Below are 58,175 nucleotides of genomic sequence, written 5' to 3'. Positions count from 1 at the left end.
TGGAAAGCCTCAGCAGTACACTGGACTAGAGAGGAAACAGAATTTCTGAGCTTAGGTAAAGAAATTGGAACATTTCCAAAGGGACAAATATAAGCTAATAAGATCTGAGTAGGCTTTAAGGTATTCAGGACACAACAAAAGACAAAAATCTAAGAATCATGGACATGAAAGAAAGAAAATTTCATTCTAAAAGCAAAGAAAATATTTTCAGCAAGAATTAGAGCAGAATTGTAGAAAGTCTTTAATTTCTTTGTTTATTTCTTCCCTTACCCCAAGATCATTGGGCAGAGAGTTGTTCAAGTTTTATGAGTGTGTGGGCTTTTTGGTGGTTCTGTTGTTGTTGAAGTCTAGCTTTAATCCATAATGATAAAACACATGGCATTATTTCAATTTTCTTGTATTTGTTGAGGCTTGTTTATTCTGCAACTATGTGATCAATTTTGAAGAAGGATCCACGAGGTGCTGAGAAAAAAGGTATATTCCTTTGTGTTTGGGTGAAATATTCTGTATGGGTCTGTTAGGTACATTTGGTTCATAACCTTTGTTGTTTCATTATTACTCAGCTTAGTTTTTTCTGGATGACCTGTCAATTGGTGAGAATGGAGTATAGAATTCCCCCACTAGGAATGTGTAGGGTTCAATGTATACACTATGATCAGATGGTATTTATTAATAACAGGCTCAAATGAGTTATACAGGAAAATCAGGCAATACAATTAACCACATCGACAGGATGAAAGAGGAAAAAATCTTGATAAATTATTAAATGTATCTGAGAAACAGCACATATTCATAATTTTTAAAACTCTCAACAAAATAGGTACCATGGCAATGTAAACCAACTCCAATGGACTATAGAGAGAGTCAACTGGTAATATTCCAACTGTTAATATTCACATTAAAAATGGATATAGCCAAGCATGGTGGTACACACCTTTAATCCCAATACCTGGGAGGCAGAGGTAGGCAGATCTCTGTGAGTTTGAGGACAGCCTGGTCTATATAGTGAGTCTGATGCTTGCCACAACAACATACATAGTAAGACTGTATTTCAAAAAACAAACAACAAAATAACAATAATAATAAATAAGTGTTTTACTAAGAAAGACAAGATCTTTATTTAAAAGTATGCTGTCTTAGGGTTTTACTGCTGTGAACAGACACCAGGACCAAGGCAAGTCTTATAAAGACAACATTTAATTGGGGCTGGCTTACAGGTTCAGAGGCGTGGTCCATTATTATCAAGGTGAGAGCATTGCAGGGTCCAGGCAGACATGCTGCAGGAACAGTAGAGAGTTCTACCTATTCATCTGAAGGCCACTAGGAGAAGACTGGCTTTAAGGCAGCTAGGATGAGGGTTTTAAAGCCCACACCCACAGTGAAACACTTCCTCCAACAAGGCAACGCCTATTCCAACAAGGTCACATCTCCAAATAGTGTCACTCCCTAGGCTAAGCATATTCAAATCACCACATATGCCTAGACCCCCTGTGGGAAAGAAGAGCAGCATAGCACTTGTCTGACTCACCTTACACAAAGGTCACCAAGCACAGGATATCTTCTGGGGGAGGGTACACTGATGGAGGATGTGGTCATCACTAGAACAGCAGTGACCTTTACTAGCATTAAGAGGTAGACTTAATGGCTTGACTTAAAGAGATTGCAAATGACTAGTAGCCACTGCATACTTTCTACACACTGATTGTCTTATGCCTTTTAATCTATTCCATGATTTGTTCAAAGATCAGAATTCAGATCATGTAGATCTAGAAGACTATTTTGTTGGGTTTGAGTAAAATTGCCTCTTGGTAAAAAGAAAATGATCTTTTTTAAAAAATAACAGTTCCAGCTTAGTGAATACCATTCCTGCTTTCCATTTCTCTTTTTTTTTTCTTTATCTTCATCATTGTCAACATCATTATCATCATCATTATTTTATTAAAAATACAGCTGGTACACCCCCTCCCAGTCCCACCTCCCACCGTTCCTTATCCTATTCCTCCTCCCCCTGTCTCTGAGAGGATGCTTCCCCAACCACCAGGTCTCCCCCCTCCCTGGGACCTAAGTCTCTCTACAATTAGGCATATCTTCTCCCAATGAGGCCAGACCAGGCAGTCTTCTGCTGTTTATGTGTAGGGGGCCTCAGACTCAGTGTCTGGGAGCTCTCAGGGTTCTGGGTTAGTTAAGACTGCTGGTCTTCCTATGGGACAACCCTCCTCTTCTGTGTGGAGAGCCGTGCCCATGAGCAATCGCCATTATAAGTTGGCGCTGGCTTCCACTGCGCCTAACTAGTAAACAAGCCTTATGCGCAAGTGCAAGAGTGAACTCACGCCTAGTCACTGCCCATTTCGGGGCGGAATAATGGGGTGATGGGCGAGCAATGAATCAGGAGCTGTCACACCACATCAGGTGCTGAAACATCATGCTGCGGGCTATATAAGCAGCGCCATTTTCTGGGTGTGGGGTCTTCCTCCTGAGAAGTAAGCAATAAAGCTTTTTGCCGCAGAAGATTCCTGTTGTCCTAAGTGTGTTCTTGCCAGCGGGGACAAAAGCTCGGGATACTTCTGCTTCTTCCACTCTTCCCCTAATTCAACCATAGGGGTCCCTGACTTCAATCCAATGGTTTGTTGTAAATATCAGCATCTGTCTCAGTCAGCTGCTGGTTGGACTTCTCAGAGGACAGCCATGCTAGGCTCCTGTCTGTAAGCACACCATAGTGTCAGTAATAATGTCAGGCCTTGGTGTCTCCCCATGAGATGGATCCACAGTTGGGGCAGTCACTGGCCTTTCCCTCAGCCTCTTCTCCATTTTTGTCCTTGTAGTTCTTTTAGCCAAGAACACTTCTGGGTCAGAAAACTAGACAGTGAGTTGGTAACCCCATTCTTCCCCTTCAGGACCTGTCTATCTACTGGAGGTAGACTCTTCAAGTTCCCTTCCCCTACTGTTGAGCATTTCATCTACAGTTACTTCCATTGAATCTTGAGAGTCTTTTACCTCCCAAGTCTCTGGTACTTTCTAGAGGGTCTCCTCACTGCCCCTTCTGAGGCTGCATATTACATTCTGTTGTTCCTCTGGTCTCTCCTGTCTGCTCCCTGACCCAATACCTGATCCTATTCCTCCTTTCCCTTCCAGTTCCCCTCTCCCACTGAAGTCCTTCCCTTCTTTCCTCCCTCCCTCACTACATCCCTCCCTCCTTCCCTCTGGCTCCTGTGATTATTTTCTTCCCCCTTCTAAATGGGATTACTTTGGCCTTTCTGCTTGTTAAACTTAAGTTCTGGGGGTTATGACCTAGGTATTCTGTACTTTTTACCTAATATCAACTTATTAGTAAGTGCATACCATATACGTCCTATAGGGTCTGGGTTACTGCACTCAGGATGATATTTTCTAGTTCTATTTCCCTGCAAAACTCACTATGTCCTCATTCTTTCTTCCTTTTCTTTTTTCTTTTCTTGTTTGTTTGTTTGATTGTTTGTTTGTTCGTTTCGAGACAGGGTTTCTCTGTGTAGCCCTGGCTGTCCTGGAACTCACTTTGTAGACCAGGCTGGCCTCCAACTCAGAAATCCACCTGCCTCTGCCTCCCAAGTGCTGGGATTCAAAGCGTGCACCACCACCTCCTGTCTCTATATCCTCATTCTTAATAGCTAAATAGTATTTCACTATGTAAATGGACCACATTTTCTGCATCCATTCTTCTTTTGAGGAGCATCTGGGTTGTTTCCAGGTTCTGTCTATTACAAATAAGGCTGCAAGGAACATCATGGAGTACATGCCCCTGTGGTATGGTGAGGCATCTTTGGGTATATGCCCAAGAGAGATATAGTTTGGCCTTCTGGTAGGTTTATTTCCAATTTTCTGTACAACCACCAAATTGAATTCCAGAGTGGTTGTACTAGTTCAATAAATGGTACTGGTCTAACTGGCAGACTGTGTGTAGAAAAATGAAAATAGATCCATTTTTATCACCTTGCACAAATTTCATGTCCAAGTGGATCAAGGACCTTAACATAAAATCAGATACACTGAATCAAATAGAAGAGAAAATAGGAAGAGCCTTAAACCCATTGGCACAGTGGGAAATTGCCTAAATAGAACTCCAGTGGCTCAGGTTTAAGGTCAAAATTGATAAATGGGACCTCATGAAACTAAAAAGTTTCTGTAAGGCAAAAGACACAGAAAATAGGACAATCAGCAACCTACAAATTGGGGGAAAAAATCTTCACTAACCCCACCTCTGGTAGAGGGTTAATATCCAAAATATATAAAGAACTCAAGAAGATATCTCAAAAAAAAAAAACCAAATAACTCAATTTTAAAAATGAGGTATACTTCTTAGAAGGAAAACAAAATACTAATAGGAGCAAATATAGAGATAAAATGTAGAGCAGAAACTGAAGGAAAGGCCATCGAGAGACTGTCCCACCTGGAGATTGATCCCATATACAGTTACCAAACCCAGACACTATTGCTGATGCTAAGAAGTACATGCTGACAGGAGCCTGATATAGCTGTCTCCTCAGAGTCCCTGTCTGAGCCTTACAAATACAGAGGCAGATGCTTGCAGGCAACCATTGAAATGAGTTCAGGGTCCCCAGTAGAGGAGTTAGAGAAAGGACTGAAGGAGCTGAAGGGGTTTGCAACCCCATAGGAAGAACAACAATATCAACCAACCATACCCCCCAGAGCTCCCAGGGACTAAGTCAAGGAGTACACAAGGCTCCAGTTTCGTATGTAGTAGATGATGACCTTGTTAAGCATCAATGAAAGGAGAGGACCTTGGTCCTATGAAGGTTTGATAGATGTCCCAGTGTAGGGGAATCAAGGGTGGGGAGGTGGGAGTGGGTGGGTGAGTGGAGGAACACCCTCATAGAAACAGGTGGAGGGAGGATGGGATAGGGGATTTCCAGGAGTTGGTGGAAACTGGAAAAGGAGATAACATTTGAAGTTTAAATAAAGAAGATATCTAATAAAAAAAAGGGGGGGGGCATAGCACCAAACAGAGAATTCACAACAGTGGAATCTCCAATTGTCTCCAATGCCTGAGAAGCACTTAAAGAAATGTTCAAAGTCCTTAGTCATCAGGGAAATGCAAATCAAAACAACTCTGAGATTCCACCTTACACCAATCAGAATGGCTAAGACCAAAACCTCAGATGACAACAAGCACATGCTGGCAAGGATGTGGAGAAAAAGAAACAGTCCTCAATAACTGGTAGAATTGCAAAATGGCACAACCACCATGCTTCCCATTTCTAAAGGGAAAATTTGGCTTAATTAGTAACATTCAATTTTCCACAAAGGTAGTAATGCCACCTCAGAAGCTGCTGGAGGGTTGTTTGCTTGTTTGTTTGTTTGTTTTTCACACATTGACTTATGTAACTGGTTATATAAAAGAGTCTGAACACTGGAAAAAATGTGCCTGACTTGAAGGCCTAAAATTTTTAAAACCTACAGTCATAAGGGTTCTCAAATACTTTGATCCCCCTTTTAGCTCACATTCTAAAATAAAGATAGAGGAGAGCAGATGGTAATAGGACAATGGGGATCTGCACCTCTTTAGAAGTACTTCTTTGGGACAATTCCAATCTCCATTGTCCAGATACCAGCAATCCAGTTCAGTAGTGTCAGGATACCAACAGTCCAGCTCAAATATGCCACCAAACACAAATCAGCAGTGGCAGCATGATTCTGCAGAAACAGCTAAGCTTCCACTGACTCAGCATGAGTCAGCAGGAGTGAACATAACCAGTCATAACACCAAGAGAAGTTCTCTGCCTTGTCTCTTTCAATAAAGATCAATGAAGAAGCTAGACCAACTAAGCATTGCACAGCAGACAATGCAAGCATTCCATCACTGTTTGTTGTGTCCTACTTTTAATCTCTCCTAAGATTTTATCACATGTCCTTTCATGGGTCTACTTCAGCAAAACATCACATGAGCCTGCTTCAGGAAAGTATCACATGACACAACCAGATATTTTTCCTTCACTTACTGGCTCAGGGCTGAGCAAGACTTGTGTAGGTTTCCGTTTGTCACCATTAGCCTGCTACATGAAATGTTAGAAAAAACAGGAGTAATTGTCTATATTATTTTTTTCTACACCAATTTAGAATTTCTTGTGTCAAAGGATGCTACCTTGTACTTAAAGATATTTTAGCAAGGTTTTCATTTAATATCTAATAAAGAATATTTAATATTTCTTATGTTTTATAGGAAGTATACAAGTTCACATGGGTGTGTTTTAATCATCATTGTTGCTACATTAACAAGTTGGGCCTTATGTTTTCATTCTTTATTTACCTAACTCTAAACTGTAATCCATGATTATTCTTAAAGATTAATTAAACAACACACAAACCAGGAATCACTGCATGTTAGTGGCTGGGGCTAGTGCTTTCTGCAACTCATTAGAGAAATTAAATGGAAAGATAATCTATAAAATATTACTATAATTACATACTTAGTAACTTATTAAGTTATCTCAGGAATTGGAGCAATGAATACATGGTTGTAAAGACTGGGTGCTGAGATCTCTGACTTGTTGATGAAGGGCACAAACTGTCAAATAAAATAGAAGTAAATACTAAGATCCATACATAGTACAATAAAATGAGAATAGCACCATCCTGTATATCTGAATTTTCCTTAAAGGACTGTCTTAGTCAGGGTTTCTATTCCTGCACAAACATCATGACCAAGAGGCAAGTTGGGGAGGAAAGGGTTTATTCGGCTTATACTTCCATGCTGCTGTTCATCACCAAAGGAAGTCAGGACTGGAACTCAAGCAGGTCAGGGAGCAGGAGCTGATGCAGAGGCCATGGAGGGATGTTCTTTACTGGCTTGCCTCACCTGGCTTGCTCAGCCTGCTCTCTTATAGAACCCAAGACTACCAGCCCAGAGATGGTCCCACCCACAAGGGGCCTTTCCCCCTTGATCACTAATTGAGAAAATGCCTTACAGTTGGATCTCATGGAGGCATTTCCTCAAATGAAGCTCCTTTCTCTGTGATAACTCCAGCTGTGTCAAGTTGACACAAAACTAGCTAGTACAATTGACCCCTTGTCAACTTGACACACAAAAACATCACTAGTAAGCCTCAACCCTTACAATCTTATTCATCCCCAAGATCTAAATAACTTTAAAAGTCCCACAGTCTTTACATATTCTTAAAATTTCAATCTCTTTAAATTCAAAGTCTTTTTACAATTAAAAGTCTCTTAACTGTGGGCTCCACTAAAACAGTTTCTTCCTTCAAGAGGGAAAATATCAGGGCACAGTCACAATCAAAAGCAAAAGTCAATCTCCAACCGTCCAATGTCTGGGATCCAACTCACGATCTTCTGGGCTCCTCCAAGGGCTTGGGTCACTTCTCCAGCCAGGCCCTTTGTAGCACACACATCATCCTCTAGGCTCCAGATGCCTGTACTCCACTGCTGCTGCTGCTCTTGGTGGTCATCTCATGGTACTGGCATCTCCAAAACACTGCATGACCCCTTCAGTCCTGGGCCTTCAATTGCAACTGAGGCTGCACCTTCACCAATGGCCTTCCATGGCCTCTCACAGTGCCGAGCCTCAGCTGCTTTGCGTGACCCCCTTCATGCCTTCAAAACCAGTACCACCCGGGTGACCCTTACATATTACCAAGTCCCGCTGCAGCAGGAGTACAACCTTGGCCATCTCTGGAACACAGCCTCTTTGTGCTTTCAGAAAACACTTCCCAGAAGATGTCACCTCAATGATGCTGGTCTCTTCTTAATCACCGCTAATTTCTTAACTCCAGCTAACCAGCATCAATAGTCCCAGTAATACAAAGTTTTTGCTTTGGTAGTTCTGGTATCTTGTTAATCACAGCTGATTCTTCAGCCCCGGCTAACCAGAACTACAGAATCTTCACAATCAAAACAGCAATGGCCCTGGAAAGACTCTTTAATTTTCCCTCTGAAATTTCACAAACCAGACCTCCATCTTCTGCATTGTTCTCAATATTATCTTCCAAGCTCCTATACAACATCTGACAGAGCTTTTAACAACTCTGGATCTTCAAGCCCAAAGTTCCAAAGTCCTTCCACAGTCCTCCCTAAAACATGGTCAGGTTGTCACAGGAATACCCCACTCTGCTGGTACCAATTTGTCTTAGTCAGTGTTTCTATTCCTGCACAAACATCATGACCAAGAGGCAAGTTGGGGAGGAAAGGGTTTATTCGGCTTACACTTCCATGCTGCTGTTCATCACCAAAGGAAGTCAGGACTGGAACTCAAGCAGGTCAGGGAGCAGGAGCTGATGCAGAGGCCATGGAGGGATGTTCTTTACTGGCTTGTTTCACCTGGCTTGCTCAGCCTGCTCTCTTATAGAACCCAAGACTACCAGCCCAGAGATGGTTCCACCCACAAGAGGTCTTTCCCCCTTGATCACTAATTGAGAAAATGCCTTACAGTTGGATCTCATGGAGGCATTTCCTCAAATGAAGCTCCTTTCTCTGTGATAACTCCAGCTGTGTCAAGTTGACACAAAACTAGCCAGTACAAGGACCATAAGTGTTCTTAATGTATACATACATACACACACACACACACACACACACACACACACACACACACACACACACACACACAAAGGCAAGTAATAGAAGGTATTGTTAACCTGCTTTGGATAACTACTTCACAGTAAATATATATCAATGCAGACACTGTAAAATAAATATATATAATTTTACTTCTCAATTTCATGTCAAGAATGCCAAATGTGGATTAAAACAGAAAAACAGATAGACTGAGAGAATATATCATACAATGGCATGAGTAAATGAAATGTTGGAGAATTGACAGAAGTACTCCATGTATGCCTGAAAGGGTATCAGTATAGTCTCTGAGAAATAGAAAATTCTCAATAATAGGCCATTTTATAATAGAGTAAGTAGATGAATATGCAAGTTGATATGTGAGATAGAGTTTTCATATGTATAACCATTTGCTGCCTACTTACATTTTCTCTGGACATATCTTCCACATATAGAACTTTCCAGATATCTGTGTACTGGTGGATAACAATGCAATCCCAAGGCCATAAAGGATATGTGATTCATAAGTATATTTTCTTCATCTGACAAACTGAGTTCTCTTCATCACTGCAGTCAATATCATTCCAGCCCCACATAGTTTTCCGATAATTTAATATAACACATTTTTCATAGTCATTGTTGGGCTCACCTTTGTGCCAGAATCTGAAAGGAAGGAAAGAGCATCAGGGTGTTTCCTACAATAAGGCTTGAAAAGAGGAAGCAAGAAGAAGCAATCCTGAGGATGAGGTTGAAATTTGTGGAGATCAGATTCAAGTATGTACAAATCAAGTGTTCTCCATCATTCATAGCTCACATTTCACTGGATAACAGAGTCTATAGCACTCAATGTTCTCTTAGCTTCCTCCTTAACCCTTCTCCCAAGACACATCCCAGAGGCTATTTTTCATTCTTAGGTTTGGTACCAGGGGACATTCAACCCATTGCATTTATTTAGATGTTGAAAGGGTCTCTCCCTAGTCTCTTGTTTTAATAGTTTTTCCATTATACAACAGAATTATTTTAGAAACTAGAAAACTAGCTGAATTTTCTAGACAATCTGCTTATTTCTATCATCACAACAAATAATTTAAAATTTTGGAGTCCTAGTTTTCTCCTCTGAAAACTGGATGTTTTTGACATCTCTGTCAAAGATCAAGTGACCATAGGTGCTTGAATTCATTGCTGCATCTTCAATTCTAGTTCATTGATCTACCTGCCGTCTCTGTACCAATACCATGCAGTTTTAATCACTAACACTCTGCAGTATAGCTTGAGGTCATGGATGGTGATTCCCACAGAAGTTCTTTTATTGTTGAAAATGGTTTTTACTATCTTGGGGGTTTTGTTTTTCCAAATGAATTTGAGAATTGCTCTTTCTAACTCTATGAAGAATTTAGTTGGAATTTTGATGGGGATTGCATTGAATGTGTAGATTGAGAACAACAACCTCACTATTTGTTGCAGGATATTTGATCACAATGTTAACCCCATGATTACAAACTGGAAAAATCTGTTTCTAAAATGTAGTGTTACTCAGCCTTTAATCCAAGAGCTTTCTCTTTATTCTAAACAGATTTTTGCAGTGTGGCTCAGCCTAGCTCACATCTTTAATCCAAGAGCTTTTCTGTAACAAGGATTAAATAAAGAGAGGTAGAAGATTACCATAGAGAAGTAGAAGAAGCAACCCGTTGACAGGGAGTGAACATAAGAAAATACCATAGACTGTGAGAGGAAGTCTGGAGGATGGATAGAGAGATGCACAGAAAGTAAAGGAGGAATATTGAGTTTGTAGGATATTTAAGACAGAATAGAGAAGGAAAAGAGACTTTTTTCTTCTGGGCCATTGGCTGAGTAGGAAGGTCAGCTGGGTGCTTCCTCTGCCTCTCTGAGCTAGCAGAATTTCACCCCAACATTGTGCTCCTCAGTCATTGGTAAAACAAACATTTGGGATTTTGTTTTAAAACACAACATACTACATATTTTTCAAATTAGATGTCAGAACAGACTATGCCAACCTACTAAATATTAAGAGTTTTTAAGTCATTACATGAATATAAAACACAACAGCAGACTGAGGGCTTTACTTTATAAGAAATAATCAGTTAAGATCTTGACATCAATTTTTCTAATAAAGATATAGATGAGGTCTGGAGAAGTGGCTCAGACATTAAGAGAGCTTGCTGCTTTTCCACGAAATGTGAGGATTCTCTTCCCATCACTTGTATTGGCCAGGTCTTACCACCTGTAACAACAGCTCCACAGACCCAACACCATATCATTGGCTCCACAGACCCAAATACACGTGGTAGATACTCACAGAAATACATCTATATGTAAAGACCTTGACTCAGTTTGTATCATTCTACACTCTTCAAACTCAATTTCCTCATCTCTACTGGGAACACCAGTAATGTTTCCCATAGGACTCCTGTCATGAATACTTGGGAGAGTAAAAAGAACTCCATCCCTGGCAGTTACAACAGGAGGTAGCTATTTCAACTTCATAACTGACAGCTGGAACACCCTAAATTCTCCTCATGATACAGAAGCAAGGACGTCGTTATGTAACTCTAGACTCACGTGGCTCTATCATTGTATGGTGTCTGATCAATCCATCGCCATTGACTATTCCCAACATCTGAAAGTCCAATAAAATAACCAGCAGCAGTGTCTAGCATTCTGGTGATGAAATCCTAAGAGAAAAGAGAGATACAGCATTGGGCCTAGACTGAGAGCATCTTTTTCTGTTTCAGAATTTTTATGAGACCTTTAAAAAATAATTTCAATGATACAAAATTATAGGGTTCAATATGATATACATATGCAAATACATAATACTCAAATCCTACTTTATCTCTTTAGATCATTGAATATTTTTCAAATTTTAAACTACTATAAAATAATTGTACAAAGTAGAGGTACACTGATATTTTGACTAATTTTTTTCTGGTCACAGAGATAAGATGAGAAGACAAAGGATATAGGAATGAAAGGGTTCCTCTCCACCCAGAGGAGTGCACATCTACCCACTACCTCAGGAGTGCACATCCCTTCCCATTCCTCAAGGAGTACAAGTCTTCTCCCCCAAGAAATGCATGTCTCTTCACCCACACCCACCGCCACCGCCACACCAACACCCACCTTAAGAGTGAATGCCTCAAGACACAGTCAAATCATCACTCATGTTTTCACAACTGCAAACAATCTCTGGCAACAATCATAATGAATTCTCAACTTAGACTCATGCTCCTCCTTTCTTCACCAATACCACTCCTGATAGTTGTACATGAGAGAATTTTGCACATCTAATCATTCTCTGTTCATAACTTCAGATATTTCATTTCTGAGGGCTTGTCATTGCCCTCACAATTGGGTGTTGTTTCCCTGCACCCTTCTCTGTTAGGCAGTTGATTCTACAGGAAGAATTAGAGTACTGAAACCACAAACTGGTCTTTCAGGCTGAAGCACTTTGCCTTTCCCTCCAGCTTCAGATGTTGCATTTCTGAAGCCAAGGTTCCTTGGAGGTTGTTTAGTTGCACTTAAGAGGGACCAAGATGTAGAAAGCAAAGACTGAAGCAACCATTTCTGCCTATCTGCTGGAAAGCCTTCTGCGACAGCACCAACACCTATGTCAACAAAACTCCCTTTTAGTATAAACAGGCAGACAGCATGCTGGACCCAGACCCCAGTCTCTCCCAGGATGCACCTGCTCTTCCTGGCTGTGGATCACCACCAGATGAGCACCCCTGAGAGAGCACTTCTCCTCACTCTTATTCTGGGATGCCCGAGAGTCAGTTGAAGTGAAGTAGCAGTAGGAACCAAATGGCTTCCAATCCTTTGGGCAACAGCTCCAGACCTTTTCTTTGGAGGATGAAGGAGATATAAATGCAATGTAATAAAATCATTTTAAAGCTATTTGCGTGCAGACACCACATGGAAGCTAGGACTTCTGACTTCTCCCAGATGCAGCAGAGCCCATCACCTCTCAGGTTTTAAGAAACCCAAGTCTATCTCCTTTGGCACTAATGTCAGGGCCCCTTTGTACTTCTGGGGTGCTATCAGGAAAAGCCAGAAGAACAGTTTATAAAAGACACCCAAAATATCAAAACAACACATAACAATCTGGATGTCCAAAGAATAGAACTCATCGCACCAAGAATCAGAAAATTCCATAATATATGTACTATATTTAAATGATTCATGTCAATAATTATGGCAGCAATATTCTGACAGAAAATATTAAATTCATAATGATAAAAATACCTCAAAAATATTAAAAAGATTCTAGAAATAAATGTAAAATGGAATGCCCAAGGAAAGTAAAAAATATATGAAATTATATCTCCCTCTGGTCTGCACCTGTTACAGATAGTGTGCCTGCCTCTCCCCCCACCACTCCACCCCCTGCCCCCCCCCCCTACTACAATCTGCCTGTCACCCAGAAGGTCTGCCCTAACTAAGGACACAGGTGAGATCCCTGGCCCAATACCCACACCAGCTGAGACCCCCACATAGCCCAACAGGTGTGAGATCTATCCTGCTCTGCCTAAGAATGATCCCCCTTTCCTGTCTGCACCTCCTCCTGAACCTGTGGCAGATGGATCAGTCTGTCTCCCCACTCCACACAGCCTACCTGTCTCTCAGCTGGACTTCAATAATATAAAGAAGAGAAAGTCCATATACTCATGGAAAGTGAATAACTCTCTTCTCAATGATAACTTCATCAGAGAAGAAATAAAGAAAAAAATTAAAGAGTTTATAGAATTTAATGAAAATGAAGGCAAAGCATACCCAAGCCTATGGGACACAATGAAAGCAGTGCTAAGAGGAAAATTCATAAAACTAAGTGCATTCATAAATAAATTGGAGAGGTCTATACTAGCAACTCAACACCACACCTGAAAGCTCTAGAATAAAAAGAAGCAAACATAAAAGAGGAATAGACAGCTGGAAATAATCAAACTCAGGGCTGAAATTGAACAATTAGAAACAAAAAGAATAATACAAAGGATCAACAAAACCAAGAGCTGGTTCTTTGAGAAAACAAACAAACAAGATAAATAAACCTTTAGCCAAACTAACTAAAAGGCACAGAAACAGTATTCAAATTAATAAAATCAGAAATGAAAACTGTGACATAACAACAGAAACCGATGAAATTCAAAAAAATCATCAGATGTTACCACAAAAGCCTATGGTTGACATAACTGAAAAATCTAAATGAAATGGATGATTTTCTAGACAAATACCATGTACCAAAGTTAAATCAAGAGCAGGTAAACCATCTAAACAGGTCCATAATCCCTAAGGAAATATGTGAAGTCATTAAAAACCTCCCAACCAAAAAGGCCCAGGACCAGACAGTTTTAGTGCAGATTTCTACCAGACCTACAAAGAAGAGCTAATGCCAACACTTCTCAAACTATTCCATAAAATAGAAACAGAAGGAATACTACATAGTTCATTCTATGAAGCCACAATTACTCTGATACCTAAAACACACAAAGGCCCAACAAAGAAGAAGAACTTTAGACCAATTTTGCTTATGAATACTCAATAAAATTCTCACAAACTGAATCCAAGAACATATCAAAACAAAATTCATCACTATCAAGTAGGCTTCATCTCAGAGAAGCAAGGTTTCAATATATGAAAGCCCATCAATATAATCAAGAAAATAATTCAAAGAAAACAATCACATGATTATCTCATTAGGTTCTGAAAAGGCATTTGACAGAATACACCACTTCATCTTAAAAGTCTTGGAGAGATCAGGAACTCGTGGCACATGCCTAAACATAATAAAAGCAGTATACAAGAAATCAACAGCCAACATTAAATTACATGGAGAGAAACTTGAAGTAATCCCACTAAAATCAGCGAGAAGATGAGGCTATGCATTCTCTCCATATTTATTCAATATAGCACTCGAAAGTTCTAGTTAGAGCAATAAGACAACCAAAAGAGATCAAGGGGATACAAAATGGAAAGGAAGTCTAAGTATCACTGTTTGCAGATGCTTTGATAGTATAAATAAACAACTATAAAATTTCTACCAGAGAACTTCTATAGCTGATAAACAACTTCAGCAAAGAGGATGAATATAAAATTAACTCAAAACAGTATCCTTTTTTTACACAAATGCTAAATGGTATGAGAAAGAAATTAGAGAAACAACACCTTTCACAGTAGCCACAAATAATATAAGCTATCTGATATAAGTGTAAGCAAAGATCTATATGACAAGAACTTCAAGTCTCTGAAGAAAGAAATTGAAGGAGACCTCATAAGATGGAAACATCTCCTATGCTCATGGATTGGTAGGATTCGCATAGTAAAAATGTCCATCTTACCAAAAGCAATCTACAGATTCAATGCAATCCCCATCAAAACACCAACACAATTCTTCACAGACATGGAAAGAGCAATTCTCAACTTCTTATGGAGAAACAAAAATCCAGGATAGCAAAAAAAAAAAAAAAAAAAAAAAAAAAAAAAAAAAACTTAATAATAAAATATCTTCTGGGGGAACAACCATTCCTGACCTGAAACTGTACTACAAATAAATAGTGATAAAAAAGCAAATGGTATTGGTACAAAGACAGGCAAGTTGATCAATGAAATAGATTCAAGACCAAGAAATAAACCCACACACCTATGGACACTTAATCTTTAGCAAAGAAGCCAAACCATACAGTAGGAAAAAAGAATCTTCAACAAATGGTGCTCATCTAGCTGTATGTCTACATGTAGAAGAATACAAATTGATCCATGTTTATTATCCTGCACAAAACTCAAGTCGAAATGGATTAAGGACCTCAACATAAAACCAGGCACACTGAATCTTATAAAGGAGAAAGGGGGAAATATTCTTGAATGCAGTTGCTGCACAGAAAAAAATGTTTCTAAACAGAAAACCAATGGCACAGGTTCTAATATCAACAATTGCTAAAGGGGATTCTCTTGAAACTGAAGGGTTCTTCTATAAGGCAAAGAACACTATAAGTAGAAAAATGGCAACCTATAGACTGGGAAAAGATCTTCACTTACTGTACCTGCCATGGAGGACTAGAATCCAAATTATATAAAGAACTCAAGAATTTAGACTCCAAAAATCAATTAACCCAATTAAAAATTGGGTACAAAGCTAAACAGAGAATTCTCAACAGAGGAATCCTAAATGTCTGAGAAGCACTTAAACAATTGTTAAACTTAAATGAAAATCAAAATGAACCTAAGATTCCACCAAGCAGAGTGGCTAAAATTAAAAACACAAATGACAGCACATACTGGTAGGGATATGGAAAAAGAGGAACACTCCTTCATAGCTAGTGGAATTGAAAACTACTACAACTACTCTCGGAATCGATCTCTCAATTCCTCAAGAAATTGGAAATAGTTCTACCTGAAGACCCAGCTAGACCACTCCTTAGCATCTACCCAAAAGATTCTCCACCAGACCACAAGGACACTATGTTCACAGCAACCTTATTTGTAATACCTAGAAACTGAAACCAATCCAGATGTTCCTAAGCCAACGAATGGATACAAAAAATGTGGTCCATTTACACAATGTAATGTTGTTCAGTTATTAAAAATAAGGACATCTTGACTCTAGCTGCATATATATCAAAAGATGGCCTAGTCGGCCATCACTGGAAAGAGAGGCCCATTGGACTTGCAAACTTTATATGCCCCAGTACAGGGGAACACCAGGGCCAAAAAGGGGGAGTGGGTGGGCAGGGGAGTGGGGGTGGGTGGGTATGGGGGACTTTTGGTATAGCATTGGAAATGTAAATGAGCTAAATACCTAATAAAAAATGGAAAAAAAAAAGAAAAGAAAAAATATCAAAGAACTCTTGAATAAGGTCCAAATGAAGAAAGGCAAATGATTAATTGCCAGACTTTTAGGCTAGGCACCTCAGATACAACTGTAATGTTAAATATTTCAGTCACCATATAAAATATTTCTTATTTTAATTTTCATGTGATGAAGAAACCAATGTATAGATAGACTAAGGTGTTTTGTAATCATATAACTAGCAATATAATACTTATTTCTTAAGGAGTTCCAGTGAACACCAAAAATATATCTTAAGATTACTTTGAACAGTACTAAGAACCAACAACATTTTAACTACTTTTATGGTCACTTTATATTTAATAAAAATTTAAGATAGTTTTAATATTAAAAAAAATAAGGACATCATAAATTTCACAGGTAAATGGATGGAACTAGAAAATATCATCCTGAATAAAATAACCCAGACCCAAAAAGAATGCATGGTATGTATTCACTGATATGTGGATATTAGTCAAAAAATACAATATACTCATGAAACACCTCCACAGACCCTAAGTTCAACAAGAAGAAAAGCCCAAGGGAGGATGCTTCAATCCTACTTAGAAGGGGAAACCAAATAATCATGGTAGGCAGAGGGATGGAGGAGGACCTGGGTAGGAGAGGGGAGAGGATGGGAAAAGGGGCCAAGATCAGGTATGGGGAGAGACAGGAGAGAAGCCTAAATGGCTAGGAGATTGAATGAAAATAAGCAGCTGCTGGGAGTTGGGGATGGAGGCAGGGGAAACCTCTAGGTAGTCCCAGAGACCTGAGATGAGAGAGGCTTTCAGGACTCAGTGTATATGACCTTAGCAGAAATCACTAACAGTGGGAAGATGGAACCTGAAGAGACCACTTCCAGTAATTAGACAGGGCCTCCAGTGGAAAGATAAGAACACCAACACACCTTCAAAATTTTTTGACCTAGAATTATTCCTGTTTAAAAGAAATGCAGGAACGAAAATAGAGAAGTGACTGAAGGAATAGCTAATGAGTGACTGGCCCAATAAGGGATCCATCCCATGGGCGGGCACCAAATCCTGACACTTCGGTTGACACTATGTTGTGTTTGCAGATTGATATCTGTCCTCCAAGAGGCTCTACCAGTAGCTGACTGAGACAGATGCAGCTACTTACAGCCAACCATTGAACTAATGTCCCGAACTCAAATGGAAGGGGAAGGGGAAGGATTTAAAGAGGTGAAGGGGATGTCAACCCCACAGGAAAAGCAACAGTATCAAATAAACTAGAGATCGCTTCTCGGCCTTTTGGCTAAGATCAAGTGTAGTATCAAATAAACTAGACACCTGGGAGCTCCCCATGAATAAGCCATAAACCAAAGAGCATACTCAAGCTGCGCGCCTTCCCTGCCAGAGAAGAGCTTGACTGCAGAGAATGCTCTGACCCCTGGGACTCAGGAGAGAGGTGGAATCCCAGGAGTGCTGACAGAGGCTTACAGAATCACAGGAGGAACAAGCTCCAGCCAGAGACAGCTAGAACATCTAATACAAGAGAGTACCAGATGATGAAAGGTAAATGTAAGAATCTTACTAACAGAAACCAAGACCACTCGGCATCATCAGAACCAAGTACTCCCACCACAGCGTGTCCTGGATACCACAAAACACCCAAAAAGCAAAATTCAGAAATGAAATCGTATCGCATGATGTTGGTAGAGGATTTTAGAAAGGGCATTAATAACTCAGTTAAAGAAATACAAGAGAACACTGCTAAACAGGTAGAAGTCAATAAAGAGGAAGCAAAAAAAAGAAAAAAACCCTTAAAAATAGCAGGAAACCTCTGCTAAACAGGTAGAAGTCCAAAAGGAGAAAACACAAAAGTCCCTTAAAGAATTACAGGAAAACATTAACAAACAGGTGATGGAATTGAACAGAGCCATCCAGATCTAAAAATTGAAGTAGAAACAAACAAACAAACAAAGGGAGACAACTCTGGAGATAGAAATCCTAGGAAAGAAATCAGGAACCATAGATGTGAGCATCAGCAACAGAATATAAGAGATGGAAGAGAGAATCTCAGGTGCAGAAAGCTCCATAGAAAACATGGACACAACAATCAAAGAAAATGCAAAAAGATCCTAACTCCAAACATCAAGACAATCAGGAACACAATGAGAAGACCAAACCTACGGATAACAGTTATAGATGACAAGGAAGATTTTCAACTTAAAGGGCCAGTAAATATCTTCAACAAAATTATAGAAGAAAACTTCCCTGTCCTAAAAAAAAGAAATGCCCATGAACATATAAGAAGCCTACAGAACTCCAAATAGACTTGACCAGAAAAGAAATTTCTCCCAACACATAATAATCACAACAACAAATGCACTAAATAAAAATAGAATATTAAAAGCAGTAAGGGAAAAAGGTCAAGTAACATATAAAGGCAAGCCTATCAGAATTACACCAGACTTCTCACCAGAGACAATGAAAGCCAGAGACCCTGGACAGATGTTATACAGACCCTAAGAGACCACAAATGCCAGCCCAGGCAACTATACCCAGCAAAACTCACAATTACCATAAATTGAGAAACCAAAGTATTCCATGGCAAAACCAAATAAGCAAAATATCTTTCCATGAGTCCAACTGTTCAAAGAATAATAAAGGGAAAACACCAACACAAGTAGGGAAACTATGCCCTAGAAAAAGCAAGAAAGAAATCTTTCAACAAACTAAAAAGAAGGTAGCTGCAAGAACAGAATCCCAATTCTAACAACAAAAATAACAGGAAGCAATAATAACTTTTCCTTAATATCTCTTAATATCAATGGACTCAACTCCCCAATAAAAAGACATAGACTAACAGACTGGCTACATAAACAGGACCCAACATTTTGCTGCATACCAGAAAGCTACCTCAGAGATTAAGACAGACACAACCTCAGAGTAAAAGGCTAGAAAACAATTTCCCAAGCAAATGGTCCAAAGAAACAAGCTGGAGTACCCATTCTAATATCAAATAAAATTGATTTCCAACCCAAAGTTATCAAAAAAAAGGGGGGGCACTTCATACTCATCAAAGGTAAAATCTTACAAGATGAACTCTCAATTCTGAATATCTATGCTCCAAATGCAAGGGCATCCACATTCATTAAAGAAACTATAGTAAAGCTCAAAGCACACATTGTACCACACACAATAACAGTGGGAGACGTCAACACCCCACTCTCATCAATGGACAGATCCTGGAAACATAAACTAAACAGAGACACAGTGAAACTAACAGAAGTTATGAAACAAATGGCTTTAACAGATATCTACAGAACATTTTATCCTAAAACAAATGCATATACATTTTTCTCAGCACCTCATGGTACCTTCTCAAAAATTGACCTTATAATTGGTGGCAAAACAGGCCTCAACAAATACATAAATAATGAAATCATCCCATTCATCTGATCAAATCACCACAGACTAAGGCTAATCTTCAATTCCAACATAAATAATACAAAGCCAACATTCATGTGGAAGCTGAACAACACACTATCAGTGATAACTTGGTCAGGGAAGAAGTAAAGAAAGAAATTAAGATTTTTTCGAGTTTAATGAAAATGAAGCCACAACATACCCAAACTTATGGGACACAATGAAAGAAGGCCTAAGAGGAAACTCATAGTTCTGAGTACTGCTGAAAAGAAACTATAGAGAACATACACTAGCAGCTTGACAGTACACCTAAAAGCTCTACAACAAAAGGAAGCAAATTCACCCAAAAGGAGTAGACAGCAGGAAATAATCAAACTCAGGGTTGATATCAACCAAGTGGAAAGAAAAATAACTATATATAGAATCAACCAATCCAGGAGCTGGTTTTTTGAGAAAATCAACAAGATAGATAAAACCTTAGCCAGACTAACTACAGGGCACAGGGACAGTATCCTAATTAACAAAATCAGAAAAGAAGAGGGAGATTTAACAACAGAACCTGAGGAAATCCAAAACACAATCAGATCCTACTACAAAAGGCTATACTCAAAAAAACTGGAAAATCTGAATAAAATGGACACTTTTCTAGACAGATACCAGGTAGGAAAGTTATATCAGGATCAGATTAATGATATAAATACTCCCATTTCCCCTAAAGAAATAGTAGCAATCATTAATAATTTCCCAACCAAAAAAATCACAGGACCAGATGGGTTTATTGCAGAGTTCTATCAGACATTCAAAGAAGACCTACTTCCAATTCTCCTCAAACTATTCCACAAAATAGAAACAGAAGGTACTCTACTCAATTCATTCTATGAAGCCACAAATACTCTGATACCTAAACCACACAACGACCCAACAAAGAAAGAGAACTTCAGACCAATTTTGCTTATGAGTATCGATGCAAAAATACTCGCAAACAGAATCCAAGAACACATCAAAACGATCATCCTTCAAGATCAATTAGGCTTCATCCAAGAGATGCAGGGGTAGTTCAATATAAGGAAATCCATCAACCAAATCCACCATATAAACAAACCCAAAGAGAAAAAACACATGATTATCCCATTAGATGCTGAGAAGGCATTTGATAAAATCCAAAACCCATTCGTGATAAATGTCTTGGAAAGATCAGGAATACAAGGCCCAAACCTAAATATAATAAAAGCAATATACAACAAACCAGTAGCCAACATCAAAATAAATGAAGAGAAACTAGAAGCAATCCCACTATAATCAGGGACTAGACAAGGCTGCCCACTCTCTCCCTACCTATTCAATATAGTACTTGAATTCCTAGCCAAAGTAATTAGACAACAAAAGGAGATCAAGAGGATGCAAATTGGAAAGGAAGAAGTCAAAATAACACTATTTGCAGATGATATGATAGTATATATAAAGTGACCCTAAAAATTCCACCAGAGAACACCTAAACCTGATAAACAGCTTCAGTGCAGTAGCTGGATATAAAATTAATTCAAACAAATCAGTGACCTTTCTCTACACAAAGGATAAACAGGCTGAGAAAGAAATTAGGGAAACAACACCCTTTACAATGGTCACAAATAATATAAAATACCTTGGTGTGACTCTAACTAAGGAAGTGAAAAATCTGTATGATAAGGACTTCTAGTCTTTGAAGAAAGAAATGGAAGATGTCAGAATATGGAAACATCTTCCATGCTCATGGATTGGGAGGATTAATATACTAGAAATGGCTATCTTGCCAAAAGCAATCTACAGATTCAACGAAATCCCCATCAAAATTGCAACTCAATTTGTCACATAGTTAGAAAGGGCAATTTGCAAATTCATCTGGAATAACAAAAAACCTAGGATAGCAAAAAATATTCTCAACAATAAAAGAACCTCTGGTGAAATCACCATGTCTGACCTCAAGCTTTACTACAAAGCAATTGTGATGAAAAGTGCACGGTACTGGTGCAGTGACAGACAAGTAGATCAATGGAATAGAATTGAAGACCCAGAAAACCACACATCTATGGTCACTTGATCTTTGACAAAGGTGCTAAAGTCATCCAAGTGGAAAGAAGACAGCATTTTCAACAAATGATGCTGGCTCCACTGGAGGTTATCATGTAGAAGATTGTGAATTGATCCATTCTTATCTCCTTGTACAAAGCTCAAGTCTAAGTGGATCAAAGACCTCCATATAAAACCATAAACACTGAAATTTCTAGAGAAGGAAGTGGAGGAAAGCCTCAAAGATATGGGCACAGGGGAAAAATTCCTAAACAGAACAGCAATGGCTTGTGCTGTAAGATCAAGAATTAACAAATGGAACCTCATAAAATTGCAAAGCTTCTATAAGAAAAAAGACACTGTCAATAAGACAAAAAAAGACCACCAGCAGATTGGGAAAGGATCTTTACCAATCCTAAATCTGATAAGGGACCAACATATACAAAGAGCTCAAGAAGCTGGACTCCAGAAATTCAAATAACCCCATTAAAAATGGGGTACAGAGCTAAACAAAGAATTCTCAACTGAGGAATACCAAATGGCTGAGAAGCACCTGAAAAAAATGTTCAACATCCTTAATCATCAGGTAAATGCAAATCAAAACAACCCTGAAATTCCACCTCACACCAGTCAGAATGGCTAAGATCAAAAATTCAGGTGACAGCAAATGCTGGTGAGGATGTGGTGAAAGAGGAACACTCGTCCGTCCATTGCTGGTGGGATTGCAAGCTTGTGCAACCACTCTGGAAATCAGTCTGGTGGTTCCTCAGAAAATTAGACATAGTACTATGGGAAGATCCAGAAATACCTCTACTAGGCATATACCCAGAAGATGCTCCAACTGGTAATAAGGACACATGCTCCACTATGTTCATAGCAGCCTTATTTATAACAGCCAGAAGCTGGAAAGAACCCAGATGTTCCTCAACAGAGGAATGGATACAGAAAATGTGATACATTTACACAATGGAGTACTACTCAGCTATACAAACAATGAATTTATGAAATTCTTAGGCAAATGAATGGATCTGGAGAATATCATCCTGATTGAGGTAACCCAATCACAAAAGAACACACTTAATATGCACTCACTGATAAGTGTATATTAGCTCAGAAACTTAGAATACCCAAGATATAATTTGCAAAACACATGAAACTCAAGAATAAGGAAGACCAAAGGGTAGACACTTCTTTCTTAGAATGGGGAACAAAATACCCATGGAAGGAGTTACAGAGACAAATTTGGAGCTGAGATGGAAGAAGGGCCATCCAGAGACTGCCTCACCTGGGGATCCATCCCATAAACAACCACCAAACCCAGACCCTATTGCATATGCCAACAAGTTTTTGCTGACAAGACCCTAACATAGCTATCTTTTGTGAGGCTATGCTAGTTCCTGGCTTATACAGAAGTGGATGCTCACAGTCATCTATTGGATGCAACACAGGGCCCCCAATGAAGGAGCTAGAGAAAGTAGCCAAGAAGCTAAAGGTATCTGCAACCCTATAGGAGGAACAATAATATGAACTAACCAGTAACCACCCCCCCCCCCCAGAGCTTGTGTCTATAGTTGCATATGTAGCAGAGGATGGCCTACTCAGCCATCAATGAGAGGAGAGGCCCTTAGTCTTGCAAAGATACTATGCCCCAGTACAGGGGAATGCCAGGGCCAGGAAGCAGGAGTGGGTGGGTGGGTTGGGGAGCAGGGCAGGGGGAGGGTATAGGGAACTTTTGGAGAGGAAAATAGGAAAAGGGATAGCATTTGAAATGTTAATGAAGGAAATATCTAATGAAAAAATTAAAAATAAATAAATAAAGACCTACATTGAGAAGGTCTCTGAATTGATACGAAAAGGAAAAATAAGACTTCGACAATTAGTCGGAATGGATCTGGCTGAAATTGTGGCACCTTCTACTAATGCCGAAATTGCCTCATTATCGGCACAAGATGAACACTGGCAAAGAGCACGCAGTAATTTCTTGGGAGAGATTAACAACAGATACCCTAAAAGCAAGCAGCTTCAGTTCCTAAAAAGAACTCACTGGATTCTCCCTCATCTAATAAAGGGAAGGAACTCCAATATCTGTAACCCCTACATTTTACACTGGTGCCAGTATATCAGGAAAGACTAGATAAAAATCAGAAGATGTAAGTAAGAGCTGAGAGTCCCTATAAGTCAGTTCAAAATCTGAATTATATGCAATAATCATGGTGGTGTCAGATTTTTCAAGAGTCTCTTAAGATAGTAACTGACTCTTAATATGCAGAGAAGGTTGTTTTACACATGGAGACTGCTGAACTTATTCAGGAGGATTATAAATTGACTTCACTATTTATTCAGCTACAACAAATAATTAGAAATAGAAGTTCTTGAAATTGGTCAGCTATTGATTAGGAAGTATACTAGAGGCTTCAGGATTCCATAAAAAACACCATGTTAACAAGAAAGGTTTAAAGAGAGAATTCTCTATCACTTGGCAACAAGCCAAGGAAACTATGAGGTAATTGCCTACAGGAACTAAGCCTAAGGGTACCCAAAGAAATGACATTAGGCAAATGGTTGTCTTCCATTTTACATAATTTGATAAACTGAAATATGTGTACCATACTGTAGACACTTATTCAGGATTTCAGTAGACAACTGCTTTAGCATCAGAAAAGGCTTATTCTGTAAATACATATTTGTTAGAAGTTATGCCCATTATGGGAATACTCATACAAATTAAAACAGACTGTGGTACAATATTTATCTCTAATAAGATAAGACAGTTTTTTTGCATACTGAGATCAATAAAGAAAGACTGTCTTTCTTCAGGTTAGTTTGATCACATAATCAAACTGTAATATAATTTTGTATACATGCCATTGTAAGAATTGTATGTAATAACAAGTCATGAAAAATTTGTACCCAATAAGTGTTATTGGCAGTATATAGACATTATAGTCTCATCCGGTTCCAGAGCTGTCTCCATATACAGAAACACAAACATCACCACATACACAACACCTATTTTGTTAATTGTGTTAGTCTTCCTTTTCTTCTCTGTCACCAAGGACTGCAGGAGGTCTCCCTTTGTCATTTCTGATTTTTATCAACTTGGAAGGAACCCATGGCTTTTCTTTTCCTGTGGAAACATAGGCATAACCCCTCCCCCAGGGTAACACATTTCACATTTTCCATTCTGATGCCAGCCTGTTTATATTAAGGATATTCTGGCAGTCGTCTTTCTTTATTGATCTTCATTAACCAATCTGTACACCCTACACGCTCCATGTGAATCTCTTTACAGAACTATATGTTGCTTGTAAGTTTTGTATACTGCAGGATGACAGAAGAGAAAGACAGCCCTGAAAAGATGCACATTCCGAGATGCTGAGATTCTGGGACCTTCCATTCCAGCTTTGTTTTTTTATTCTACCTCAACTGCATTGAAGCTATTTCTTTTAAAGACTTGCTTCCAGAACTTCTCCAGAACAGCTAGCTTACCTATCCAGCCTTTCAGACTGTCATAGTCAAGATATCAGCTAAGCAATGAATTTTCTAAGTACATAGTAACTGGAAGGCAAATGATGCTAGCTAGCTCTCCTTTGGTAAAGCCAATTTTCCTATTTCCCTTTGGACCCCCAGAAAGGAATTCTTCACCCCAATTCAGCTGGAAGCAGACAAAAGAAGATCATCGTCCAGGTTCCTTATGCTGGAGTGGATGGTTCTGGTTATTTTATAAATTATATTGTCATTTAAGGGATACTTTACAAATGTAGTTTTAGGCAAGGAGGGAACTAGAGAGCTTAAACTTAGGGATTTCTACCTTTCCTTTCTTCTTCTCTATCCTTCTTTCTTAGGTAAAAGGAAAGGGGGTGGAAGAGAAAGGGGAAAGATAGTAATAAGATAGAAGTTAGAGAAATAGACAAATAGGGATAGGTTAGCAAATTTAAGCAAAACATATTTATAATTGATACAAAGTTGAAGTTATAATTTCTTACATTGGTACAGAATTTATTTGATACAAATTTAAAGTTTGATTGATATGAATTTCTTATTGATATAAAATTGGGATTAATATTATTACTCTCATATAGCCATTGTGCCTATACAACACATTTAAGAATGCAAGGCATAGACCCAGCCCTTCTATAACTGCTATTATAAACTGTTTTTAGATGATTAAGCAATATGAGTTAAGGGCCAGATAACAAACTCATGGTTCTAAGTTAATTAAAAGGGTGTTTCTGAGATATTTCAAATAGAAATGGCTGAGAGTACCCAGGGCTTTACAGTTCAGAAATGCTTTGGGTAGTCAGAGAGTCTTCAAAGGTGTCAGAAGTCCACAGAATACAATGGTTATGGATATTTCTTTATTAGAGATCATTTGACAAGGGACCTGTCTGCTCCTGACAGCACCTCTTTCTTAGATGCAAAGAAGAAATTGAACATCAATAAAGCTGCTCCAGTTGTGGTGAGACAGCCACTGGGCAAGATTTTCTTCAATTCATCTATAGACAAAATACTGTCCAAAAAAAAAAGGACACACTTTGTGAAATAGTCGACTGATAATCTCTGCCAAGATGGGGTAACTAGCCCTTTAAAATTCTGCATTACAAAGGTCTATCAGAGATCCTGGGACAGAAGGCTGAAGGCTGATGCTCCAATGCTTGGAAGAATGAGGGACTGTCCAGGTGATCAGCAGTCTCTATAAATTGGCTAAGTTTTGGAAGCTATGTTTTGTGCTTCTCATATTTTGAGGTAATATTAGTCATTCTTGGATTTCTGATGGTGTTGAAGACAGGTAGTCTCATACCCAACCCAAACTGTTTAGCATTGAGAAAGATGATATAGATTTGAGAGAATGGTTTTCACATGGCATACAATCTAAAACCAGTACATAAGTCAGATGTAGAATTATAAGTCTTTTAAGTTAGGATAAATGACAGAGTGCTTTATTTAATTGACAAAATTGATGAACTAGGTGTTAAGTGTATCTTATACTTTATGAATTGTAAAATGGTAATAGTTATACTTAATTTATATCTGAGGGAAAAGAGCCTTTTAATTGGACAAAAAGGGGGCAATGCTGTGGATGGCCCTGGTGCTGTGTTTGTATCTTGATGCTAATTGTGCTTTCCCAAGAGGGGCTGCCTAGGATGAGGAGGGAATCACATACTCAGGGGACTTCTTGTGAACCTTCTCACCATTTTATCTTGTAAAATAAAAGGTAGATTGTACAGTTGAAGGGAAGGTGGAGCTGAAAAGTTTTAGGAAGGAGGAGAGAAAAAGAGAGAGGACAGAGGAAGATGGAGGAGGAGGGGGTGGAAGGAAAATGGAACAGAAACAGGTGACCGCAAGTTATAATGGATCTCATAGCTGGGGAATATAGTAGTGTAATAGTGCACCTGCCCAATCTAGGCAGGCAGCTTGTATTCATATTAATGGAGTTGTGTTTTCTTTGCACAGGCTTATTTGGGTTCCTTACCCAATATTCTACCATAGTGTAGGCTATATATGGCAACATCCTTCTAAAATTATACTGTGAAATATGAAGAAAAATCAGGATTATCACATTTAATTAAAAATATAATTATAAAAATATAAATCAATATAAATAAATAAATATATCATTTTTCCATCTTTCACTTCAATCCTTATTTTGTCCCCCACTTCCTCTAAAATTCATGACCTATTTTTGTGTTATAAGAGAGCTACAGGCAATGAATGACTGCCAAGAGAGGGAGACAATCTTCTCCAGGGATGTGCCTCCGATTGGTTATCCAATACCAGTGGTTAGCCTGAAATGTATGCTTTTATCAACCGAACCTTGCCTAGCAAGATGCAATAAAACTAGACATAAGCCCTCATATGAAGCTCATGGAGGCTACCTAGTAGGAGGAGAAGGGTACAATGAGCAGGATGCCTACTCTTTTCTGAAAGGAAACAGTAGAGCAATGGATCTGGGAAATAAGGGAGATGTTTGGACTAGGAAAAGGGGGAGGAAGGGAGGCTGCAGTTGGGATGTGTTGTATGAGAGAAGAATAAATTTTTCAAAAATAAATAAAATTTTTAGATCATTTTTTCTCAGGTTCTGAGGGAGGGGGAGAGTGAGGAGATAGGACAGAGAGAGGGAGGAGATGTGTGTGTGTGAGAGAGAGAGAGATTGCAGAATACTCAGTTTTAATTTGAATGCCTATACCACACTTCTTAAGCCCAAACTCAGAGATCATTATGAAAAATGGAATAGAGGGTTGTGAAAACCAGTAGTGGATGACTGCAGGGAACAAGCCATTGCACATATTAACTCACAGCAGTTGTTACTGCATGTTCATGACCTCTACAAGATCAAGCATGGATTGGAAAGAGTTCACAAGGTATCAGTCCTTGCCTACAAGCTGCTGGCAGTGATGGCTGCTGGAAGAGAAGAGCACATTATTTTCAGAGATGTGGCTCCTGTGAGGCTACGCATGCTCCAGTAGATGGCTCCACACCCATGCACATACAGGTAGCAGTCTGGACTTGGAGGGGTAAGGAGGAAGTTGGGAAAGAAAAGTCATGCAAGTGTTGGGAGGAATTAGAAAAAAATAATTTCTATGGCCTCCCTTGAAGAAAGTTTATCAGTCAACGGCTGTACAAACCTTTGTGTCCTATATATATTACATACACATCATGAAATCTCACATGCAAGTGATTTCCAATTCATCATATACTATTCTTTTGACACTTTTCTTTTCTTTCATTGGACAATTGTTGCAAGAGTATCATGACCCTACAAAGAAATTGGATTTTTTTCTGTCATAGGCTTATGTGCTCCAACACCTTGCATATCCACTCTTCAGTCCTAACATGACCATTACACAGAACTGCTCACCGTGCTATAACTTTTCTCTCTACCAGATATATGACTAGTATTTGCCTCCTAAAAAGCCTCCCTAAAACTTTCACAAGGAGCACCTTTAACTTTTGGTATACACACATCATAAACTTAGAGTTGAGTGATGTTTACATAAGAAAAGGTCCATTCATAGACTTTCCTAAGCAGGTGAGCATGTTCTGATTTTGATGTGTAGTTCTCAAGTTACAAGTGAAAGTGAACATTTCTATTAATTAATACTTGTTGAATGTATGTATTTATCCTTCTATGGCATGTCTGTCCAAATATTTTATTCATTTTTGTCTTTGTCTAATTCATTGTGACAGTTTATACATTCTTTGTAATATTACTGGGTTATTAATTAGTGATTGAAACATTTTCCAGCAAAGAACTTTTAATTCTTTCCCCTCTTGTTATATCTGTTTTGTTTCTTAAAAGGCGAGTTGGGATAACCAAGTTCCAAGGTCCCCCCACAGACTCTCACTCTCTGTTATTGACACTTTGGGGATTTATCTTCTGCAGTTGTGTGAAACAGAAGTTGGGTATGGATTCTGAAGCTGCCTCGTGAAAATATAATTTTTTAGATTTTTCTGTGTTTTTTGGTTTTCGGGGGGGATAGTTTATTTACATTTCAAATACATTTTCCAGTATCCATGCCCCACCCAAACCCACTATCCCATCCCCTCTCCCCTTGCTTTTATGAGGGTGATCTCCCACTCATCCACTCACTCCTGCTTCCCCACCCTTGCATTCACCTACTCTGGGGCATCAAGCATTCACAGGACCAAGGGCCTCTCCTCCCGTCGATGCCTGACAAGGCCACCCTCTGCTACATATGTGTCTGGAGCCATGGGTTGCTCCATGTATATTCTCTGCTTAGTGGTTTAGTCCCTGGGAGCTCAGGTGTGGAGGGTTGGTTGGTTGATTGATATTGTTGTTCTTTCTATGGAGTTGCAAACTCCTTTAGCTTCTCCAGTCCTTTCTCTTAACTCCTCCACTGGGGACCCAGTGCTCAGAGTCCAGTGCTGGCTGTGAGCATCTGCTTTAGATTTTTGGATCATTTTCTCAGATGGAAGGTGGCTCCTGTATTTGGAGCACACATAAATCACCTTGTAGAGATTTCTATATGAGAGAGGCTTACTGATAATAATGAGTGCCAAGGTGTCAGCCATGGGAGTAAGTCACCAAGAAAGCAGATTTGAGTTTTTGTCAGGTCCCTGGATGATCATGTTTCTAGCCATAGCCACAACCTTCACCAGGGGATTTTGCATTTTGAGAATGTAGTGGTTTTCAAAAAGTACTGTATTGTAAATCTTCTAACGACCCAACCTTACAATCTAGAAAAAGGAATGTTTGTAGAAGTATGAACTAAGCCGGGCAGTGGTGGCACAAGCCTTTAATCCCAGCACTTGGGAGTCAGAGGCAGGCAGATTTCTGAGTTCAAGGCCAGCCTGGTCTACAGAGTGAGTTCCAGGACAGCCAGGGCTATACAGAGAAACTCTCTCGACCCCCCTCCCCAAAAAAGGCACACTTAAAATGGCCTGCCATAAGTAGACCATTAGGTAATGTCAACAGTCTATAATAATTGTTATGGTTTAGACTCTGTGTTCAATGTGATTAGACTAGCATTTCATACCTGCAATCCTCTTCCTCAAAAATAATTACTCAAATTTTAATAGAGGAATATCCTATAATATACCAGATTATAGTCATCCTGCTTAATCAGAATCCTTTAACAATGATGTTCTGAAAGCTTACCACATGAAGAGAAGACTAAAAAGATGTGACAGTTAAATACAATGTGGTGTCCTAGAAGAGAGTCCGGTAACCGTGAATTTCAATCAGTGTTAATATCAGTGTAAAATCACTAGTTTTACCTACCCTGTTGGCTTATATAAGATGTTCTTATAGGAGAGAGTGTATGTGGAGTTACAACAGAATCTTTATATAATCATGTGAAATCTTCTGCAATGTTCTCAAGGAATTTATTAAGCCTTAAAGAAATTTGTATTCATTATGCAGGGCTTCATTTTCTTCAAATTGTGTGTGTGTGTGTGTGTGTGTGTGTGTGTGTGTGTGTGTGTGTGTGTGTGTGTTTGTGCATATACTGAGATGAGAAAAAAAATTGTGCAGAGAAGGTTCAAAATAAATAGAACCTAGAGAAATATAAGAATTATCAAATCATTTTCACAAACCAAACTTGTATATACAAATTGAGTTGTACATATCAAATTTTCTGGTGTCATAAAAATGTAGAGTTTAATTCTCAGTACCTCACAATCTATTAGAAGTACCATGCAACTCCAGCAGACATCCCATACTCAAGTTCAGGCCCTGCCAGGCAGAAGAACAGTAGGCAGCCTGCCCATGGGACATACTCCTTCATATCACATAAACACAAACATCGCTCCACCACAACCACTTTGCCTAGTCCCTGGGCACAACTTCAGACTGTCTCCTTCTCAAGTGCAGGCAGGCCATACCAGACAGAAGAACTCAGGCTCAGAAGCCAGATCAGGTACCATAACTCCAGATAGAACACTGGCCATTAAATCACCTCCACTCTTTAGTGTATCCCAACGACACCTCCAAAACCCCTCCCCTACTTACCACTCTGTCCCAAATTCAACTCAAATAGAGGGCCCCTGCTCACCAAGGGGCCATGTCTGCCTCCAGAAGTCCAGCTCACAGCTTAGGCAGAGAACTTCTCCTCAACCACAGGCCACACAGACCAGAAGACAAGAGAAGAAGCAGACACCAAAAAATAAAGCATCCATCTAACAAGGACAAACTAGGAAATCAACATCTAGACCTATAATCACTTGAACTAAATGCCTGGACACTGGGATAAGAACACAATCAACATCCAAGGCAATATGTTACCGCCAGAACCAGCTATCTTACTACAGAAAGCCCTGAATATCACAACACAGCTGAAGCACAAGAAAAAGACCTTAGAATCAGCCTTATGAAGAGGATAGATGTCCTTAAAGAGAAAATGAATAAAAATCCCTTAAAGAAATGAAGAAAAAGACAAACAACACACACAACACTAACACACATATACAGACAACACAACACACAAAAATACACACCACTTACAGACACACCACACACAGATAATAATAAATCTTAAAACATGTATCATAAACTCTCTCCCCCTCCTCTTCCTCTTCTCCCTCTCCCACCCTCTTATTCTCTTCCCTCTCTCTCTCCCCCTCCCTCCTCATCTTCTCCCTCTCTCCTAAGTCCAGGGAAATATTATAACTCTTCACCTGATACCGTAGTTCCTTCACTAAAGCAGATGAGATTGGAATGGTATGTGTGGAGTTCAGATAGTCTTCTATTGGGCTTGTTCATCATAAGCTGGTAAGTCACTGTGAACAAAGAAGGAAATGAGTATGACATAGCCATTTCTGAAGCCTCATATCCGCAACATGACCCAGGACTCTCCTTCCATTATCCTACCCCACTTAAGTCCAACATGGCAGCATATAATCCCAGAATAGGGCCTCAGAAAGCCCAGAAAAGTTCTGGGCTTGGAACTCAACTTGAATTCCTGCCAACCACAGTCTCTCATGCATGCCAGGTATTTCTAGTGTACAGAGACTTGACTCTTTTAAGAGGCCCTGCTGTGCAGTAGAGCACTGAGGTTCCTAGGGATCTCTGGACACCACAGCAGCTGAAGACTGAAAAGCTGACATGGAACCAGTGATGTAGATGCTAATAGGCAATAGCCAGAGAAAAGAATTTAAGGGAATGAAATGCAAAGTAAAATATTGAGTTAGGGGGCTGAAGCGATAGCTCAGCAGTTAAGAGCTCTGACTGCTCTTCTAGAGGTTCTGAGTCCAATTCCCAGCAACCACATGGTGACTCACAACCATCTGTAATGGGATCTTATTCCCTCTTCTGGAGTGTCTGAACATAGCTACAGTGGACTCATATAAATAAAATATATCTCTAAAAAAATAAGATATTGAATTAGAGAGGGGTAAAAGAAAAATAAGTTAACACACATATTCTCTGAAGGAAAGAAATATAAATGTTTTGAAGGATGCATAGATGCTAAAGAAAGAAGCTAAAAGTAGACAGTAATATAAAGAAATATTGACTTTGAAAATAAACTGAACCCCTCCATGAATGGTGAGAAAAAATATGTAAAAATGTTTTCTATATGTGCATAGACATTGAATTAAAAACAAACAAAATGTCAACAGATGAAAAAATTAGTTACAATAAAATAGAATGAGAGGATAATTAATGAGAATTAAATAAAAATGAAAAGAATAGCCCATGTAAAGCTAGGAAACACCACCATACAGAAAGTCATAGCCCCATATAACCCCAACTACCTTAGCTAGCTTAAAAAGAGAAACATAAGATGAAATGATAAATAACTGAGACCAGCTTAATACCAATTATGGATTATTACCATTCTGATCGTTCATATTTTATTTTTAATAGCCATAGTGGCTTTCTGTACCATCTCAAAGAAAAAAATTTTAGAATTATGACTAAACATTTTAAAAGATACTGTGACAAAGGAATTAAGGCACAAGCCTGCAGTGCTACCATGTAATGGAATTAAAGGAGATCTTGTCCAGCAGGCCATATATACCCCCAAGGTTATGAAGAATTTGGATGGCATCCCATTGATGTGCTAGATTTAAAACATTTAAAGAAGCTGTCACTAGATGTGGTATGCATTCACCATTTGTGAAGGAGCCATTAGGTTCTTGGGTGACTTGAAATACAGTAATCCCCCAAGACTGGAAAGATATGTCAAAGACAATATTAGAAACTGGTCCTCAGTTATGATGGTGATCATTGTAGAAAGAAGAAATTAAGGAGATAGGCCGGAGAAATAAGGCTAGAGGTATCAATATTTCCCACGCTTAGTTTCTAGGTGAAGGTCCATATGCTGAGGTATAAATGGAGGTTGAATATGATGATATCAACTTGGCCTTAGGTTTTATGGAAGCTTTAAGTGCTAGTAACAAGGCTGAAGAAATGGGGAAAAGGTCTGACCATTTACCAAAACTATACAAGGTCCAAAGGAAGCATTCACTGATTTTTTTACAAAGATTGAAGGTTATCACATTCAGGAGCTAGGCTAGTATTAAACAAAACTTTAGCTTCAAAAAATATGCTAATTCTGAACCAAAAATAGTAATCAGACCTTCAAAAGAGTGGTGAGGAACAAATAGATGAGTGGATTAGAAATATGTCAGATCTCCAGTCAGAATGGCTAAGATCAAAAACTCAGGTGACAGCAGATGCTGGCGAGGATGTGGAGAAAGGGGAACACTCCTCCATTGTTGGTGGGATTGCAAGCTTGTACAACCACTCTGGAAATCATTCTGGCAGTTCCTCAGAAAATTGGACATAGTACTACCGGAAGATCCCGCAATACCTCTCCTGGGCATATATCCAGAAGATGTCCCAACCGGTAAGAAGAACACATGCTCCACTATGTTCATAGCAGCCTTGTTTATAATAGCCAGAAGCTGGAAAGAACCCAGATGCCCCTCAACAGAGGAATGGATACAGAAAATGTGGTACATTTACAAAATGGAATACTACTCAGCTATTTTAAAAAATGAATTTATGAAATTCCTAGGCAAATGGATGGACCTGGAGGGCATCATCCTGAGTGAGGTAACCCAATCACAAAGGAACTCAAACAATATGTACTCACTGATAAGTGGATATTAGCCCAGAAACTTAGGATACCCAAGATATAAGATACAACTTGCCAAACGCATGAAATTCAAGAAGAACGAAGACCAAAGCATGGACACTTTACCCTTTCTTAGAAATGGGAACAAAACACCCATGGAAGGAGTTACAGAGACAAAATTTGGAGCTGTGACGAAAGGATGGACCATCTAGTGATTGCCATATGCAGGGATCCATCCCATAATCAGCTTCCAAATGCTGACACCATTGCATACACTAGCAAGATTTTGCTGAAAGGACCCAGTTATAGCTCTCTCTTGTGAGACTATGCCAGGGCCTAGCAAACACAGAAGTGGATGATCACAGTCAGCTATTGGATGGGTCACACGGCCCCCAATGGAGGAGCTAGAGAAATTACCCAAGGAGCTAATGGGAACTGCAACCCTATAGGTGGAACAACAATATGAACTAACCAGTACCCTGGAGCTCTTGTCTCTAGCTGCATATGTATCAAAAGATGGCCTAGTCGGCCATCACTGCAAAGAGAGGCCCATTGGACTTGCAAACTTTATATGCCCCAGTACAGGGGAATGCCAGGGCCAAAAAGGGGGAGTGGGTGGGTGGGGGATTGGGGGGTGGGTATGGGGGACCTTTGGGATAGCATTGAAAATGTAAACGAGGAAAATACCTAATTAAAAAAAACCCACAACTGAATTTTTCCCATTGGATAAAAAGCAACTACAAGGGACAACTATACCTTGGTTGGCTGTGGATAATTGCTAATAGGTCGATGTATTCATGTAAGGATTTCAATTCTGTTTATAAACAATTCTCATCTCAAAAAAAAAAGAGAGAGAAATATGTCAGATAACGCTTGTGGTTCTGTTTTTCTGCTTCTACCCTTGTGGTGATCAGGAACCGCAGCACACTGAACCAGAAAAATGCAACAGAACTGAGCTCTGTGAGCCATGTCTTTCCTTTGTGGGTGAAGACACTGGTACATACTAAGAGGGAAAGGATGAAGGAAAGTCCTGGACAGGTGGGTCAACAGAATGGAGAGTTTGGGGAAGATTTCCTCCAGAGATCTCATTGTGACAGCTCTTTAATATAACAACTCTTTTAGACAATATTCAATAAAGAAGCTCTCTCAGATGATGTTCAACAACAACAAAACAGGCTTGAGTGTATACTTTATTTGGACTGAACCAAGAGATATATAGTTTTCGACAAGGGGGTAGGTATATCCAGAATGGGCAAACGTCACTGGCTGAAGCTAAGCTACTGAGACGCCAAATTAGCATTCCCAGAATCTCAGGTACTTGCTGAATGACTTTGCTGGGTAGGGAACAGATGAGGGGAATGGACCTCAAATTCATTATGGGATTAACTGACATTCCTGGGGAAACAGTATGGGGTCCAGGATCTCCATGTAGAGCAGAGGAAGTCCCCCTGACTTCAGTATCCTGTAATTTTCTACCAAGCTCAGGGCTTTCTGGTAGTGTCAGAGTTTGACCTTAGCAGCAGGGTTTCATGGCATTGGATTTCATACTTATGATGCAACTATAATAGGGAAAATAATCTTTAAAGGTTTTAAGAAAAATCAAAATGTCAGACGTTCTAATTGTGGACATTAGAACACATGGGTCATTTCAAAAGGGATTGTAGGCAAGTAAGTACTAGAAACAAGGTTTTGTTTTGTTTTTGTTTTTTGTTTTCCTAGAGATAATGCAAAAAGAAAGCCCCAGTCTTCTGGAATATGCAGGCAAAGTGGCAAAGGCTGACACTGAACTAATGAATGCAGATAATTAAGGCATACCCCTGTGGATAAATGCCCTAGGGAGCCTCCTACAAGCTATAATATCAAATTCAAGTCAGCCATCTCAGGTCAACAGGGGATAAACTCATCTGCAGAGCAATTAAACAGCACTGCAGTTTAATTGACAAGACAGGTGATCTAGCCTCACAGACTGCCTCAGTAGCTATTTCCTCAAAAACTGCATCCAGGAAAACTTCAAAACACCTAGCTAAGATGGTCCTGGCTCAGGTTGTTCCAGCCAGGACTTCAGTTAAGCTCTGTAGTATCCCAACACACAGAAACTGGGCAGCAAATGATACAGCAGGTCTCCCAGGTCTTATCTCAATTTTCTTAAAAGGAGTGAATTGCTAGATGTTAATGGACTTGGTCAAAGAGTAAACACAGTAAAAAAAAAAAAAAAAAAAAAAGGTTACATTCACGGGTTTCCTTCTTTCTTTCATTTTGCCTTTTCATTCTTTTTCTCCTGTCTAATGTTAAGTAAAAAGAGGAGAGAGAAGAAGAAAAGGGAGGATATAGGAATGAAAGGATGAAAGATAGATCATTGAATCTACTTTATACTAAACAGCATTAACAAGTCAAATATTGTACACTGGTATGGAATTTTGTATAATGATAGAAAATTAAGGTTGTATTTTTCTGCAACATACTGTATATAAGTTCTAACTCTTCATTTAAATAGTGGTCTTTGAGCCAAGACCAGACAGTATGGTAATATATCTTGATCAATATATCTTGATCACTCGTGATTGAAAGTATTCCAGAGACCAGCTTGAGCTGCAAGGTTCAGGTCCTGAAACCAGGAAGGGGCACCAGCGAAAGTGAGGACACTGAGCTCCTGTTGACTTTCAAGCATGGGGCCCCAAATAGCTCCAATTTTATGTATTTTTTATGAACTTATACAATCATAATCCTGCTCTCATGAGCTGTGATGTCATTGGTTATTTTATTAAGAGAAATCATAACATATTGCATAAAGCTCCAACCTTTCCTTTCTCCTACCCCTTCCCACTGGACCAATCACCACCTAACCTGATTTTGTGAAGCAAAGTACAATTTCAGCAAGCCAATATCAAATGTTTAGCCAGGTATGTCCCATAGGCACGCAAGCCAACTGATAGCAAATGTGGTTACAAAGTTACACAAGGTGAGAGACAAATTAAACATTCCTATGTATCAATTCAGTTATCAGCTAGATAGCTGCCCGTATTTCACAGTACCATTTTTAATTGTGGACAGAGAAAAGTATTCATTGTACCAAGCAAACTTTCTTGACATGTACCTATCAATTCCTGATATTAACTTTCTAAGAACTATTTTCAAGCCTATTGATCAGACATAATTTTCCTATTTTCTAAGACTCTTGATCTGACCTAGCTTCCTCATTTGAAGTCTCTGTTGAGCAGGCATAGTTTCCTCAGAACAATTATGCAAGCAGGACACACTGCTCTCTCCAACTGCCACTGGCAGCAGTTTCACTAAGGACATAACAGGGCCCAAAATACCCAGGTTGAATGATAACATATGGAAAATAAACAGAGGCAAAAGGAGGAAAGGAGGGTTATTGAGGAAAAACATAGATTCATCCACAGGGCTTTCAGCCTGAGTGATCTCGGCCTTGCCCATGACCAACAAGGCAAAACAAAAATACTGCTCTGAGTATAGACAGCATAGTGAAAGCAAGAAAAGCTTGTAACACATGCAACCAAGGAAATAACCATACAGGCCACCAAGTTTACCACAGGTCGTTGTGAGGTTTATTCTCTTGCTAAGTAATGTGATGCCAAATTCTAGCCCTAAAAGTCCTGGTTGCTACAAGGAACAACCAGATCTGTGCATAGACCTGAATGACACGATGTGACGTTATCTCTCGTTACCCCTTATTAGTGAATAAAGATGCTTACAGCCTATATCTAAGCAAAACTGTGATAGGTAGGATTTGGGGTCTGAGGATAACCATGAAGCAGAAGGTGAAGTGAGGAAGAAGCTGCCATGGGGTAGGTGAATTATGAAAAGATAGCCTTGAAAGCTAGCCAATTGGAGTTAAGAGATATCCATATGGAACATGGCAAGTTATAAGTCAGGGTTAATGATAGGGAAGTAGACATAATAGCATAGAGGGTAGATATCTGACCAGTCCTAGTGTTGATTAGGGCTTATTATAAATATAAAGGCTATATGTCATTTATCTGGGAACTGAATGATCAAAGGCAGGATAGAAAGCCCAGACTGAGATTAAATACTTTCTACAACAGGTCCTTGCCATGTGGGAAGGGATTTCCATGGGCCTTGCCATAGTAGAGTCCCATTAGTGAAACACTCATATGCTGTTCCCTGAAGATGCTGCATGGCCACCACCATGGGTCAGATTACTTTAAACATATAAAGACTTGGAAGTGGGGTGGATTTGATCACAGTGCACTGTATAAAAGTATGTAAGTTTTCAATACTCAATAAAAATATTTTTAAGTTAATATTTTGTTCATGAGTATACACACTAAACTATGTCAACAAAAATGGACTTTCTTCACTATTTTAATCAAATGTTTCTAGTTCATGTTTTGGGTCCTGAACTTTGGTTTCTTGAACAGTAAAATAACTATCCTTAATGACCATAATCAATGATTTAATCTTGACTGTGCTAATTGACTCAGATTCTGCTTCAGTGAGATGCCTTTAGATCTCAGAGCAGAGAGCAGACATGAAGCACTTCCTCCTCTTCTTAGACTATGCAGTAAGTACTGTGATCATCTTCACAGCAAATACAGAACAAGACTAGAGACTGCAAAGAACATCATGAAAACTTCTCAAACAATAAACTTCAGATGTGATTTTATGGAAAGATGAAACAGGGCAGAAATATTTTATTTCTTCAATTATCACCATTTAATTTGGTTAATTTTCCCTCTTATTTTGAGGAAAAAAAAATCCCTTATGAATTAAAGACTTTGAGCTGCCGGTATTATAAAATCAATTAGACTTGCACTCTCAATAGAGAGTTGTGAGCAGAAACAATGATTACTGGAAGGCACTATCACAGACAGGTTATAAATAATGTGTGTTAACAAAGCCGGTCAAGGAATCTTATATATCTCAATGATCAAAAGATGGGGAAAAAACAAGGAAGAGAAGGCAAGAAAACCATGGCATTGCATGTAAGGGTAGAGCAGAAAATGGGATTAAAAAAAAACAGCCTCAGCCTGGTGGTGGTGTCACCCCATTTTAATTCCAGCACTTGAGAGGCAAAGGTGGAGGCAGGATGATCTCTGTGAGTTCAGAGCCAGGGTCATAGAAAGAGTTTCAGGACAGCAACAGACTATAGAGATAAACAGTATTGGAGATTCAAAACAAAACAAAAGAGCCCCTGGGAGTCTCTGTGGGAGAGACCAGACAGTGCCCAAAGAGACACCATTCAGTGAAGAACTTACCTACACAACTCGCAATGAAACAGGTGCTGAGGAGTAAGATGGAAATCAGAGCAGCCATCCAGAGTCTCAGGGACCAGCAGACTACCTGCCCTGTCAGATGGCAAGCAGATATATTTACCAGAGGACCAAAAATCTTAGAATGCCTCCCCTGTCAGATAGTAAGTAGATGTACTCACCATAGGACCAAAAAGCTTAGAGCAATTAACGAACAGACAAAATGCTCAGAATAATTATGAACTTAAAGTAGGAAAAAGTTGTCAAATCTCTAGAATAAATGACCAAGTCAGCTCTGAAGCATGTGCACATACCCACATGGACACACACACACACACACACACACACACACACACACACACACACACAATCTAGAATCATTTCACCCTCAGGCACCTGCAATTTCCATGACCTTATATTTTAATCTTAATTATCACAGTCTTCTGTTGATGTCCTGTCTTTTCACATCTCCCTTCAGTATATGGTTTCTTATTTTTTCATGGTTTCTGGCGCTGAGACATCATACTTCCTTCAAATCCCTGTGGTTCTGCTATCTTGGTCCACTCCATCACTTCAGCCTGCCCACTTGGATGTACCATTACCCCAGGCACCTCATCATCACATCACACACTCCCACTTCTTCCCCTCACCTGATGATGCAGGAATGCCCACCTTACCTTGGGCTGGTCTTTCCTGCATCATTATTGAGCTGTATGTTCAGAAAATCACAGGCTTCTTGTATTTGCCTCTCTGAAATAGGACTCAGGTTCCTGGCCCCTTTCAAAAAGGTCAGCGCTCACAGTCAACCTTCACACCCCCTAAGCTAAATTCACTAGAATGGCCAATGCTGTACATATATAAGTCACGGTAGTCTACACTTCTCACTATTTAAGGACATTTGAAAGAGGAAATTGAGAAACATACCTGACATTGTTCCTGAAAACTCTCATGAGAAGGTTATCATAACTTGTTGAGTTCCTAATGTGGAAATCTCCCCCACTTCAAAAGAAATTTATCTATAAACAATATTTACATTGTTTATTTACAAAACTTTATTTGGTTTATTTATTTTCTATAAGGCTTAATTCGTATATTGAACGGGGTTCTAGGAAACAATAAAACATTTGATTGAATGGCTAGAACTTAGATGTTATGCATTAATGTAGTAAAAAAATAATAAGCCGAGATATGCTGAGAGATGATAAAGCAGTTGGTTGTCTTGCAAGCATGAAGACCTGAGACTGATGCTCAGAACCTGCCTAAAAATGTCATGTGTGCAGATACATGACTGTAATGGCAACATTGGGAAGCAGAGACATGTGGATCCCTGGGAGCTTCTTGTCCAGGCTAATTGTTGTTCTTCAGACCCACAAGAGACCCTGTCTCAAAGGAAGTGGATGGTGCTCCTGGGAACTGTACCTGAGGTTGTCCTTGAAAGAAAGAAGGAAATAAAAAGAAAACATGGCTATTCCTAAGGGGTTGAAAATTTTATTATATACACATATACACATACATATTACACATATATATAATGTAATATATATATATATATATATGTAATATGTATGTGTGTGTGTGTGTGTGTGTGTGTGTGTGTGTGTGTGTGTGTGTAATAGAGAGCATATCCAGAGGCATCTGGAGTGGTCCAAAATGGTGAACCAGGCCATCACTGGGTGGTGAGAGGAGGGCACAGGAACCAAAAGTGAAAAGACCAGGAATGAGCCAAAATACCAGAAGACCAAAAGGACTAAGTACCAAAATATAGGGAAACAAAGCTGGGGTCTAGCCTAGTCATATATATTTTATTTATATATCCCTTTCTGTTATCTTTGCAATCTACCTTTATGTTCCTTAAAAACAACTGTTGATTTGTGGACTATTTTCATGTGAGTTTTGACTTGTAATGTGATTAGAGAGCAATGAGTGTGCTCCTCTGGCAGAAGTAATAATCCTTAGGCTTTAAACTGTTGCGAGGAAAGAAGGAACCAAACAGACCTTGTCCAATATGACAAGATCTGACTTGCATGGGGCAAAAGTTCATTGGTAACATTTTACGAGTTCTCTCATTAGGTTAGGAGGAGGGAAGAGTGGTGTAAAATCAAAGGCAAGCTCCATAGAGTATATTATCTCTTCCTACTCACACATATTCTCGGGAACCTTCCCTCTATTATCCTCACCAGCACCTGCACATTCATGAGGAAGCAGACTCGAGTGGGACACATAATGATACTGGGATACAGAACATGCATATGTATGCCCTATCCCCAGTTCTTAGTACAGAACTTCTATAAGTCTTTTAATAATAGGAAATTTTCTGTGTCAATTTCATGGGTATTTTCTAAATTCCAAAAATAGTTCCAGAGCTACAAATGTGAAAGGAACACCTTTTCCCATGTATAACAATTCCACTTTAACTAGGCCTTACATTATACTAATGAAATGACTCTTGTCAGTCCCCAAAATTGTTTCAAAATGGGACCAACCATGTGATCAGACAGTTGAAACCCTTACTCCCACTTCCTCAGAAAAGGAGAAGAACTGAAGACTGAGTTCAGTTATTAGTAACCAACTATAGACCTGTGGAGAAATTCAAACCTAGATTAAACTCAATGAAGCTTTTCAAGTACTAGGATAGGAATAGATATAATAATGCTGAGATAGACTTGGTAATTTTAAAGTCCAAAAAACCTTTTGTCCAGAGTTATTTGAGATTTGATTCCTCAGGGAAAGAAGTGATTAACACGACACAGGCATTACCTAAACTTTCCAGTTGACCTTGAGGATAAAGAGGCACAAACTATAGTGTTGAGTTGACTGACTGTCCAGGAAGAGAAAACATTCCCCTGGGCTAATCAGAGGCAAGCTGCTCTGTAGCAGGAAATATAAAAACGCAATCCAAGCTAAGCCGGAGCTCCAAAATCTCTCCACCTAGCTTGCTAAGTTCCCACGGGCCGGTCATTACCATGCCAGCCCTATGCTTCCAAATTCTAACAGTCATTTGGGGTGCACGTCTCACAAAACCCATGCTTGCTGCACCTTTCTTTCTGGAGCCCAGTTGAGTCAGCGTGTGAAGGAAAACACCACACAAACTTCAGAATTAAAAGGTAATTCACTCGCTGGATGCAGCAACTAGCTTACTAATTTTGTAAGCTATACTAAATATAACTCCTCCAGTGGCAAATCCTGGTGAATTCGCCATCTAATCCAGGGGCCTCTTGTTAGCTACATTTTTCCTTCAAGCTCTCCCCATCCCAAAAGCAAAACACTTTCTGCTTCCCCTTTCCCCAGCCCAGAAGTTCCACCTAATCCTTGCCCAGTGATTGGTTCCTAGAAATCTTTATTCATTAGGGAAAGATTCACAGGAAGTCAACTGAGTACATGATTCATTTCTCATCCCAGGCAGCACCTCTTGGGGAAGTAGAATTAACATCAAAATACAAACAGCACGAGGGTTATCCCCAACACTGCTCTGTGGTTTTTAATTCATCTTGAGCATACATTACCCCTTACTCATCTCTAGAACAGGCTCCTCTTTACCCATCTCCAGCATATCTTCCCCTAACTGATGTCTGTGTAGACCACTATGCCCTCAACTCTACTATCTGCTCCCTTCAGTCTCCAGGTTATGCTAGCATGCCTTTTCATAAACAGTGCTGAAGTAATAGAACAACATACAACTGAAGAATGCCTGAAATAAAATATAACATTAAACAGAATAAAACAAGTTGAGAGAGAAAATGGAAAATCAAAGCCTGAGCAAAGTTCTGGGTGAGCTCCAATCAGATGTGCAACCAAATATAAAACATCTGAATCTGTTCAGAGAAATGGGCAGTAGAGTAAAACTAACGTTTATTTGGACTTACACTTCCAGAGGGAGAATCTTTAACGGTAGGGAAGGCATAGCAGCAATCAGAGTGAAAAGTTTATGATATTTCCATCTCTATTCAGGAAGCAGAGAAAGAAAAATGAAAATGTAAATAATGTCATAACTTCTCAAATTGTGTATGTTTATGCATATACATCCAAATGTGTGTGTGTGTGTGTGTGTGTGTGTGTGTGTGTGTGTGATGCACTTCCTCTATGAAGGCTGTATCTCATAAAGATTCAACAATCATTACAAAAAAGCACCAATCTCTGTGAACCAACTAACCAAATAAATAAGCCTGTGGGGGGCATTTCTCATTCAAACCATCACAATGACTAATCTCATCTCCAGGGAGAGTGAATTAGAAGAAATCCTAGGAAAAGAGCTGAAAAAAAAATGTGTAATTGTTTGAATTGGTTTGACCCACATTGACTCATGTGTTTAAATGGTTGACCTACAACAAGTGGCATTATTAGGAGGTATGTCCTTTTTGGAATAGGTGTGGCCCTGTTGTAGGAAGTAGGTCACTATGGGGGTGGGCTTTGAGATCATATGTTCAAGCTCCACAGTAGACTCTTTCTTCTGGCTGCCTGAAGAGAGACAGTGTCCACCCAATTGCCTCTGGATCAAGATGTAGATCAGCCCCTCCAGCACCATGTCTTACCATGATTCCTGTCATTATCATAATGAACTGAACCTCAGAAACTATAAGCCAGCCCAAATTAAAATTTTTCCTTCATAAGGGTTGCCTTGGTCATGGTGTCTCTTCACAGCAATAAAATCTATAGTAAGACAGTGAGCTTGTTCAAAGAAATCAAAGACTATAAATGAATTCCGATGTGAATTCCTAGAGAATAAACAAAGAGCAGTACAAATTGAGGGACCATACAACACATAAGAGAGGAATTCATAATAAATACAAAACTGAAATACTAGAAATGAATAATACAATAAACCAAACAAAAGGCTTCATCAGTAGGTGGAGAGCCTCATCAGTAGACTTGTATCCCAAAGAAACAGAATTTCTGGGCTAAATGACAAAGCAGAGAAATTGGTACAATCCAACAGGGACAAACTAAAACTAATAAAGTATGAACAGACTTTTAAGATATGCAGGACACAACAAAAGTCAGAAACTAAGAATCATGAACATGAAAGTGTAGGCACAATGTTAGTGTGCAATGTGTGATTCAAATGCTGATTTCTATGCCCCCATATCTACTTGCAATCATTATTATAAGTATCTCCTACCTCAATGGTGTGTAAGCATTTCTTCCCCATTTATTCTGTATGATAATAAATATAAAACAGCCAGTGACTGGGCAAGAGGAAAAATAGGGCTGGACTTCATCACAGTCAGGGTAGGAGGAGAGAAAGAGAGAAAAGATAAGGAGATTAGCAAGGAAGACCAATGGCTCAGGGTCTAAGATCAACAATTGATAAATGGGACTTCATGAAACTGGAAAGCTTCTGTAAGGCAAAGGACATTGTCAATAGGACAAATCAGCATCCTACAGATTGAGAAAGGATTTTCACAAACCCTACATCTGATAGAGGGCTAATGTCCAAAAATATAATGAACTCAAGAAATTAAGGCCCAGGAGGCTTTTGCCTCAAGATCAGCGGACGCTGCCTTGGTTCCGGGACTCCACAGAAAGTAGTCTGCACAGGTGAGAGTGTGGACTACAGAAGCTAACAGCTTCTGGGACTGGCGAGAGCCACAGAGCTTCTGAGGCAGCGACATTTTTGGGCTACAGACATCCGGCCACCTTCCCGGCCAAAAGCCAGGTGTCCGCCCGGCCTGGGAGGCATTTGCCTCAGAATACGTGGGAGCCATCTTGTTTCTGGGACTCCACAGAAAGTAGTCTGCACAAGTGAGAGTGTGGACTACTGAAGCTAACAGCTTCTATGACAGGCCAAAGCAACACAGCTTCTGGGAAAGGTCCTGTGTTGGGCCTTCATCTTCTGCCAGAAGGAGGCCCAAACACCAGATAACTGTGCCCCTTCCCTGTAAGAGGAGAGCTTTGCTGCAGAGACTGCTCTGACCAATGAAACTCAGAGGAGAGAGCTAGTCTTCCAGGTCTGCTGATAGAGGGTAACAGAATCACCAGAGGAACAATCTCTAAACAGAGACAACTATAACAACTAACTCCAGAGATGTTAGATGGCAAAAGGTAAACGTAGGAATCTAACAGAAACCAAGACCACTCACCATCTTCAGAACCCAGCACTTGAAACCCAGAAACCACGCCCTAGAAAAAGCAAGAAGGTAATCTCTCAACAAACCTAAAGAAGACAGCCACAAGAACAGAATGCCAACTTTAACAACAAAAATAAAAGGAAGCAACAATTACTTTTCCTTAATATCTCTTAATATCAATGGACTCAACTCCCCAATAAAAAGACATAGACTAACAAACTGGCTACATAAACAATACCCAATATTTTGCGGCTTACAGGAAACTCATCTCAGAGAAAAAGATAGACACTACCTCAGAATGAAAGGCTGGAAAACAATTTTCCAGCAAATGGTCTAAAGAAACAAGCTGGAGTAGCAATTCTAATATCTAATAAAATCAACTTCAAACCCAAAGACATCAAAAAACACAAGGAGGGGCACTTCATACTCATCAAAGGTAAAATCTTCCAAGAGGAACTATCAATTCTGAATATCTATGCTCCAAATGCAAGGGCAGCCACATTCATTAAAGAAACTTCAGTAAAGCTCAAAGCACACACTGCACCTCACACAATAATAGTGGGAGACTTCAACACACTACTTTCACCAATGGACAGATCATAGAAACAGAAACTAAACAAGGACACAGTGAAACTAACAGAAGTTATGAAACAAATGGATCTGACAGATATCTACACAACATTTTATCCTAAAACAAAATGATATACCTTCTTCTCAGCACCTCATGGTACCTTCTTCAAAACTGACCACATAATTGGTCAAAAACCAAGCCTCATCATATACAAAAATATTGAAATTGTCCCATGCATCCTATCAGATCACCATGGAATAAGGCTGATCTTCAATAACAAAATAAATAATAGAAAGCCAACATTCAAGTGGAAACTGAACAACACTCTTCTCAATGATATCTTGGTCAAAGAACGAATAAAGAAAGAAATTAAGGACTTTTTGTAGTTTAATGAAAATGAAGCCACAACATACCCAAACTTATGGGAAACAATAAAAGAATTTCTAAGAGGAAAACTCATAGCTCTGAGTGCCTCCAAAAAGAAACTAGAGAAAGCACACATTAGCAGCTTGACAACACACCTAAAAGCTCTAGAACAAAAGGAAGAAAATTCACCCAAGAGGAGTAGACTGCAGGAAATAATCAAACTCAGGGGTGAAATCAACCAAGTGGAAATAAGAACTATTCAAAGAATCAACCAAACGAGGAGCTAGTTCTTTGAGAAAAATCAAAAAGATAGATAAACCCTTAGCCAGACTCACTAGAGGGCACAGGGACAGTATCCTAATTAACAAAATCAGAAATGAAAAGGGAGACATAACAACAGATCCTGAAGAAATCCAAAACACCATCAGATCCTTCTACAAAAGGCTATACTCAACAAAACTGGAGAACCTGGATGAAATGGACAAGTTTCTAGATAGATACCAATTACCAAAGTTATATCAAATCAGGTTAATGATCTAAACAGTCCTAAATCTCCTAAAGAAAAAAAAGCAGTGATTAATAGTGTCCCAACCAGAAAAAGCCCAGGACTAGATGGGTTTAGTGCAGAGTTCTATCAGACCTTCAAAGAAGATCTAATCCCAGTTCTGCACAAACTATTCCACAAAATAGAAACAGAAGGTACTCTACCCAACTCATTCTATGAAGCCACAATTACTCTGATACCTAAACCACAAAAAGATCCAACAAAGATAGAGAATTTCAGACCAATTTCCCTTATGAATATCGATGCAAAAATACTCAATAAAATTTTCACTAACTGAATCCAAGAACACATTAAAGCAATCATCCATCCTGACCAAGTAGGTTTTATTCCAGGGATGCAGAGATGGTTCAATATACAGAAATCCATCAACGTAATCCAGTATATAAACAAACTCAAAGACAAAAACCACATGATCATCTCGTTAGATGCTGAGAAAGCATTTGACAAAATCCAACACCCATTCATGATAAAAGTCTTGGAAAGATCAGGAATTCAAGGCCCATACATAAACATGATAAAAGCAATCTACAGCAAACCAGTTAGCCAACATCAAAGTAAATGGTGAGAAGCTGGAAGCAATCCCACTAAAATCAGGGACTAGACAAGGCTGTCCACTCAATCCCTAACTATTCAACATTGAACTTGAAGTCCTAGCCAGAGCAAATAGACAACAAAAGGAGATCAAGGGGATACAAATTGGAAAGGAAGAAGTCAAAATATCACTTTTTGCAGATGATATGATAGTATATATAAGTGACCCTAAAAATTCCAAAAGAGAACTCCTAAGCCTGAAAAACAGCTTCTGGGAAGTAGCTGCATATAAAATTAACTCAAACAAGTCAATGTTCTTTCTCTACACGAAGAATAAACAGGCTGAGAAAGAAATTAGGGAAACAACACCCTTCTCAATAGTCACAAATAATATAAAATACCTTGGCATGACTCTAACTAAGGAAGTGAAAGATCTGTATGATAAGAACTACAAGTCTCTGAAGAAAGAAATTAAAGAATATCTCAAAAGCTGGAAAGATCTTCCATGCTCATGGATCAGCAGGATCAATATAGTAAAAATGGCTATCCTGCCAAAAGCAATCTACAGATTCAATGCAATCCCCATCAAAATTCCAACTCAATTCTTCAACTAATTAGAAAGGGCAATCGGCAGATTCATCTGGAATAACAAAAAACCTAGGACAGCAAAAACTCTTCTCAAGGATAAAAGAATCTCTGGTGGAATCACCATGCCTGACCTAAAGCTGTACTACAAAGCTGCATGGTACTGGTATAGCGACAGACAAGTAGACCAATGGAACAGAATTAAAGACCCAGAGATGAACCCACACACCTATGGTCACTTGATCTTTGACAAGGGAGCTAAAACTATCCAGTGGAAAAAAAACAGCATATTTAACAAATGGTACTGGCACAACTGGCGGTTATCATGTAGAAGAATGCGAATTGATCCATTCCTATCTCCTTGTACTAAGGTCAAATCTAAGTGGATTAAGGAACTGCACATAAAACCAGAGACACTGAAACTGATAGAGGAGAAAGTAGGGAAAAGCCTTGGAGATATGGGTACATGGGAAAAATTCCTGAATAGAACAGCAATGGCTTGTGCTGTAAGATTGAGAATCAATAAATGGGACCTCATAAAGTTGCAAAGCTTCTGCAAGGCAAAAGACACCGTCAATAAGACAAAAAGACCACCAACAGATTGGGAAAGGATCTTTACCTATCCCAAATCAGATAAGGGACTAATATCCAATATATATAAAGAACTCAAGAAGGTGGACTCCAGAAAATCAAATAGCCCCATTAAAAAATTGGGCTCACAGCTGAACAAATAATGAAAAATGTTCAACATCCTTAATTATCAGGGAAATGAAAATCAAAACAACCCTGAGATTCCACCTCACACCAGTCAGAATGGCTAAGATCAAAAATTCAGGTGTCAGCAGAGGCTGGCGAGGATGGGGAGAAAGAGGAACACTCCTCCATTGTTGGTGGGATTGCAAGCTTGTACAACTACTCTGGAAATCAGTCTGGCGGTTCCTCAGGAAATTGGACATAGTACTACTGGAGGATCCCGCAATGCCTCTCCTTGGCATATATCCAGAAGATGTTCCAACTGGTAAGAAGAACACATGCTCCACTATGTTCATAGCTCTTATACGCGTTCTCACGACCGGCCAGGAAAGACACAACAAACCAGAATCTTCTGCGGCAAAACTTTATTGCTTACATCTTCAGGAGCCAGGAGCGCAAGCCCCCAGCCCCAAAAACGAAAGCGCCCCTCTTACATCTTTAGGAGCCAGAGCGCCAGCGCGCCAGAGCGCCAGCGCGCCAGAGCGCCAGCGCGCCAGAGCAAAAGCGCAAGAAGCGCAAGTAAGAGAGAGAATGGCGGAAACCCCGTCCCCTTTAAGGAGGAGTTATCGTTCGCCTAGGACGCATCACTCTCTGATTGGCTGCAGCCCATGACCGAGTTGTTGCCACGGGAAAGGCAGAGTACATGTAGTGGTAAAATACCCTTGGCACATGCGCAGATTATTTGTTTACCACTTAGAACACAGGATGTCAGCGCCATCTTGTGACGGCGAATGTGGGGGCGGCTCCCAACATCTCCCCCTTTCCTTTTAATAAGAGCAATAGGCCACCCATATTAATGAGAGTGGAGATAGAGGTCAAATCCCCAGTGTGCAGGTAAAGGAGCCATGTACAGGATTAGCTCTTAGGCTCACAGGCTTTTACCCAGAGCAACCCTGACCTGCTCCCGTGTCGTTTTGCCTGGAGAGAAGGACACTTGGACACTCAACCTTCTTGAAAGATGACATGTCTCCCTAGAATAGGCTCATATATGCCGCAGAGCCCTTCTACTGCAGTGCTTAGCCGTGCAACTCTCCCGGGCTGCTGAAGCACACTCACTCTATCCCGTGCAATGAGTCTAGCCTCGTGAGATGTAAGAGCTGAGTGGCCAGCGACCTATTGCCTAAGCATAGATATATCAGGGGAAGCACCATGTTCTAGAGCTGCAAGTGCCTGGGCAATAACCACCTTGTCTCTCCTAGTTTGGGCCTTAAGCTTACAGACCAACCAAAGAAGCAACACTAATCCACAGCAAAGTGTATCTCCAAATAATATCAATCCCACCCATTCTTTAAAGAAGGGAAATGCTGAGGAGATCCAATTGGGTAATCCTTTGGTCAGGGACAGGTCCAAGCGCGTGGAGTTGACCTGAAGTCTCAATTTCTGAAGGATCTGTTCAAATTCAGCCGTCCAATTCTGTAACATATACTGAAAAAGACTTTTTGACAAATTAGCTGCCCTAGTAAATTTAACATACTGAATGGAAGTAACACACAATCCCGGAAACTTTTGTTTACACCCCAGCTGAGCTATTTGCCATAATACATCTAGTTGTTTCTGGACAAGATCTATGAGTTGATTAACCAGCATGAGACCTCCCTGTATCATGACATTATCTGAGGCCTGTTTATCTATGACTGTAGTCACTGAGGCTGACAAAGTGTTAATGGTGTCAGTCGTCTGGACCTGTCCAGACAGAGCCAAGGCTGTCTGAATCAAGGCTAAACCCTGTTCCTAGTTAGTGGTAAAAAAGTAGGGGAATACTTGAGCATTATACATCACCGTCATTGGGAGTGGAAATGTCGACATTATCCCCCAACGCTGCTCTCTCTTTATTATTGACACCCTGGACATCACCAAGACGAGGGACATCAGTATTCCCTTGGTCAGTCTGGATTTTTCGGGTGAGTCTTTCTGGTATCCAAAATGGGTTGTCTTCATTCTGTGGGAAAACACAAACCGCTCCCCTGGATCTTATCAAAATAGGATCCGGGCCATACCATTTATTATCAAGGACATTTTTCCATTTAACCATCTCATTGGGCCTATCTGGCTCTGAACAATGACGTTCAGCCGCAGTATGGCCATGAGCATCAATATTTAAAAAATTGAGTGTAAAGAGTGCTATAGACACAGACACTCTTGGTGCTCGGGGTAGAGTCTCGATTCCCCTCTTCTGCTTTATAAGATAGGCTTTGAGGGTGCGATGCACACGCTCAACAATACCCTGTCCTTGAGGGTTGTATGGAAGTCCAGTCAGGTGGGTCACGTCCATCTGACGGCAGAACTGCTGGAATTTTTGAGACGTATAAGCTGGTCCATTATCAGTCTTAAGGAGTTTGGGTTTCCCCCAAGCACTCCATGCCTCAAGGCAATGTTGAATCACATGTGAGGCTTTTTCTCCGGTTAACGGAGAAGCAAACATGATGCCAGAACATGTGTCAATGGACACATGGAGATATTGAAGTTTTCCAAAGGAAGAAACATGTGTAACATCCATTTGCCAGACCTGTAGAGGTCGAATACCGCGTGGGTTAATTCCCACATGAGGAACTGGCAAGAACTCACAGCAGCTTTGACATTGAGTAACAATGTCACAGGCTTCTTTTCTTGTCAAGGAGAAACGACTGCGTAATGTTTCAGCCGTCACATGAAAATTGTTATGAAAATTTCTTGCAGCCTCTATCGGGGATGATAGGGCAGCAGCCACCACTTTAGTGGCCTTATCTGCCAAATCATTTCCCAGAGCCATGGGGCCAGGTAGGCCTGAATGGGCTCTAACATGAGTAATATAAACAGGAAATCTTCTAGATAACAAAACTAATTGTATCTGCTGAAAAATATTGGCAACTCTACTGGAAGGCTTAATCACTCCAGCCACTTCTAAAAGATTTACTGCATTAACCACATAACAGGAATCTGACACAATATTAAGGGGTTCTAAAAAGGTTTTTAAAACTTCTAAAACCACTAAACATTCTACCACTTGAGGTGAATTTTCATTATATTGTTTGGATACCACTTTACCATTAGCCACATAGGCACCTATGCCAGTTTTTGATTCATCAGTATATACCACAATCCCATTTTTAAGTGGGTTTCTTACTGTTATTTGTGGAAACACAACAGATTGATTTTGGGCAAACTGTAAAATTGGATGTTTTGGATAATGGTTATCTATTTGTCCTGAAAAGGAGGTAACTAAAACTGCCCAATCATTAGATGTGGCTGCCAAGGTTTGAACCTGTGCAGCGGTATAAGGTACAATTAAAAGATATGGACTTCGCCCAAAGTGGGTGATTGCTGCTTTTAGGCCTTTAAGGGCAAGCTGTGCAATTGCATCAGGATACCAATCTATTATTTTAGCTGGGGATACGTTTGGATGGATCCACAACAATGGCCCATTCTGCCACAATACTGCGGTTGGCAATTGTGCTGTCTTAAAGACACACAAACTGAAAGGCTGTGAATCCTCAATATGTTGTAATTGTGCATTCTGTAAGGCTTTTTCCACCTTTTGTAAGGCCTGGTTAGCAGCTAGAGTAAGAGCCCTAGGGGAGGAGATATGAGGATCTCCTTCTAAAATACCAAACAAAGGCCTTAACTCAGCGGAAGGAATCTTTAAAAAAGGTCTGAGCCAATTAATATCTCCCAACAGCTTTTGAAAATCATTTAAGGTATGGAGGTGATCTCTTCTTATCTAAACATATAAATATTGATTTCTCTCAAAGGAGGAAATATGCGTGACATCCATTTGTCAGACCTGTAATGGCCTGACGCCACGAGGGTTTACCCCTACGTGAGTAGATAAAATTTGACAACAATCTAACGGCATTATTAAGTAATCAGAATCATTTTCAGTAGAACCGATCTCTCTGGCAGCTCTAGGAATACCAGAGGAAGGAAAAACAGCCATGTAGGCTTGGCAAAATTATTAGTTGAGCTATTCTGTCCCCTTGTGATATAGAAAAGACAACTTGAGGACAAGAACAGAGAACCTGAAGTTCCCCTTTACAATCCTGATCTACAACTCCAGGGTGGACAATAAGACCTTGTAGGCTGCAAGAGCCTGCCTCTGTCATACTGGCCACAAAATCTGAGAAGGACTCCTGAGGTCCCTGGACGATCCTTGTTAACTGCCCAGTGGCTTCACCTGCTCGGGAGAGCGCCTTCCAGGCCCTAATAGCCGTGGAGGAAATTTGGGCATAAGCTCCCCAATGGTAGTTTGTCTGATCAGCAGAATAAGCTCCCTGACCCGTTAACAAGTCAAAAGTCCAATCTCTCTGCTCTGGAGTCAAAGCAGCTGCGTTTGTTCGGGCCTGTGCTTGTGCAGCCTCATGCCAAAGCGCTCTCCATTCCATATATTTGCCCATACTAGGGAGAGCGGCTTTTACAATCGTTTGCCAGTCGGCAGGAGTTAGTGCCATGCCGGCAAGCCTGTCTAACTGCACCAAGGTAAAATTAGCATTGGTTCCGTATTTACGGACCGACTCGGCAAGTTCTTTAATCTGCACGTATTCTACCGGAGCGTGGACACGCCCACCCTCGGCTCCTTCAAAGACCGGAAATGCCTGTTGTATTTTCCTTTGTTCCTCTCTGGGAATGAATGAGTCTGCGCATTGCCTCTCTGCGTATTGTCTCTCTGCGCATTGCCTCTCTGCGCATTGTCTCTCTGCGCATTGTCTCTCTGCACATTGCCTCTCTGCGCATCGTCTCTCTGCGCAGGGCTGACGCACTACGCAGGGCGGGGGCTCCGCATAGGGCGGACCTTGAAGCCGACTGCCCGGAGGCTGAACAGCATGCTGGCTTTCGCCAGCCACTTTTGGCTTTTTTCTTGACCGATTAGCTGGCTGGTAATGAGCTGCTTCTTCCTCCCAGTCTGTTTCCTCAGAGGAGAATTCTTCATCTGCTTCAGAGCTACTAAGAGCTGGCTTCCTGAGCTGATCTAGTGACGACATCTCCTAGAGACCTCCGCTAATTGATCTTTTTTCTTTTCTTTTTTCTTTTCCTTCCTTCTAATCTCTCCCCAGGTATTCTTACCTGACCTAAACTTTTCCTCGGGTTCAAGACCCTTGGAAAGGCCTGTATACTTATTTTGTGAACCATATTTTCTCTTTGCTCCTATTCTCTCTCCCCGCTTTACTTCTGATAGATTGTCCTGAACTTCATCCAGAATTTTCAGCCCTATCTTAATCACCTGATAACATGTGAAAAGGAACAAAAGGGCTCCTAACACTAGAAAAAATTCAAGGCCAAACATACCTTGTAAAGCTATTTTCCACTTTACTTCTGATAGACTGTCTTGACTTTCCTTAGAAAGTTCAAGACCAGACTTACCTTGTAAAGCTGTACTCACTGGTACTCCTGTTCCCCAGCTGAAAAGTTCTGAATTCATGCAGTTGAATCCTTCTCAACAGTCTGTTTTACGGGAACCTTTATTACCGTGACCCGCAGTTCTGGTTCCGGAATGAGGGATCTTCCTTGCGCCGGTCCCGAGTTTTCTTGTATTTTCTCGTCCCGGGTTTCGGCACCAACTCTTATACGCGTTCTCACGACCGGCCAGGAAAGACACAACAAACCGGAATCTTCTGCGGCAAAACTTTATTGCTTACATCTTCAGGAGCCAGGAGCGCAAGCCCCCAGCCCCAAAAACGAAAGCGCCCCTCTTACATCTTTAGGAGCCAGAGCGCCAGCGCGCCAGAGCGCCAGCGCGCCAGAGCGCCAGCGCGCCAGAGCGCCAGCGTGCCAGAGCAAAAGCGCAAGAAGCGCAAGTAAGAGAGAGAATGGCGGAAACCCCGTCCCCTTTAAGGAGGAGTTATCGTTCGCCTAGGACGCATCACTCTCTGATTGGCTGCAGCCCATGACCGAGTTGTTGCCACGGGAAAGGCAGAGTACATGTAGTGGTAAAATACCCTTGGCACATGCGCAGATTATTTGTTTACCACTTAGAACACAGGATGTCAGCGCCATCTTGTGACGGCGAATGTGGGGGCGGCTCCCAACACATAGCAGCCTTATTTATGATAGCCAGAAGCTGGAAATAACCCAGATGCCCCTCAACACAGGAATGGATACAGAAAATGTGGTACATTTACACAATGGAGTACTACTCAGCTATTAAAAAGAATGAATTCATGGAATTCCTAGGCAAATGGATGGACCTGGAGGGCATCATCCTGAGTGAGGTAACCCAGTCACAAAGGAACTCACACAATATGTACTCACTGATAAGTGGATATTAGCCCAGAAACTTAGGATACCCAAGATATAAGATACAATTTGCTAAACACATTAAACTCAAGAAGAATGAAGACCAAAGTGTGGACACTTTGCCCCTTCTTAGAATTGGGAACAAAACACCAATGGAAGGAGTTACAGAGACAAAATTTGGATCTGTGATGAAAGTATGGACCATCTAGAGACTGCCATATCCGGGGATCCATCCCATAATCAGCTTCCAAACGCTGATACCATTGCATACACTAGTAAGATTTTGTTGAAAGGACCCAGCTATAGCTGTCTCTTGTGAGACTATGCCGGGGCCTAGAAAACACAAAAGTGGATGCTCACAGTTAGCTATTGGATGGATCACACAGCCCCCAATGGAGGAGCTAGAGAAAGTACCCAAGGAGGTAAAGTGAACTAACCAGTACCCCGGAGTTCTTGTCTCTAGTTACATATTTATCAAAAGATGGCCTACTCCGCCATCACTGTAAAGAGAGGCCCATTGGACATGCAAACTTTATATGCCCCAGTACAGGGGAACTCCAGGGCCAAAAAGGGGGAATGGGTGGGTAAGGAAGTGGGGGGGGGGTATGGGGGACTTTTCGGATAGCATTGGAAATGTAAATGAGGAAAATACCTAATAAAAAATTTAAAAATGAAAGAAAGAAAGAAAGAGAGAGAGAGAGTGGGAGGGAGGGAGGGAGGGAGGGAGGGAGGAAGGAAGGAAGGAAGGAAGGAAGGAAGGAAGGAAGGAAGGAAGAAAAGAAAAGAAAGAAAACAGAAAGAAAGCTTGGATTCTGCTATAGACAGAAGTTGCTCTAATTCTCATTTGAATATTTTATTATTTTTTATGTTTATTTCAATATATGAAAAATGGTTATGTTTACAAGTCACCTTGAAAAGGCTGCAGCACCCATCACTTGGTCAAACACCATGAAAGTTGTTTCTATGTGGGTATTTTTTAAAATATAATTTGTTTCTGAACATGTAGTCTTTGAATAAAAGAGATCTCTCATTAAAAAAAAGAAATTGAACACTAACAAAACAAATAAGCCAATTAAAAATATGGCAGTGATCTAAATAAAATTCTCAATAGAGGAATCTTAAAGACCGAGAAGCACTAAAAGAAAAGTTCAAAGTCCTTAGTTATTAGGAAAAGCAAATCAAAAGAACTATGAGGTTCTGTCTTACATTCATCAGAATGGTTAAGATCAAAACTCAAGCAATGACACATGCTAAAAAGAATGTGAAGAAAGGGGAACAGTCCTCCATTGCTCATAGGAGTGCCAACTTGTACAACCACTTTGGAAATTAATTTGGAAGTTTCTCAGAAAATGGGGAATAGTTCTACCTCTAGAACAAGCTATGTCACTCAGGCATATATGCTAAAGATGCTCCACCATCCCACAAAGACACTTACTAAACTATATTCATAGCAGCTTTATTCATAATAGTCAGAAACTGGAAACAACCTAGACATTCCTCAACTGAAGAACTGATTAAGAAAATATGTTATATCTACACAATATAACACTATTTAGTTATTAAAAACCAAGACATCATGAATTTTGCAGGCAAATGGATGGATCTTGAGAACATTTTTCTGAGTGAAGTAACCCACTTTCAAAAGGACATGCATGGTGTGTACTCACTTATAGGTGGATATTAACCATAAAATGCAGGATGCCTATGCTACACCCTACAAGCCCAAAAGAGCTAAACAAGAAGGAAGGCACAAGCAAGGATGCTTGAATTTCACTTAGAAAGGTGAATTAAAATAGTTATAATAGACAGACTGGGGGAGAGAACTCAGTGTGAGAGGGGATAGGGAAGGAAATGGAGTGGGGGCAGGTTCAGGAACAGGTATGCGAATGGACAGGAAGGATGGCCAGATGACCATGAAAATGAATGGAAACCTACAACTAACAGGAGAGGGGAGGTAGGAGATATCTTTAGGAAGAGACAGAAATGTGGAAAAGGGAGGATCTCAAGAATCGATGGGGGTGTCCTTAGCTGTGACTCAGCACTGGGGATATGGATCCTGAAGAGGCCACCTCTTGTAGCCAGGTAGGAATCTCAGTGGAGGATAAGGACACCAACCAATCCACAAACCTTTTGATCCAAAATATATTCTATCTACAAGAAATGCAGGGATTTGTGATGGAGCAGAAACTGAGGGAATGGCCAACTTGAGACCCATCCCATGGGCAAGCACCAATACCTAACATAACTCTTTTATGCTTTCAGACAAGAGTATTTTATCCTCTGACACCACAAAGAAGCTAACCCAGACATATACAGACAAACACAACCAAACAGTGGATGGAGCTTGGGGACTCTTATAGAAGAATAGGAGGAAGAATCGTGGGCTTGAAAAGGATAGGAACTCACAGGAAGACCAACAGAGTCAACTAAACTGGAATTTTGGACTCTCAGAATCTGAACCATCAATCAAAGAGCATACATGGGCTGGACCAAGGCCTGCCCACACATACATAGCAGATGTGCAGCTTGGTCTTCATGTGGGTCCAACTGGAACAGGGGCTATCCTATAAGCTGTTTCCTGTCTGTGGAATCGTCTAGCTGGGATGCCTGATCTGATCTCAGTGGGAGAAGTAGCACCTATCCTCACAGAGACTTGAAGTGCCCAGGGTGGGGGAAACCCAGGGGAGCCCCACCTTCTCTGAGGAGAATGGAAAGGAGGATGGAGCAAGGATTGTCAGAGGGGTAAGAAGTGGAGGCCAGTGAGTAGAATGTAAAGTGAATAAGTAAAAAAGTAAATAAATAACTTTCTAAAAATTATAGTTCTCAAGTCCCCCCTCCCTCCCTCCCTTCCTCTCTCTCTCTCTCTCTCTCTCTCTCTCTCTCTCTCTCTCTCTCTCTCTCTCACACACACACACACACACA

At 40.1% G+C, this 58,175-nt stretch overlaps 1 protein-coding gene and 1 pseudogene across 2 annotated transcripts; one reads left to right on the top strand and one right to left on the bottom strand.

Moving 5' to 3' along the window:
• Positions 1 to 8,693: 8,693 nt before the first annotated feature.
• Positions 8,694 to 40,497, bottom strand: Clec4b2 (C-type lectin domain family 4, member b2). Of its 2 annotated transcripts, NM_001004159.2 has the most exons (6): positions 40,288 to 40,342; positions 39,617 to 39,706; positions 31,972 to 32,073; positions 12,266 to 12,420; positions 11,140 to 11,252; positions 8,694 to 9,222 (listed from the first exon to the last, which is right to left on the bottom strand). In NM_001004159.2, exons 1-6 carry the CDS (start codon positions 40,310 to 40,312, stop codon positions 9,081 to 9,083), a joined length of 627 nt encoding a protein of 208 aa, NP_001004159.1. In that variant the 5' UTR covers positions 40,313 to 40,342; the 3' UTR covers positions 8,694 to 9,080. The 2 variants fall into 2 exon arrangements, with proteins under 2 accessions (NP_001004159.1, XP_017177157.1); XM_017321668.1 differs by lacking the exons at positions 8,694 to 9,222; positions 11,140 to 11,252 and adding an exon at positions 11,645 to 12,185 and having other exon boundaries at positions 40,288 to 40,497.
• Positions 17,652 to 17,721, top strand: Gm22946 (annotated as a pseudogene).
• Positions 40,498 to 58,175: the final 17,678 nt, after the last annotated feature.

Source organism: Mus musculus, chromosome 6 (genome assembly GCF_000001635.26).
Source record: "Mus musculus strain C57BL/6J chromosome 6, GRCm38.p6 C57BL/6J".
Lineage (NCBI taxonomy): Eukaryota > Metazoa > Chordata > Mammalia > Rodentia > Muridae > Mus > Mus musculus.
This window is presented reverse-complemented; position numbering and strand designations above follow the sequence as displayed.

What these genes read in the sequence shown, in the direction of transcription:
- Clec4b2 (NM_001004159.2), bottom strand. Translation starts at nt 40,312, where the DNA reads ATGATGCAGGAAAGACCAGCCCAAG. An exon ending in TGAAGGAACTACGGTATCAG is followed by an intron (nt 12,421 to 31,971) that starts GTGAAGAGTTAT and finishes CATCCTCCAAAG; the next exon opens with AAAAGGTCTGGAGCTGTTGC. An exon ending in TCCACAGCCAGGAAGAGCAG is followed by an intron (nt 11,253 to 12,265) that starts GTGCATCCTGGG and finishes CTTTTCTCTTAG; the next exon opens with GATTTCATCACCAGAATGCT.